Source organism: Miscanthus floridulus, chromosome 16 (assembly GCF_019320115.1).
Source record: "Miscanthus floridulus cultivar M001 chromosome 16, ASM1932011v1, whole genome shotgun sequence".
NCBI lineage: Eukaryota > Viridiplantae > Streptophyta > Magnoliopsida > Poales > Poaceae > Miscanthus > Miscanthus floridulus.
Window position 1 is genome coordinate 94893793 of NC_089595.1, and position 72089 is coordinate 94965881.

Below are 72089 nucleotides of genomic sequence, written 5' to 3' on the forward strand. Positions count from 1 at the left end.
TCTCTACCCGTGCTGATCTGAAGGCTATATCTGCTGGGAGCACTGCCTCAGCGCCATAAACCATAAAGTATGGTGATACGCCGGTATTGCGACTGGGCTGGGTTCTGAGACCCCAGACCACGGTTGGTAACTCTTTGAGCCATCATCTAGGAGCTCTGTCATTCTCTTTGTACATCCTCTTCGTAAGTGCATCCAGGATCATACCATTTGCCCGCTTGACCTATCCATTAGCTCTAGGGTGTGCCACCAAGACGTATTTTACTACTATGCTCCTTTCATTGTAGAAGTCCCAAAAAACGTTCCCGGTGAACTGGATACCTAGATCAGTGATGATGCTGTTGGGTATGCCGAAGCGGTGGATGACCTGGTCGAGGAACGTGATAGCCTTTTCTGAAGATGCCTTGACTAGGGGCATGTACTCTATCCACTTAGAGAATTTGTCGATCAGCACAAAGACGCATGTAAATTTTCTAGGGAACGGTTTGAAAGGCCTGATCATATCTAGTCCCCAGCATGAGAAGGGCCAAGAGGCTGGTATAGTCTGAATCTCGTGTGCTAGTACGCGGATTCTCTTGGTGAAAAACTGACAACCTTCACAATGGCGGACTAGCTTCTCTACATCGGCTACGGCTGATGGCCAATAGAACCCTGCTCAGAAAGACTTACCGACCAGTGTTCTTGAGGCTGCGTGGTTGCCATAGGAGCCAGAGTGGATTTTGTCTAGGAGATGTTCACCATCCTCCTGGATTATACACTTCATCAAGATTTCCTTCTTTGCGTTCTTGTGCCATAATTCGCCATGGACATTTAACAAGTGCTCGATCAAGTTCCGAGGTACATCGGGCATGTCAGCAGGTTTCCATGCGAACACACTCACGTTGCTCCTTAAGAACCTGATGAGCGCGTCTTCATATTTAGGATCTAGGTTGGCCCCGATAAGGGCCATTTTGCTGGGATCACCGTTGACTAGCTGGATCTCTTTATGCTCTTTGGACTTGATGTTCTTGCGTGGGGCCTTGAGCTCTAGGATCTCCAGGTGGTCGGCTGGGGTCTGCTTGGCATCGAGCGTGGTCTCGGCCATGCGAATAGAGTGGTCGTGAGCCTTTGCTATTTTGAAGCTGTCATGCTCGCAGGTGTAAGCTGCGTATACGTTGCCCCTGAGAGTTAGAACCCCCTTCTCAGTAGGCATCTTGAGCACCAAATACCTATAGTGAGGTATGGCCATGAACTTGGTGAGAGCTGGTCGGCCAAGGATAGCTTGGTAGGTGCCTTCGAAGTCGGCGACCACGAAGTTGACGTAGTCGGTGCGGAAGTGGTCTAGGGTACCAAATTGCACAGGTAGCGTGATCTGCCTGAGAGGTGTGGAGCTCTGTCTAGGGAGAACACCCCAGAACTATGCCTCGTATGGCTTGAGATCAGCCTAGGTTATCTTTAGGGCTGGCAAACTATTTTTGAACAGTATATCGATGGAACTACCACCGTCAATCAGCACTCTATCGAACTGAACCTTGATACAAGGATCGAGAACTAGAGGAAAATGCCCTGGCTCAGGTATTGTAGCCCATTGGTCCTTTCTGCTGAAGGAGATCTCGCGGTGAGACCAAGGAGGGAGCCGCAGATCGACGATGAGGTTGTCGGCATTGGCCACGTTCAAGCAAGCACGGGCGAGTAGCTTGCGCTCTCGTTTGGTCTCAATGGACACTCTGCCCCCAATGATGGTGTGGACGCAGTCGGTTGGCTTGATGTACTCGTGACGGGGATCTGCGTCTTCATCATCGTTGTCCTCATTACGCTGCTCCCCTGTGTCGTTAGGCTTGTTGGATTTATCCAGAGCCTGTTGGCACATGTGGATGGATTTGAGAACACAGCAATTCTCCATGGTATGGTTTGACTTGGGATAGAGCTGGCAGGGTCCTTTCAATGCTTTGGCATATTCTTCTTCATAGTTGTGATGTCCGCCACCTTTTTTAATGATGTTGATCTCGCCGTCATCTTCCTGAGCACGCTTGCCCCTGTAATCGTCACGGCGATTACGCCACTGATTACGCTGGTTGTGGTGGTCGCGAAAATCGTTGCGCTGGTTGCGGCGATCAAAATTGTCGTTCCGACCATGGTTGCCGTGGTAGTCATCGCGGTGTGGGGTGGTTGAAGTGTGGAACCCTTGCTGCTTCTTCGATGATTATCTTTTTAGCATCATCGGCGTCCGCATAGTTTTTAGCAGTAGCTAGGAGCGCTGTGACCGATTTAGGTCCTTTGCGAAGGAGCTTGTCCCTTAGGGCATCATGGAAGCGAAGACCAGTGATGAAAGCTTCAATTGCCTCATTGTCGGAGATCGATGGGACCTTGATGCGCATCTCCGAGAAGCATTGATTATCGTCCCGATTGTCGCGGCGGTTGTTGTCCCAATAGTCGCGGCAGTTGTCGTCCCGACCACCATCATGACCACCGTTTTTGCCTTGATGGTTGTCTGGTGGGTCGTTGTTGCGTGAGCCACGTTGGTTGGGTGGCTGTGGGTGACTTGAGTACTGGCGACTACGGCTTGATTCAACTGAGATAGATGGAGCCCGGGCTTGGTTTGCAATCTCTGCGGTCTGGGCTATGGCAGCCGTCAAGTAGGCTTGTACATCATCACGAATTGCTTGGATTTCCGGGGTATTGGGTAGTCGTTGCATTGTCGCCATAGCAATAGCTACATTGGCGCTTAGAGTCCTGAAGACCTGCTTTTCCCCTACCCTATCAAAGGCATTATTGAGATCGCGTGGCTGGAACCTTATGCGTCGTGCCTCCTCTTCTGCCTCGGCTTTGGCTTGTCTACGATTAAACCGGTCAATATTGCATGCTTCGCGTGCTAGCCTTTCTTGTTCTGTTTTGCCAACTACCGGTGGTTCATCATTACTGATGACATTGATCAAGTCTCCTCACCTTGGTGGGAAGGATGGGAATCATGGGAACCCCGGGGAGTGGTCTAGGATATCAAGATCGTATTCAACTTCTTCATTGTCACGATGCTGAAGCTCAGTGTGGATGGAGCCATTAGATGCGATGCTAGACGGGGGGCTTGAGCCACCCTCTTGAACTATGTGGACCGACCCTTCTTGATACTCCTCAATCCGAACCATGTTGACAAAGTTGCATGGCTTTGGTCGAGGTTGATGTATAGAACATAGATCCAAGCAGCGTTGTATATTGTACACATAGTTGGAAGCAGTGTTTCATAGGTCGTAGGGCTAAGCCTGGTAATTCTCCATCAAGGCTTCACACTCGGAGAGCCGAAGACCCATTGCGGGGGCTGGTCGGCGACGAATGGAGCGCCCTTCAGGAGTAGATCTACCTCCCTTTGTAGTGAGGAAGCGAACGATGAGTTGTCGGCATGGCTAAAGATGATGCTGGTGTGGCCAGAGCCAGATCCAACGTGGTCAGAGCCGTAGCTGATGCTGGTGAAGCAGTGATCGATGCAGATTGGATCTGCGCCTCCTCCGTGGTCATCGCGATGAAGTTATCGGAGCCAGTGGTCCAGGTGATCTGGCCGATGGTGAATGAGAGGCCGTTTGGCATAGCCATGGAACCGGGGATGATGACCATCTTGTTCGTCTAGGGAGCAGTACGCACACCCCCTACCTGGCGTGCCACTGTTGACGAAATATGGTCGGCAGTCTACCTAGGGGTATGCCAATGGTAGTAGATTATCGGCAGATAGGTGCGCAAGCTATGAACGAGATGGTGACGCAAGACAGACACGAGGTTTTATCCAGGTTCGACCGCCGTGAGGGCGTAATACCTACGTCCTGCGTCTGATTGTATTGCTGTATGTAAATGAGATCCCTTTTGAGAGGGGTCCCCTACCCGCCTTACATAGTCTGGGGGGCAGGGTTACAGATCTGGAAACTAATCCTAACCAGTTACAATTGCCATAGGTGGCCGGATAAGGATTCCTATTCTAACCGACCAGGATCTTGCTTGGTCTCCAAGTCTGCCTTGATTCTTTGTGTGGGACTCCGAGCAAATCGGCTGAGTCACGCGTTGTCTTCTAGTGGGCCGGACCCCCTGGTCTAGGCCGGCCCAAACCTAGCCGTAAGGGTATAGGGGTTAATACCCCCACACAGAGATACCCGATTTTAGAAGAGTACCATAGTAGCTAAAGCTTATGATCCATACTCAGTCGATGACAACTATGAAGATGAAGAAGAAGAGGTTGCTGTGGCTGAATGGAATTGGGGCAAGAAGACAGTAATGGTGCCAAATCCTTGGGGAAGAGGAGTCGAGGAGAGCTATGACTTCGATGTCACCAAATCAGATAACCTCTTCGATTTGTTGGTAGAGAAAGGGCTGATCAAGTTGCCCGATGGTCATGTCATGTTGCCCCTAGATCAGTTGAAGAATAAGAAGTTCTACAAGTTCCATAATGCTACTTCTCATTCCACTGATGAATGCAGAATATTCAGGCAGCATATACAGAGAGCTATTCAGCAAGGAAGGCTCAAATTTGATACACCTTAGAAAATGAAAGTCGATGATGATCCTTTCCTAGGAGATCAAAACATGGTTGATGCTACGCTATTTAAAGGAAAAACTAAGGTCCTAACATCAACCAAATCAAAAAAAGCTAGAATAGTCGATCCTAAGATGCAAATATCGGCTAACAAGTATAGAGAGATTAGAAAACGTCGTGCCGAGCAGAAGAGCTAATATGAGCAGGGGAGGACGTCAGAAGCAGAGACGACAAAGCCGCGGGTCACATCTCGGATTCTGTTGAATAAATGGCAGCGGCAGAAGGAAAAGGATTATCAGCGTTGGTTAAAAGATCAAGCATACCAGCATCAATTGAAGCAAGAGAGGTATGAAAGGGAACAAGCCGAATTACATTGGAAGTGTCCTTTCTTCAGACATTGCTAGAATGAAGGTTTGAAGTTGCCTACTAGACATGACTATCCAGAATGCAGCAATCAATATTGGGAGTATAGGCAGTCTCAAACTAACCGCCAGTCTATCCATGCTCAAGATGCATATCATCATAATAACATGGATCGGCGCTTAAAAAATAAAAGTGTTCATGATCGGCTTGGAAAAGAGTCATTGATCAGGATTGGGCTGATCATGAAAAGGAAGACACCAAAAGAAGATATGTGCGGCAGGAAGGCCAGTGGTGCCCAGGAGGTTTAACAAGAAGCTAGAAGAGAAGGGTGCAACGCCTAAGGAATAAAGAGATGGAACAGGCTCAGGCATCCGGTAAGACTCAAGTGTGGCGTACCAAGCAAACAGCTGATAGAAAGCAACCATCGACTAATATCAAAATGGCTTTTCTATTGCCATTAGAATTTAGAGCTCTGGCAGATTAAGAAGTTTATTCGAATTTCGATGAATCAGAGTATGAGGAGATGGTTGCCAAGTTGACGGTTGTACAGCAAGCAATATTTGACAAACCAGTCAAACATCGACACTTAAAGGCATTGTATATGAAAGGTCTGGTCGATGGGAAGCCGATGAACAAGATGTTGGTGGACGGAGGTGCTTCTGTCAATCTTATGCCTTACACTACTTTTCATAAACTTGGCAAAGGACTAAAAGATCTAAAGGAGACTGACATGATGCTTAAGGATTTTGGAGGTAATACGTCTAAGACTTGGGGGACAATGAACGTCGAACTAACAATTGAAAGCAAGACTCTGCTCACTACATTTTTTGTCATCGATGGGAAAGGGCCATACAGTTTGCTCCTCAGTCATGATTGGATTCATGCGAATTGCTGCATACCATCAACCACCCATCAGTGTTTGATTCAATGGCATGGAGATGACGTCGAATTGGTTCGCGCTGATGAGTCCGTAAGCATCACAACAGTTGATCTAGTCTTTTGGGAACTAGGAGACTTTGAATGTTTTTCTAGCAAGTCATGGGAAGGAAGGCTTCATTAAGATCAGCAATGAAAGCCAACAGCCGATGCAAGCGATCGTCCCTAAGAGTTTATTTTAGTAAAAAAGTCACGTCATCACGTCGGCCATTGGATTAAAGGGAAAATAAGCGTTGAGTTTTGGAGGTGAACTTAGGCTGACGTATATGAATGCTGAATCAGAGTATAAGCGTGATTTAGAGTTAATGGATTTCTTAAAGAAGTTCTGTTTCGCTTAATAGGACGCTTGACCTAAGTTAATTAATCATTTGACCTTTGATATGAAAGGTTCTACGAAGGTGTTATCCCAACATTTAATCAACACTTGATAGCCGATTCGTTCTCGGCTCTAATAGCCAGTACCAGGAGGGTATCGCCTCTAGTTCAAAAAATGAAAATCTTCAAAAACAATAAAAGCCGATACGATATGTATCGCCTATAGAGCAAAAACAAAAGATAAAAACAGTAGGGCATTGCACTGAGGCGCATTCATGAAAGAGAAGTCTTTGTTCATTGGTTCCCCTAAGTACAATCTAGTCAAAGACTTTGTTCACCACATCCTAAGCGGATGTGATGTCCACGATGGCCTCCGCCGCTGTGGTAAAATCTTCTATCAAATCTTCATGTCCCTCAGGGACATCGCCAATCGGGAAGCCAATCTCCATGGCGTGGAGATCATGCCCGGTTTAGACCTGTGCTGCAGTTAGCGCCACCGATGCGCCGTGACGAACACCGTAGAGAGCAATCTCCTGGACGCGGGCCAGGATGTCTTGGAGACAAGCGTCAATGAGGGAACCCCTCGCATTGACGGCATCCGCGGCCGCGTTTGCCACCAATTGGAGAGATTCCAGTTGCGTCGTTTGAGCTGGCGATTGCAGAAGAATATCAAGACAAGGGCAATGGAAACTAGAATGGAAACGTTCATGGAGCTCAACTTACCTGCTACCATAGCGTCAGACTCAGCCAGCCGTGCTCGAACGGTGCTAGCCTCCTCCTCAGCCGCATTAAGGGCCGCTTGGAGGACTCCTAGATGAATCTCTAGTTGGCCATTGTTTTGAATCGCCTCGGAATAACGGTCCTCAGCCGCCCTCCATTCTTGGAAGAAACATCGGGCATCATCACCGTCATATGAGTTGGAAGAACCCGACAATGAAGCCAGCGTGGAAGATGCAGCATCAGTGGGTTTGTTAGTCCTAGGGAAAAGATGAAGGCTGTCATTCACAATGAACCTATAGGCGAGTCAGAATAGATCATCATCATGAACAGAGGTTGCCGATCTCACCTCATGCATCGGAGACGCTGGTTCGTCGGCATGTCTTCTGCCAGGATCTCCTTTGCTGCACGCTTATCTCGATTACCTTCACCAACCATAAGAAATGATTGGATCTACGGAAGAGAGGAAGGGAACCGCTGCAGGGTTTTGGCAGGTGGAAAAGAGCGAAGGAACAATTGCGGATAGAGATGTGTTTGAAGCTGAAGCCCTCGGCTGGTATTTGAAGACATAAAACGAAGAGGCGGATGCCTCGGGGCACGCAAAAGGCAACCATAATTAATAGAAGGTGAAACGCCACTTTACCAATGTCAAAGAGAATATGGCGCCAAATGACTAAGGATGGAAGATCGAAAGGCTCCCTTAATAAAGGTTATGTCTTCGGACGTAGATAGAATCAAAGCCAAGAGTCTAGGATCGGCTATTTTTAAAATCGGCCCTTCAGCCAGAACAAAGGACCTGATCTTCAAATGAAGAAGGGAGATGAGACTTTCGAGAAGGCTGGGAATAAATTACCCTTGATGACCAAGAGCAAAAGGGCGGATAGAGTCGCCTTATAAACCCGTGTATAGCCATAATACAGTCCCTCCTTGGGAAGTTCAAACCAGATCGAGGTACGTTATGCCGAAGTCTGCAAGGATTTTGTGATGAATAGCTTGGAAGATTTGTGTTGCCTTCGGCTGTGCGATCTTGAAAGCATTGAAGCCCATAAACTGAAGATTGCAATGTTATAATTAAAAGGGCAAGAATGAACGATTCTCTGAGAGAGATTTGGTTTGAAAAGTAAAATTGCCGATCAGGTCGAAGGATAGTAAATCTTGCAAAGAGTAGTCAACTAATTGGGAGGGACTCTATCGGATCAAGCGTTGTGCACTGGGTAATATCTATATTTTGGAGACACTAAAAGGAGAAGAAGGATTCGGTAGAGCAATCGAATAGGGAATATTTGAAGGAATATTACACTAATGTTTGGATTAATGCTTGACAACCAATTTGCTCGTTTGATAGCTCCAATAGCCGATATCATAAGGACATCGCTTCTGGTGCAAAAATAAACCCAGGAGGGTAAAAGCTGGTACAATGTGTATCGCCCGCAAAAGCAAAGCAAACATAGACAGAGTGATGCATATAGTATGAAATATGAAACAAAAGGAAAATCACTCAAGACAGAGCTGTTTACTGATTTCACCTATTACAAAGTATAGGACGGAAAACACTTTGGCTGTTATGTCATCGGCCTAGGAGAAAAGGCTATAGGGTTAGCAGCACAGAAGAAATCCTTAATCAGGCGTTCGTAATCCCCAAGGTGCGCCGCTACTGGAAGACCATGGGGGAGAAATTGAAGTTCATGGCCAGAATGAGCTTGTAAGGAATCTAGTGCCATGGTAGCACCATGACGAGCGCCATGCAAAGCGACCTCCCTAACACGATTCGGGATATCTTGCAGGCGAACCAACGGGATGGCAAGTTTGGCGTTGATGAATCTCGCCACATGCTCTATGGCTGATCAAAGGTTCTCCAGTTGGGCAGACAAATCTAAGAAGATTCAAAGGGAAGGTGATCAGAATCTTGAGAATGAAAATGAAAAAGGATCAAAGGTCATGACAGATGTCTCACCCACGGTTTTTGCCTCGGCCTTAGCCAACCTATCCTCCACTGAATTGGCCTCGGGAGGTGATCGACATCGAACCATGGCCAGAGCTAATTCCACAAGGGAGAGACATTCAGCGAGACTCTGGCCATGCCGATCAATGGAGGCAAGCAGATCATCGTTGTCAATCCGCCTCCTTTGATAACAAGGGAGCTGGCGACAAGCTATTAAAGAGGAAAATCCTAAAGGCCGAACAGAGTCGGTCTTATTCCCCAAAGTGGTGGGGGCACCATGAGTTGCACCCCCCTGCCGATGAAGGCGCTGACGCGATGATCCAGGTCCGTTGAAGGCCTCCTCGGCGAACTTCTTGCCATTCTCCATGATCTCAAGCCTACAAAGAAGCAGGAACTATACTAAGGACGTGGAAGGTTTGAGGTGAAGCGAGTTATTTTTCGATCCCCCACTGTGGCCTATATATATAGCCTAGGAAGGTAGAGAGATAGATCTCACCAGCAGTGTGAAATTGAAATTAGATATGGAAAAGGATCGACGTTTCGAGAATTTAGGGAACTGATAACGAAGAGATAACAAATTCAGACTTATTGCTCTCCCAAATTACAGAATGCCATGGGATAGATGAAGAGATTTACATTGACCAGCAATCAACCCATCCAGGCCTCTTTGGATTGAAGGGAGTTCGAATCCCCACCGGGCAAAAAAGTCATCATAAACCAAGTCACATCGGCCTATTAATAAAATTGCGACAGGGAAGGAAAAGGCCGCTTGTCTAACAAATGCCCAGCTAATTTCTTGGAGCCGCTGGAAAGAAGCTTGTGGCTTTCTCGGCGGGCATTTGATTAAGCAAACAAGGGGAAAGTGTCCACGCATTTTAGCCTTTGCAAACACTAGAACAGCTCTGTGAGTATGGAAAGAAGACCCAGGTGATATCACAAGGATTCTTCTAACTGCAGTAGCTGATTCTCTTGCTCGACAAGGTGCTAAGATGGGAGACACAATCGCACTATACACAAGAATTCTTCTAGCCGATCGAGATCTTCATAGCAGAAGGATAGACCATGGAGGTTCCAACAGAGTCGAGAACACTCAAGGGAGCAGATGGAAAAAAACATGGCTGAATTGTTGAGCTGCTCTCGCCAGGGTTAGATAGGCATTTTATAGCCGGCCCAGGAAGATGAATCCAAGTGCCCGTGAAGCAGTGACGCTTTTGTAAAAAGTTTTGAGGCATAGGATCATGAGTGGGCGCAAGCGGTGACAAACAGTGGACCCCGAATCAAGGTTCTCTACCCGTGACTGTGGACCAATCAGGGATACAGACATGATAATTTTGGAATAAAATTACTTTTATCCCAAAATTGGGGGGCATGTGTTTACACCAAAATTTGGAAGAAGAGTCGTAGGGACTTGAAAGCTCCCAAGATCATGTCACCAGGGAATCAATTATGTGCAGATCGGGACCAGCTGATTTAGATGCAGAAATTGGAATCGGCTTTCCACAGATAGCGCCGGTGAATCATAACAAAGGCTACGTTCGGCGCCAGAACGAAACAAGCCGGACTCTATAAAAAGGGAAAGATTAGAGTCCAAGTTATCTTAAATTAGGAATGTTTTCTCTAGGGTCAAAAATTGTAATAAGTCATGCTTAGATAGGAGTCATGCACAGGACCCGGGTATAAATACCAAACCCCGGCCATTGTAAAAAGGACAATCAATCAATCCAATACACAAGTTATTTACTTTTTTGGATCCAGCCATCCTTAGGAGTAGGAGTAGAGTAGATCTCAGCGAGTTCTTCAGCAAGTATGGCTACATCGATCTGGTCGACCTCCACTACTTGCTGTAAGTACCATCATGGCTTATACCTCTGTTCGTACGGCTGCATCGATCCGGTCGACCTCCACTGCGACTCTGGTATAAGTTAGTTATCGATTCTTGCCTAGTTCAAGTATGGCTTGCATCGATCCGATCGACCCCCACTACATAAACTAGATCAAGGTCAAGTTATCGGCTCTACCTTAGGATGACAGTCTTTGTTAGATTCATTAAGTTACCGATATTGCTTATTGCTTTCATTATTTATCTAATTACAGCAATATCATTCTGCCCGATTGGGATTGGTCTAGATTGGCCTTATATCTTATTTAGCCCATCGTTTGCTAACCTCAAATTGATCTAATCTACACCTTAAACAATGAGTTATGTTTTATCGGTTGTTTTATGTCAATCCTAATCGTGCATAGTGTGCGGTTAAGGTTTGTTGCGTCTTGAGTAGATTTATTGGCTAGCGAGAACCGTTCCATGGCCCGTTATCACAGCCTGTGTGATTCTACCTCACACCCCATTGTTAGCACCGTGGAGTGGAGACCGTTATCTGGTAGATCTATTCTTGATAAGGCATGACTTTAACTGTGCGCTATGCCTGAATCGGCTGTTTTAGCAGATATCGAGCGCCTTCACGAACAAGTTCGCATCACGAGACCATTGAAGTAAAGATAGGTTGAAAGATATGTTAGCCCCATGATCTTATTATTGTATTATGGCCTGCATGATTCTGCCTCATGCCCCACTGATATTAGTAATGAGTAAGGGTCATCGAATCTATTGTTATTTCTACGGCCTGCATGATTCTGTCTCATGCCCCACTGGTCATAGTAATAGATGAGATCTAACATGTTCATTAGATTTATCTTTATTAAACGGTTAAGTGATGTCGAATTGTTTCTTTATATAAAAAGGGGTTCGGTTACTTATAATCATTGGCTCAGCACAAACTGATCATTGTTGACATCTTATTGCCATTGATTAATATCTGTTCGATCAATGATATTTGCCCTGAATGATAACCGATTCTTCTTATACAACCCAATGAGCTTTAATCGATTTATTCTCATGAATATACTAGAATCGACTATTTAGTCGATCTCCTTTCATATCGGCTCTCATAGCCGCACATTTGGGACTGTCTGGCAACACCGGCAAGTTCTGCCCTTAATTACTGATGAACTTTCTCTCCTTGTCAATTACAAGGTCAAATTAACTGGCACGTCTCAGGAGGAGTGCGCAGGATTGACCACCCTTGCGCTGAAGCTAGGCGGATCTGCTCCATCGAGTGGACCCTTCTGGCTTGTTGCGTGTGTCCTCGGCACGGGACGAAAATTCTATGTCGACAGGCCACTGCCCCCATCCATCAGTACCTTGGTGAGGCGCTTCGTACTGACGATCGGGTCAACCATGAGTGGATATCTCTCCATTTGTGGGATGCTCTCCGGGTGGTCGGTCCGGTCGAAGGTTATGGAGAACTCTAACCACCGGAGGAAGGTGGGTGTGGGCAGTTCGGTCGTATAGACCTCACGGCGTGCGACCTTCTGGCAGTGCTTGGAGTCATAGGCCACTGATCCTCCTAAGATCATGAGGCAGCCATCCGGTGTTGGAAAGCCACCATCCTTCTCCTCAGTGTCGTCTATGGTAGGGTCAGAGTCCTTCCCGTGCTCCCCTTTGTTGGAGCCTCCAGACAAGAACCGCTTCACGAGGCCACAGTCCTTGTATAGGTGCTTGACAAGGTAGGCATGGTTCGAGCATGGGCCCTCGAGTGGTTTTTCGAAGTGGTTTAGAGTGCCCTCCGTGGGCTTTTGACCACCCCTACAGTCAGTGGCGGCCACGAGCGAGCCCTCGTGCCATTGCTTTTTCTTCTTCTTGGCGGAACGATTAGAGGCACCTTCGCCAGCGTCCTCGTCCCGCCTTGCCTTGCCCTTGAGGTGGTCGAAGATCGCTCCGACCGCTTCTTCGCCCGAGTCATGGCTGGTGGTGATGTCGAGGAGTTCCTTCATGGTTCATGGGCCCTTGCGTCCAAGCTTATGAACCAGGAACTTGTAGGTGGTTCCGGACAGGAAAGCTCCTATAACATCAGCGTCGGTGATGTTAGGGAGCTCGTTGCATTGCTGGGAGAAGCGCTGGATGTACCCACGGAGGGTATCTTTGGCCTTCTATCAGCAATTCTTGAGGTCCCATGGGTTCCCAAGGCACTTGTATGTGCACTGGAAGTTCCCCACAAAGATCTCCTTCAGGTCCGTCCAACTCTAGATTCTGCTGGACGGCTGGTGTTCCAACCATGTTCGTGCCTAATCGGCCAAGAACAATGGAAGGTTGCGGATAATGAAATCATCATTATCCGCACCACTGGCTTGGCAGGCAAGCTGATAATCCTCGAGCCATAGTCTGAGGTTTGTTTCCCCAGAGTACTTTGGGATGTTGGTTGGTGGTCGGTACCTTGGTGGGAAGGCAGCATTGAGGATGTGTCGATCGAAGGCCTAAGGCCTTGGTAGGCCAGGGCTCAGGCTTCGGTCCTCACCGCTATCATAGTGTTTGCCATGGCGAGGGTGATAGCCACAGCTAGCTCCCTCTCTCAGATCATCATGGGTATGCCTATGAGCGTCGAGGGTGTCGCGCGCGTCACGGTTGCGGCTAAGACGCTAATGCACCGGGACTATGGTGCGCTGCCCACCGCCTTGTGGAGCCTAGTGGATCGACGCATCCCTATCGAGATGCTCTGAGACTGTGCGCTGGCTGGCGTCGAGCTCGCATCACCAAGACAACGAGCTCTCGGCCTGCTGCGCCGTTGCATGCTCAAGCAGCGTGCGAATCTCACGGTGGGCCTGATGATCCTTGGGCGTCGTAGCCTTTGGAAGGCCATGGAGCAAGGCTATCATGGCGGTGATGTTCTGGCTCGCCCGGATGAAATGAGGGAGGGTTTCATCATCCACGATGATCCTCCGATTCACGTCGCTGGCCATGGACGTGCGCGCCCACAGTCTCCGCGACGCTCGATCTCCTAATCGAGCTCCGTGCATTCCTGCTCGAGCTGGAGTCACACTTCCTTGATCTCTCGGTGTTGGGCTTTTAGCTGCTCCACCCGCATGCGAGGTGGGGCCGCTATCTCCCCCTGGGCCTCATCATTGAGGTCATTTGTTGGGGTAGCCTCCTCCTCATGGATGCTCTCGACGTGTCCCTTAAGGGTACCTATCATGAAGCATTCACGAGAGGAGTGATGACTCCCCCTATTATAGTCAGAGCAGAGGGCGACTCTAGCTCCTCTGTGAGGAGGTCATGGAAAGATTCCGCAATGTGCTCGATCACCCCTATGAATCCATCGTTCATGGGAGGTGGAATCATGCGTTGCGCCACAAGGTGTCTAACGGTCTCCATAGCATTGCGGAGAATGAATGGGAGCACTGTCGGGGTGCTCTAGATGAGGTGTTCTAGAGAGAGGGGTTCCCCTCTGGTGAGCCATGCCATGTCATTAGCGTAAGAGAAGGTGAGGTGGCACAGGTCCTCTCCGGATGGCTGGGGTCCTAGGGAGACACCGAGCTAGTGCTCAAAACTCTCATAGTCGAGGAGCTGGTTGTTTTCGAGGGTGTAGGCCCCTAGTGCATGCAGCTGTAGCCAACTCACCTCATCGACAGTGTTCAGGCCGATGGAGGGGAGAGGTTGGATGGCGGCGTGAGCCAATGCCAACTCTCCTCCCACCGTGATTATAAAGTCCAGGTCCCCGAAGCACACGTGTGCGCTCAGGGACCCTAGCTGATGCCGTGACTAGCCATCCATGGCCTGATGTTAATGTTAGGATGTGCAAAGCCTCCTACCTGGCGCACCAACTGTCAATGTTTTGAGTAAACACCAACGAGTAAATTTGTGTTATTGCGCGTCTAGCCCAGATGGTATGCTAAAAAGACACAAGGTTTATATTGGTTCGGGCAGAATGTCCCAACGTCTAGTTCATGGTTGCTGCTCATGTTATTAGCACTGAAAAGTTCATAGTAGGGGTTATAAACGGGCGAGAGAGGGACGGGTCCCAAGTCTCTGATGGAAAGCTCGAATGGGTGCTGAGAGCTTGGTTGCTACTCAGCTATGTGTGATGTGATGCGTGATGTCTTGAATTGATCCCCTTAGTGGGGTTCCCTGCCTTCCCTTTTATAGGCCAAGGCAGAGTAGGGATTACAGATGGGAGAAAAGAGGAAAACTAGAGGCAAAGAAAATCCTTCAACGACGTCGGGTCTTCCTTTTCTTCTATGCGGACCCCACTGACATGGCAGGCGAGGACAGGGATAGCTCCATGCTAGGCGCATGTTTGCTGACCCTGATAGGGCTATGCTAGGCATCTATCCGCTGATGATGCCATGTCCTAGCATTGTCAGCGAGTTGTCACATCCCATCCCACCCCGACGGGCGGCGCGGTGGACCAAGGTGCTGATCCATGGCCATACAGGGAGCAGACGACGTAGTGGCCGCATGTCCATTACTGTAGATGATGCGAGTTCCCTCCTAGACTATAGTGGTTGTCGTGAGCTTCCATCAAGATCCATGCCCGAGGGCAAATGCCGGCGCTCACAACACTATAAGGCAAATGCCGGCGCCTACAACACTATTTTGGGCTCTGACATGCCTGGAAGATCACAAAGTGCCCTTCTTGTCATATCCTCATAGTACTTTCCTATAGGCATGTAGGGTACGGTCTTCGATATTGTGGTTGACTTGAATGCCCTACCTTATCTGTGCACGTCGTTATGTAGGAGTCACGCGTAGACACCGGGCGAGGCAGAGCCAGCACCCAGATGTCGGGCGAGGCGGAGCTGGCCCTCAGATGTTGGGTGAGGCGGAGCCAGCCCCTAGACATTAGGTGAGGTGGAGCTGGCCCCTAGACGTCGAGCGAGATGGAACCGGCCCTCGAATGACAGGTGAGGCAGAGCCGGCCCTCAGACGTCGGGCAAGGCGGAGCCGACCCTCGGACATCAGGTGAGGTGGAGCCAGCCCTTGGACATCGAGTGAGCCAGAGCCAGCCCTCGGATGTTGGGCGAGGCGAAGCTAGCCCTCAGACATCGAGTGAGGCAGAGCCAGTCCTTGGACATTGGGCGAGGCGGAGCTAGCCCTCGGGAGTCAGCCTAAGGCGGAGTCAGCCCTCGGGGGTTGAACGAGACAGGGCCCATGGACGCAACGCCCATCGAGGTAGAGCCAACCCTCGAGGGTCAGACAAGGCAGGGCCCATGGTCTCGTTGGCCGGACGAGAAGTGACCCGGCAAGTGGTGTAGTCATGCTCTTGATCGCGCGGATGAATTAATGTTGATGGTCATTAGCTCCTCCTCTTCTGGTACCCTAATATTGGTCCCCGACACCAGCCCTTGCAAAGCCTCCATGCGAGCCCTCCATGCTCGTCGATTCTTTTCCAAAGGATGGAAAGAACCTCATGGGGGTACGAGCAATGGGATATTCATAGATCTGGCAAAGGTACCACAAGGCTTTGTGGGCCACAACCTGGTAGGTGTCGACGAAGTGAAACCCGGTTGCGGTCACATTCTAGGCTTCAGTGATGCTGGAGAACTCCTCACTCTTTCCAATATAGATGGTAACTTCACACCGCTTAGTGCCATACTTTTCATACTCACGGCCCTCATACTCGGGATGATCTTTGACTCTGAGTTTTTGTAGGGTGGCATACAGGATTTTGGGAAAATCCTCAATGTTCAGGCAGTAACTGCTAATCTAGGCTCCTGCCATCCCTGGTGGTGGTTGCAAAGGAGGATTGAGCGAAAAGCTAGCTCAAAAGGAAACGCTAGGCGAGCTAGAGTGCAGCGGGTGGTGGTACCAATGGCTAGGCCAGGCTCTGCTTATAATGGCAGAGCGGCCAGTGGTCCTGGCGCAGTCCACCCATGGTTCCTTCACGGGATCACTACGAATGAATCGACCAAATTTTTCATGCCTTCGAGGTGAGCGATGTCTGAGGCCATTAATGACTAGTACGACTACAGGGCAAGGGTCTGACAAGAGCGCAGAAAAGAGTACAAAGAGATGTGGGTCATGGCAGACATGAACCACAAGCGAACACGAAGCACAAAGCCACAGTACAGCAGTAACTTCTGACACAGGAACGAGTTAGGCGTGCACCATACGACTCGCGTGACATCTACGAAGGGCGCATCTACCAGCAATACGATCACGACGACTTAAAATAGTACCAGCACAACCGACTTAAAGATTGTATACTACGCGAGAGTCAGTCCACCAGAGAAAACCTAGTTAAACCTATTCTGAATTCTTAACTATAGTAATAGGGCTATTTATATACTTCGTAGTTAAATGCCCTAACTTTTTGTAAAAATAGGTTGTTAAATTTTGGTTTAGAAAAGGGTTTCGAAACTTTATTTCCTCATTTATGCTCTGATATCACCTGTGGTAGAACCACCTAATCTAATGCCTCTCAGGAGTACTTGTCTTCCATTAGACACTAAGTACTCAAAGGAGGACACTAAATTACACAGTTCTATCGAGTACACCCCAAGGGAGAACCTGAAAATCCACATTTTTCCACCAGGATCACAAATAAGAGAATAAAGCTTACAACATTCTTAAGTCATTTCTTGCATCACTTTCCATGTAACATCAGAGTATAATATTTATTGTTTATAACAGCGGAAAATAACCATGTTATCAGAGTTTCAGCGGAGATAAAATCATTTAATGACAAGTTAAACCTTAACATGATGATCCGTGTCCATCATAACAGGTTATAAGTTTTTCCATTGAAAAACATTTTGGGTGGAAGTTTCAAATAAACTCTATGTCCACAAGGTTAAGGAAATCCTTGCTGAGCCCACCAGGAGGTTTCCACACGCAAGTGTCAGTTCCACATGTTCCTATCACCTGCAATAGGGTAGAACAAACCCCTGAGTACTCAATTGTACTCCGTAAGACTTACCCGTCAGGCAGGAAAGAAAAGACTCCAAGGATATGCAAGGCTATCTAGCTTGTGGGTTATTGCATCTGTAGGAAGCATTACTAAGCGTGCGCCCTTATATTCAATTTCATTAGCAGTCATCATTAGTTCGTTAACTACCATTCTATGTAAGCACATGTGCTACTTTCAAGCAGGTGGTAAGCAATCAGAACCATTTTTCCATCTTTCATATTCTAGTTCTTACTACGGTGCTAGATTGCAGACAAGTTCATACCGGATAACCCGGCGATTCAGGGAATCAATGTGCCCAGCTAGGTACCTCAAAACACATGCCCCGCTTGTACCCTAGGCACAAGCAGGACCAACCCACCACTCTCCTATCAAGGGGTCCAGGTCCCCATCAAAACTTAGACTCCAAGCCCCCACACCTATGTCCCAGACTCAGTGTGGTGCTTAGACCTCCACCATCCTCGCCTCCAATTAGTCGGTCTAGAAAGAGCCGGAACCCATGACAAGAGAGCAACGAGCCTTCCTTGCTCCCATAAACAAGTATGTGCTTAGGATAATAAGTTTGTGACCTGCCTAGAACCCAATGCAACAGCCGGTCCTTAACCAACACGAGTGGAACAAGGGCAATCTGAGCCTCGCTCGAATGCCAAACCAAGTCCAGATCCAAAGTACCATTCCATTCGATCTCCAATTATCATTCATATATATTCCATGTGATAGCAATATAATAACAACAATAATATCTTTCCTATCTCTCGCGAGTGACAGGCAATCACTCGACTTCTACCAAAGTCCTATAGCATAACAATCTACACGATCCTGTCATACTAATAAGACTCATAGGATAAGGATATATATATGCAAGTGGGTTTCGTTCAACTCCTTAAACTTAATGCACAAGCATAAAATAAAGTGCAGAATAATAGGGGTTGTGCATTGTGGCTTGCCTGGGTAAGGTATAACAAAAAGTTGGATTTTCATCATGGTGGCACGATCAGCAAGTCACCATCTGCTTCTGCTTCTCTAGACGACTCCGCGATCCACCGTTGCTCCTATCATGGTATTCGTAGATACAACGCAAGAACGTAAATAACCAATCGGTAATTGTAGTGCCTATAGTATGATCTCGCCTCTCCAACTAACGAGCTAGCTCCTAACGACTAACGCACTTCTACGTATCCAGGGGGACAAGTGAGGCTTCGTTTCTGGAAAATTGTTCTCGCTCAGCAAACCCCCAATTATTTTTATATTTGATTGATTAAATATATTTTCATACTAAGGCTCATTTAGTTACCTTAACAAATTAATTCCTATGGAGCTACAGAATTTATAGTGAGCACATAATAATGCTAGGAACCTACTATAAAAATTTCAAGAGCCAATGCTATTACCAATTCATCATAATAATTCCTACAAGTTTATGTTTTAACAATATTAAGCATCTCGAATTAATTAGATTACTCTTGAAAATTCTATGAAACTATGTGAATAAAATACACTAGAAGATAGATCATGATTTTAGGAACCTAACAAAATAAGTTTCACAATTTTTAGATTCCTGCAAGGTTTTATTTTGAATTTACAAGTTTGCCTCTAGCAATTAAATCAGAAAATGCTTTGGAAAAGAAGAAGGGCCGACAGCCACCTATTCGGCCCAATAGCCCAGCGTGAACTCAGCGCGCGCGCAGCGACTGACCCAACAACGGCCCAGACGGGGGAGCCCGCGCGCGCGACAGTTTTGTAGAAATGGACACGCACTACTATATAATTGTGTTACACTGCTAGGCACTATTCCTAGAGACTCAGCTTTTGCAGGGGTCTTTAGAACATCCTATCTTTGCAATGGAGTAGCCCTTGACGTGCCTACGCGCGACAAGGCGGTTACGGCCGGCATGGCCCGGTCACGCCGGCCCTCTAGGGCTCGCGCAAACCCACCCAGGGGGTCAATCACGCTCCCAGACAAAAACGGTTGCGCTGGGCGGCAGTTGGAAACCCGAAGGAACACTGCAGTCAGCCGACCATGGTGGCGGTTGAAACAGTACGGTGCACGGCGGTGGCGGGGCTACTTCGACGAGCAAGAGCGATGACGAAGACACCCGGAAGAGGTGAGAGCAACAGTAGATTACCCTGAGCCGGTCCACAGTGATGGTGGGAGCAGGGGCAGCCCGAGCAGGTCCGGCCACGTGCATGCGGTGGAGATGGCACGGCTCCGCGGCGGCGTGGACGCATCAGCTCCCCCCCCTGCGGCGGATCCCTCGACTGCCCAAGGGCGAGCACCGACACAAGGAAGTCAGGGCGAGCTCGTGGGCACAATCAAATGAACTGCTACCGCTTTGCCCCTACCTTTCTTCCCCGCTTCTGGTCACAGCGGCGACATGGCCGCAGCGAGCCGAACTCCAAATTGACGCGAGGGAGGGCATCTGAGGGGACTTGCATGGTCGGAACCGCTAATTCCTTACGAGGCCTTGCTACAAGGACGCCGAATTGAGCCGAGGTGCCACGGCCACGCGTTAATACTATGGACATTGGCACGGTGGCCCGCGACCGGACAGAGCCATTAAGGCATGCCCACGCACGGCCATGCGCACGCAGCGGCGCGGCGTCACGATGCGGCAGACGCCCGTGATATCCATGTTCTTGGCTAGGTAGGTGGTTCAAGCGGTCAGACGGGCGCGACGTCGCTCCGGCGATTGTGCGACAACGTTACGGACCACCGTTGCACTCGCGACGGCCACACCGCAACAACCCATCAGCGCAGCGTCTCGCGGAGGCGACCTAGGCCACCCCTAGCCCGACAGGCGGTCGTTAGCCCCCAAGGCTAACCACGGCACGACCCCAGCCAGGAACGGCCGGTCATGGCAGCGTGCACGTGGTGTCCGCGCCTACGGAGCCAACGGCCGAATGGTGATGAGCACGCATTTTAAAGCGACGCAAAAATTGCTAACGATCACGATTGAGGTTCAACTAATTCCACGACTCTAAAGTTGATCTTATCAGCTATCTAACGGAGCAATCCGCACAATAAAAGGGCCACCCGAGAGGAAGATACATGCGTGCCAGGATGAGTTCGTCCTCGAAGTTCCGGTCCGCGACAGAGCGTTGACACAGAGCTCGCAGCGCGTTCTAATGAACTTAGGCAAATTTTTTCAAGATCCACGTGACACTCAACACGACTATAACCTACATCATTCTCGAGTGCTCACCTTGGGGCAACCAATAGTGCTCCAACATATAAAAATTGCTTAATTATTTTTGTTGGAATTTAAATGTCGAAATGGCATTGTCGATTATCGTTAGACTTAGAAAGGACGAGAGTCCCGCTTGAACTAAACAACCATTAACACTTATGATTGAATTTTTAAAAGGTCGGAATTTCGTCAATTTCAACTAGACAACATGTCATGACCTAGTCCATACTTCGTACTAACTCGTAGGATTAAAATATTAAAGCACTATTTAAGTATGTTTCACTATATAATTTATCAAAGATAGCACTTTAAACTTAAATCGTTTGTTTGCCGACTTAACCGCGAAGAGTGGATTTAATTTCAATTTAATTTTCGAGCTTCGAAAAAATACTAGCTGACATTATTATTCTCCAAGATTTAAAATTGCATGTCCAGCTACGTAACTCGTCCTCAAATCTTTATTTCCACACTATACTCCAGTTATAATTGGGTCGTTGTTCATAGAAATTGTTTTTATGCCAACAATTAACACAACTCATTCTATTCTTTTTGTTAGGAGTTTTCATCACCACCTCTTTACGCTAAGTAAACGAATTCACTATATTATTAGATCTATCTCTCATGCCATAATCTCGGTGCTTAGCAATCCCGTAACACCTTACAACCAATCAGCTTTGCATGACATGATCCAACGGCTATTATCGATTACGGTCTTCACACAGCATGAAGCACATCAACATGGTGGAACAAGAACTAACGAAGGTAGTCCCTCAACTGCACCCGCGGCACCGTCGGCGGCGGGCGCCGTGCCGCGTCAGGCTGCTGCGTCCTCCTCCGGCACTCCCACGCGCTCCTCAGCCATCGGAACACCGGCCTCAACGCCTCGAGCCACCGGGCCACCACCTCGTGGAGCCGCCAGAACCTCCCGCCCCCGTCGCGCCGCGCCGCCTCTCCCTGCAGGTCGGGTGCCCCACGAGGCGGCGGTGGCGGCGCGCGCGCATCACCACCACCAGCTGGTGGGCGCTGCTGGTGCTCCGCCGAGAGCCGGACGGGGCTGGGCTCGGAGTAGCTCCGGCGCAGGACGATGGCCCGGTTGAGCTGCGCCTCGAACGCCAGCCGCTCGTACTCGTCGAGCAGCGTGCTGTGCCGCCCACCGCACCCGGCGCTCACGTCGAGGCTGAACCGCGACATGACGTCCTCGGCGATGGCCGCGCCGCCTGGTGATTTCCCCTCGTCCGTGTCCATGGCAATATGCGGCAGCGGGCAGCGGCTCCACTGCAGTACTGCACTGATGCTAATGCCCCGGTCGTCGACGTGCGTGCGTGGTATTTAGACATGCTTGCAGTGTCCAGTGTGGTCCTGCGATCCAGCGAGGCGGCTATACGCCATTTCTTCGGCACGAAAGTTTGTGCGAGCTTGACGTGGGAAGGACGGCAGGGATCAGTGCACTGACGAGCCAACTTTTTGTAGGATTATCGACTAATTAAACATGCATGGCTGATGGCTCTAAACCTCTAATCCATCTTGCAGCCATGTACAACTGTCCATGAATCTGTACGCAAGGAATAAAACACCATAGCATATTAGCATAGCACCTTACCTTAAGGCTACACCATAACAGAATTATACGAGATTCCATCTCTGCCACTCTTATTCATTCCACATGCCCCAGAAGAGAAAAATCCATGTGCTTTTGCAAAGCATAATGTAAAGCTACATACTGCGACAGCAAGCAATCTGATCCCCTGTGAGTCCCGTTTTCGTTCCTGAAATAGCACTGCTTGCTACTACTATAATAATTCTATTTACCATCTCCACTTTGTTCTGTAGATTCATGTGGATGGATAAGCCCTTTCTTCTAAGTTTTTTTTTTTGATCATGCCCTTTCTTCTAAGGCCCCGTTCAGTTCCACCCAAAAACCAAAAATTTTTGCGCAGTATCCGTCACATCGAATCTTGCGGTATATGCATGGAGTACTAAATATAGACGAAAAAAAAACTAATTACACAGTTCACCGAGAAATCGCGAGACGAAACTTTTGAACCTAATTAGTTCATAATTAGACACTAATTGCCAAATAACAACGAAAGTGCTACAATAGCCAAAACCAAAAAATTTTGGATCTAAACGCGCCCTAAGTTGATCGTATAGCAACATCGCTGCAGTTACATTCCCGACTTCTCTTAACACGTCAGCGTCCAGCGATCCAGGCAGCTAGCACGATGAAATTTCAACGAAGTTTGGTCCAGTGCCCGGACAAGTGTGTGTTGTGTGCGTGTGCGTCTCGAACAAAATTTTCACCGAAACGGAGACCAAACCGCAACGGTCCACGGACGGCACAAGTCTGACCGCGACGAACAGCACTTGCGCGTAGCGAAGCCGAAGCCGAAGCCGGCAGCCGCGAAGGCCTCCTCCAAATCTTCCTCTTGTCCTCTTCACGCACCCGAAATCCTCCTCGCCTGCAGCTGCATCGATCGGACCAATAGAACCCCACGAAATCTCGATTCTCGAACCGCGAGGCTGCAGAAAACGCGTTGATCATTCAGAATCCTCCTAGCCCCCCACCCTCCAGATCCCGACCAGGCGGCGCGCCCCGACGCCCTCGTCGGGGATCCCGGATCTGTCGTCGAGGGGGAGCCGCCGGGGCGCCACGGCCGATGCGATCAGCACCCCTGCCGCGCTGCCAGAATCGACGACGAATCGGCTGACGCGGTAACTAGCCTCCCGCCGCCGGGCTCCCAGCCGATGGGCGCCTGCGGACTCACCGCGGTCGTCGTGCTGCTACTGCTCGCCTCGGCGCTACACCCTGCCCCTGCTTCTGCTTCAGGTAGAAGAAGCCTTCGGGAAGGCGAGAACCCCAACTCCGGCGAGGTGAGAACCCTATCATCTATGCTAAGTTAGCATTTTAGATTAGCGTTCTCGTGATTCGTGAATGGATTGAAGGGAATTTGGGTTCAGAAGGTTGTTTGGATCTCTACAGGACGCTCCTGCACCAACCGTTTCTGGGCAGTCTTCAGCTGCGGGGCAGCAGGGTGAGAGCAAGCAGCATCAGAAACCACTGGCATCATTGCCATCACCACCGAAGGATACCAAGGAAGGGGGTAAGGCACATGGATCTGCATCACCACTGCCACCGCCGCCCACGCAGGAGAATAATTTGCAGAAGGCGGGCAGTCCTCCCCCAGGAGTTCCAGGACCGAATGGCGGGACAGGCCAGGAGGACACAGGAAGTCAGGGGAGGAGGGAGGAGACTGATAAACTGAAGGAGGCGATGGAGAAGTGTGCGCACAAGTGTTCCTCTGGAAAGGAATTTTCTGCTTGCCTTCAGGTTTCTGATGATGGTAATGCCTTGATTTCTATTGGAAATTCAGCAGTATAATTTATTAAGTATCACTTTCTGGATGTCCCCGTGCTATCCGATTGCTGTATCAGGGATGTTGAGTCAGAATTAGGAGTGTTGTATTGAATTTGTAGCTCATAAAGGTTCATGTGTATCTGCCTTTTAGCTTTGGTTAGTTTGTTGCACGGGTAAAACCGTAAAAGCAATGTGATTCATTTAATGCGTTTTGTTCAGAATAAACTGCATTTATAGTACTAGTGTTCAATCAAGTTGTCTAGTTGATCCTAAGCATAGTCACCATGGGACTGACTAGGTGACTAGTCACGATTAGTTGTCCAAGGTCGGTCCTAGTCGTCCTATATATATCAAGACTAACGTACCAAACATAGACTAATATGATATGTGTCCTAGAGTACAAATCAAGCATGAAGATAACTTTAGGGTGGTGGCTGCATGTAGGGTTGCAAATTGGGCTGAAAAACATGAGCCCAAGTGGCCCAAGCCATCCTAGATGCAGCCCATGTCCTAAGCTGCCGAGCAATTCCATTTTTTTTCTGGTCGTCTACCCCCTAGCCGTCCAACTACTCGGACAACCACAAAACTAATCACCCTAATCGAGTCATAGCCCCTAGTCGAGTCCAGGATTCCGACTAGGACGACTAATCGTGATTAATCAGGCGACTTGATAACATTGGTAGTGTTTCCTATTTGCATATATAATTCGGTGAGTACATTTACCTTGTGATTCTAGTCAGATGTAATTGTATTAATCTATGGTGGGAAGTGCCTCACGATATCTTTGTAGCTAAATTAATCAAGCTATCTAAAATCAAGAAAACAGTAAGAGGTCATAAGATAATTTACGTGCCTGGATATCCTTAAATTTAAGTTGTAGAAATTTCAAAGATTTTCCAACGTTAACATAATATGTGAACCAACTATTAATTAAGGGCCCGTTTGAATTCAATGAGAGATGAGAATCCGGATAAAAATAATCACAGCAGTTTTGAGATTCTAAGAATCTTTGAGTTAAAATCTCTTTAAAATCCAGACCGTTTGGATGAGATATTGAGATTCTGGGATTATTTTTTATCTGGATTCCCAGAATCCCATGGGATTAAAACGGGGTCTAAGCTCGGAAGTATATTTCTCAAGTTTCAGTGTTTCACACCATACAATGGTTTGCCATCTAAGTGCATCACTGCATCGTCCTAAATCATTTTTTGTCATATATTAGTCTTTCTTTCCTCATAAAACCAGGAAAGAGGTCCTATTGTGGGCGACAATAAAAATGTATGGTACAATGACGCCAGGGATGTGCCTGTTTTAGTTATTATGTCATCATGAACATATGAAACGGTGGTAAATGGTTATTGGTTAAGTTCAATTTTACTGTATAGATCTGGCAGTTTTTCTTCCCTAAAACCGATAACTCTAAACGTTTTAACAGATACTGAAAGAAAATATTGGTACATAAGCTGAGGTTGTTTCGGGAATGATAAAGCCGTTATTTAATGCAAACTGTATTTTTTGTTTCTCTGGCCTTGAGATATATGAATAGACATGGAAATCATAGTAATGCATAACATATGTATGGGCTACACTGTCATGAATATAAAATGGGCCTTTTATTTATTCTTGCAGCTTCAGGTGGGTCATATATTATTGTCCAGAATAAAGGCCAGCATGATATTGACGTTAATGTCAAAGAACCATCATCAAATATAAAAAATGATAAGAAGCCTCTACATCTTATCAAGGGTGCCTTTGGACAGGTATGTAATGTACTCTGTTACAACATTTGCATATTAGGTTTTCTTGAATAGTATGCATATTTAAGTCGAATAGATGTTGAGATTTACTCGAGTAACTGATCAGCCAAATTAAGTTTGGGTCATATATGGTGAGGTAGTGTTTCAAAATTGGCTTTACTTTAGAGCGTAAGATTTTCATGGTTCCCCATTCTCACCTCATGTGTTCATTCGGGGCCTGTAGTAGTAGGGTATGTACTTTTGAGTTGTTAGACTGGGTAGATTGCCTGTACATTCCGTTTGAGATTGAGAAGCTACATGTGACCTTTGAGACTAACCAGAATACTAGGCCTTTGAGCATACAAGCTGAGTCTTTGTTCCTTACATATTTGATGCAATTGAACTGCATTTGTTTCTCATATTTTTAAGAGGATTAAATGCGTGCTTGTCTAAATATAGTATTTCCTCCGTTCCAAATTATAGTTTGCTTTAGCTTTGTCCAATGTTAAACTTCTCTGACTGTGACCAAATTTTTGGAAAAATATATTAACATCTGCAAGCTGAAATAAATGCACTATCAAGACATGGAGAATTTAATGAAACTATTTTGATGTCATAGATATTGGTGTATTTTTCTATAAACTTGGTCAAAGTTAGGGAAGTTTGACTTAGGATAAAGCTAAAGTGAACTACTCCATAATTTAGGACGGAGGGAGTAATTACTATTCCAAGGTTTTTGTTTGAAATTTTATTATATGCATTATCATTTTGATTTTCTTGTCCGCTAATTTTTTTGGTCCAATTTATATTACCAGATGAACATAGCATATACCAGTTCAGATGTTGGGAATATTACATTAAGTGATGGAAAGGAGGACTGCATCATACATGTTGGGCAATCGGTTTATGATTTGCAGCAACAGTTGCAGCAGCTTGCAGCCTATGCAATGCGTTTGAATCCAATTTATGGAGCCTCTTTTTTTGTTTTCACTATTGTTTTGGTTGGCGTTGTATGCGCCTGCTGTAAGTTTGCAAAGAGAAGAGGCAATGTTGGAGTCCCATACCAACAGCTTGAGATGGGAGGTCAAGCACCGAACTCTTCAGGGGTGGACAACACCGCAAGCACCACAGATGGCTGGGAAGACGGCTGGGATGATGACTGGGATGATGAAGAAGCACCAGCAGGACCTGCAGATAAGAAACCTACAAGCAGTGTCTCAGCAAATGGCCTTTCGTTGAGATCACAGGCACAGACGAATAGCAAAGATGGTTGGGATGTGGATTGGGATGACTAAGCTCCTACAGAACTTTGAATGTAGCTGTCAAATGAGGGAGAAGATACTTCCATCTGCCTGACTTGCAGGAAAGAGTCAATGAAAGACAACTACAGCTCGAACTGATGGAACTCATGCTTGATAAAGTGACCCTTATCCGGGAAGAGGTGAAGGATTGCCTCACTTCATACGGTTTGTACTTCACTTTTTTTTTTTCTCTGAGCTGATACACGATATGTTAGCAGTACGGATTTTAGTTCTTTTTGGGTTGTAATGCTACAGAAGAATTTGTTAGTATATAACCAAAACACACATTTTTATTCTTTCGTGGAGGTAACTATTCTTTTTTGCACAGATTCCTGAGTTCCATATCATTATTTATATCATTCATGCTGCACGCTTGGGCTGGTTGGAAGCAGATCTTGCTGAGCTGCCATATCAGACGCAACCCATAATTTGCTTCACACATGTTTGCTTCAGCTTGTGTCTGAATTGTAGTAGTGCACATTCTGCCGTCACTTTAGAGCTGTGCAAGAACAGGGCCTAGTGGGTGGCCTTTGGACCTTACTACAGTTCCATTGGTGGCCACCTCATCACATGCATTCCTTTTCGCTTTTTCTGTTTGTTCGTTTACCTTTTGCATTATGCCTCCTCTTGCATTTCGCTTCTTCCGGTTCATGTTATGGCCCTGTTCGCTTCTCTTATAATTTGTCTTTTTTAGCTTGTTTTTTCAGCCGGAACAGTATTTTTCTCTTCTAATAAATCAGTCGGAACAATATTTCTGTTTGTTTTTTCAGCGAAGCGAACGGTCCATAGGAAACATCGTGGATAAGGTATTTGCAAGAGACATGGTTTGCTGGGTGCCTTTTCTCAATTACATTAAATTTGTTTTTGTGTAGACATCTTTGTAGCAATGATTCGGATCAGTCGCTCTACATTTGTGCTGCTGTTGTCTATGACCATTGACCATACCATCCAACACAACTCATGTGTATTGTACTTGAGCCACTACCAACTATTATGTTCTTGCGAGTTATCCCAAGCATGCTTGCTTCATATCGAAATCGAAATCCAGAGTGTCTGACTGCGCCAATGATTGATACAATCATGCTATGGCCTAGCTCAGGGGCTGGCGGCTGGTGGCCTTGCTTCAGATTTGGGTGCGCAACAGTTCATGTGTTACTTTGCGGTTAGGGTCTTGTTTAGATTGCAAATTTTTGCAATCTGGACACTGTAGCACGTTTCGTTTGTATTTGACAAACTTTGTCCGATTATGGACTAACTAGGCTTAAAAGATTCGTCTCGTGATTTACAACCAAACTGTGTAATTAGTTATTTTTTTTACCTACATTTAATGCTCCATACATGTGTCCAAAAATTGATGTGATAGAGAGAGAGTGAAAAAACTTAGAATTTTGAGGCAATCTAAGGCCCCGTTTAGTTCCAACCCAAAAACAAAAAATTTTCAAGATTCCCCGTCACATCGAATCTTGCGGCACATGCATGGAGTACTAAATGTAGACGAAAAAAAAAACTAACTACACAGTTGGCCAAGAAATCGTGAGACGAATCTTTTAAGCCTAAATAGTCCATAATTGGATAATTTTTGTCAAATACAAACGAAAGTGCTACAGTGGCCAAAAGCCAAAAATTTTCGGAACTAAACGCGCCCTAAACAGGGCCTAGTTTTTTGTGGGACAAGCATAAAGTTGCTATACTGAGGCTTCTGGTATGATGTTCTTCCTGGCTGCTTCTATTTGACCACTTCACTGCTGGCTAAAGTTGCAGTTGATCTGCTAAAGTAACATCATTTTGCCTTGGATTCCTTTGTAAGTTGCTACTGTACATACTCTCTTGGGCAGCTACCTTTTGATATATCATATATCTGTACTCCTTGGCTACCTACCACAAATCTTTGCCTGATTGATCTGTAAAAGATCGACATGCAAGAGCACAATGCCTTGAGCACTGGTAAGAATCCTAATAAATTTTGGTGCATTGTACTTCATTTCTGGACAAAATATATATGCCGACCAAAGAAAATTACTAGGCGTGAGTAATCGCCTATGTAATGTTTGCTAGGGGGAAGACCGTGTTGTACATCTATTTGTCCCTCCTAGCGCGCCGGGGGCAAGGCGCGAAGATGTAACAAACAAGTTTTATCGACCTTGATACAAAAATGTGCAAAACTTTTACGTATTCAAGAAAAGAAAAAGAGAATTACGAGGGCTCGAATGGAGACCAGATCAGATGACAACTTTTGCAGAGGGAGGGACCAACTGGAACTGCAGTGTTGGGACACAGTAGGTTTGCTGTCAATGAAACCCCGGTGTCCGGGTGGCAGGCCGAGGAGGCGAGGACATCACCGAGCTGGCATGCATGGGGACGGCTCAGGGAATTTGCTCCTTTTTCTTTTCCTGCCCCACCAACCATCTCTCCAGCCTTTCTCGCTTCTCGCAGGGGTTAAGCCATTACTGTTTGCTTGGCTGCGGTGTTGTCAGTGCTGCGGCATGAAACGAGTGAGTGGGCAAAAAAAACAAAACAAAGAATCTGATGCATTTCTTTGTTCGTGTTTTACTACTTACCGCCCCCTGTTCGTGTGAAATACTCGAACAGTACTTTTAAACGAATGAACAGTATTTTTTCTCCCACAATAAATTAATATAAATATCAGCATAAGCTAAATTTCAACGAAAAGTGTCGCAAATCGAATTGCTTCGTACAGACCTCCTTCCTTTCGAACTTTTGATGCACTGATAGGATCGTCCTTTGGAATCTCCAGCTCATTTCATCCGGCCCCTTTGAGCTTTGAATTTTGAAAGCTGTACCCGTACGGCTCAACGACTGTGCTACTGTGTGTACTGTGTGCTCCTTGCCGTGCCTTGTCCAAATAGTGCTAGCAAGTTGTTGGGAGTAGCGTACAAGCCCGAAGGACGCACACGATCAGCTGCTGCAATTTGTAATGCCACGCAAGGACAATCTTGGCTGCCGAGGCCTCTTTGAAAATCCAATAATTTCACATCACTAAACAGTCCGATTCTCTCATGATTCCCACGTTCGAAACCGGTCCTAACAAGTGGGTGGTTGATTATGTTTAGCGAGGCTATAAGTTGAAGTCTCGACTTCGACGAGTTTCCAACTCTCTTGTTCATGTATCAATGAATTTCCAATTCTTTCTCTTTAGATCACGAATTTCCAACTACTTGACCAAACAAAAGGGCGAGATCGATGTACTGAGAAAAAGAAATTAGTCAATATAATGAATTTTAAGACTTGAAAAAGGTCAGAAACAAACATGACATACGGTTTCTTAGTAGATTGACTTCTGTCACACACTAGACAATTCGATTTTAAAATTATTTATAGATGACCAGATGGCCAGATTTAGGTGGCTAGTCCAAGACCCTAGCTTTTGGCCCGAACGAGCCGCACTGTTCGCTGATTTATTATGAAAAAAAAAACATTATTCTTCGTTAAAACAGTACTGTACTCATAAGAACAGGGTCACTGCCCGCTCGGAGTCATGTCGGCGTGGCCCCGGCCCTAGCCATTGAGCACAACGATGACGCTGGTGCGGCCTAGCCACCACGCACATGGTACAACAGTGACGTTGGGTAGGCCCTGATCAACCTATAGGCCATGTTCGCCGCCCAGATCAACATATAGGCACCGATTGCTTGAGCTTATTTTCTAGTTATAGAATAATATTTTTTTCTTATAATATTTCAGTATAAGCATTAGCATAAGCTAAATTTCAGCATCGACGAATAGGGTGATAAGCTAGGAGAGCATCAAATTAAATGGTTTTCTACTACCCTCGCTAAACTAACAAACCGGTACCAAGAATCATATATGTTATGGTCCATTTTGGTATGATTTTTGTTACGGCTTCTCCACTAGCTTAATCGATCATGTACACAAGACAATGACTTCTAAAGCAAAAACCAAGCCAAAATCAGAAAAGCCAAGCCATTTTTGCGTAGAAGGAAAAGCCACTGAAATATGGCTTTCTTTCTCTTCATCGTATTTAAAGAAGTCCAATGCCCTAGCAAAGAGAATATATATATATATATATTATTACCGGCAGTCCCGCACCGCACGAACTCAATCAATTAACAATGGTACCATGATCTCACCCTCCACATCGTCTTCCTCTGTTGTCACGGCATTATGGACCCCCCTGCCTTGTGGTCACGTTAGTCTTGGTTGTAGATAGTATGTCAGTAGAAAAAAAAAGATTTTTAAATGCTCAAATCTTCTGTATATTAAAAAAAGAATGATATATCTATGCTTGCTTAAAATGTGAAATCACGAGTATACTACTAGCATCACATGAACTCAATTAATTAAGGGGGTGTTTGGTTCCTTAGTCCAGATTTTAGTCCCTGTTCCATCGAATGTTTGATACATACATAGAGTATTAAATATAGATTAAAAAAATAATTAATTACACAGATTGCGACTAATTTGCGAGACGAATTTTTAAGCCTATTTAGTCCATGATTTGATAATATTGTGCTACAGTAAATATGTACTAATGATGGCTTAATTAGGCTTAATAGATTCATTTCGTAAATTAGTCTACTCCTGTGTAATTAGTTTTTTAATTAGCTCATATTTAGTCCTCCTAATTAGCATCCGAATGTTCGATGTGACACGAACTAAACTTTAGTCCCTGGAACCAAACACCCTAGCTACCCCCACCATGAGGCCATGATCTCACCCTCGACGACCTCCTCCTCTATCGTCGTGCCAATGTGGATCCCTCCTGCCTTCTCCTAGTCATGTTAGCCTTGGATGTAGTAGATAGTATGTTGCCAGATAAAATTGATTTCTTTTAAATGCTAAAAGCTTCTACATATTCAAAAAAAAAATGATACGGATTGGCGCTAAAGCCCTTCCACCTCTGGCTAGCCCGGCATCCGTGGAATGAAAATTCAGGTGGAGAGGCTTTACTCCCCCGTGTTGACCTAAAAAAAATGATGTATGTATGCCTACTTAAAATACGAAATCTCGAGTATGTTACTACCACCACATGAACTCAACCAATGAACAACCTTGCTGTTGATCTCACCCTCATCGTGGCAATCTGCACGGTGGACCGCCCCCCTTCTACCTTTTCCTAGTCACACTAGCCTTGGTTGTAGATAATATGCCGGTAAACAAAATTGACTTTTAAATACTATGGGTGTGTTTGTTTCACGCCGAACCGCGCCTCGCCTAAGCCACGGATGCGCTAAAATACGGCGAATGAAACGGCCACCGCACCTGCGGCGTGAGTTGGCAATGAAAATGAACTACGCGCGTGTGGCGTGAGTGCAGCGTGCCAAAACCACGGCGGCAACCAAACAGCGATGTGAGACGCCACAGTTTTGGCGTGGCGGTCTGCGGCACGTGTAGACGTTAACTAATCATGTTCTAAAATCCTCTGCATATTAAAAAAATATAATATATCTACGCTAGTTTATAAAATATAAAATCTCGATTTGTCTCACTTATTTCACCTTATCCTCTCCTAGAACACTATTAAATTACCTGAAACCAGTGAGAACCGGCCGATAGACGGTAGCAGTGAGTACTAGCCGAACGGACTGACCGGGCTGGCTGAAAAGCCGGGAAACAAACCAAGGTCATGTTTAGATTGCAAAAAATTGTAACCCGATGAATAGTAGCGTTTTCGTCTTATTTGGTAAATATTGTCCAATTGTGGACCAACTAAGCTCAAAAGATTCATCTCGTGATTTCCAACTAAACTGTGCAATTAGTTATTTTTTTTTACCTACATTTAATGCTCCATGCAAGCAGCTAAAAATTAATGTAATGGAGAGAGTCAAAAAATTTGGAATTTGGAGGTGATCTAAACAAGGCGCAAGGCTGATTTGGAAATGCTAAAATTGTGGACCAACCTCGAGCCAGACGGTAGCCCCACTGCGCAGTGGCCAGCGGAGCATTAATTGCAAGCGGTTTCCCAGTTCCCACTCCCCAGACGAAACCAGTAACCCGGCGGCAAGGACAGCAGTCAGGAAACAACAGTGCATCTGCGCCGCGAGCGAACCGCCGCTCCAGTCCAATCATCAATGAACGAACACTTCCTATGATCTCGTCGCCCACCTCCTCCTCCTCCGCCGCCGCCGCCGCGGCAATGGCGACTCCCTCCCGCCTCCGTCGCCGCCTGCGCCCCCTCCTCCTCCCCGTCCTGGTCCTCCTCGCCGCGTCGGCCCGGGTCGCCGCGGCCGCCACCGTGAGCGACGACGTGCTGGCGCTGGTCGTCCTCAAGTCGGGCCTCTCCGACCCGGCGGGCCGCCTCGCGCCCTGGTCCGAGGACGCCGACCGCGCCTGCGCCTGGCCGGGGGTCTCCTGCGACCCGCGCACGGGCCGCGTCGCCGCGCTCAACCTCCCCGCCGCGTCGCTCGCGGGGCGCCTCCCGCGGTCCGCGCTGCTCCGCCTCGACGCGCTCGTCTCGCTCGCGCTCCCGGGGAACCGCCTCTCCGGCGCGCTCCCCGACGCGCTGCCCCCTCGCCTCCGCGCCCTCGACCTCTCGGGCAACGCGATCTCGGGCGGCATCCCCACCTCGCTCGCGTCCTGCGACTCGCTCGTGTCGCTCAACCTCTCCAGCAACCGGCTCACCGGCCCGGTCCCCGATGGCATCTGGTCGCTGCCGTCGCTCAGGTCGGTGGACCTCTCCGGGAACCTGCTCTCCGGGAGCGTGCCCGGCGGGTTCCCGCGGAGCAGCTCGCTGCGTGTGGTGGACCTGAGCCGCAACCTCCTCGAAGGGGAGATACCGGCGGACGTCGGTGAAGCCGGGCTGCTCAAGTCCCTTGATCTCGGGCACAACTCGTTCACCGGCGGGCTGCCCGAGTCGCTGCGTGGGCTGTCCGGGCTGAGTTTTCTCGGCGTTGGTGGCAATGGCCTATCAGGGGAGCTCCAGGCGTGGATTGGGGAGATGGCGGCGCTGGAGAGACTGGATTTGTCTGGCAACCACTTCGTCGGTACCATCCCGGACGCCATTTCGGGCTGCAAGAACCTGGTCGAGGTCGACCTCAGCCAGAACGCGCTCATTGGGGAGCTCCCATGGTGGGTGTTTGGGCCACCTCTGCAGCGCGTCTCCGTCGCTGGAAATGCACTGTCAGGGTGGGTCAAGGTTCTCGGTGATGCTGCTGCGACCCTGGAGGCACTGGACCTTTCAGCCAATGCTTTCACCGGGGCGATCCCGCCTGAGATTACCACCCTTGCAAGATTGCAGTACCTGAATTTGTCCTCGAATTCCATGTCGGGTCAGCTTCCTGCAAGCATTCGAATGATGCTGGTGCTTGAGGTGTTGGATGTGAGTGCAAACAAGTTTGACGGGGTTGTACCACCGGAGATTGGAGGTGCGGTGGCACTCCGACAGCTGCTAATGGGGAGGAATTCACTTACTGGAGGCATTCCTGACCAGATCGGCACATGCAAATCCCTGATTGCTTTGTAAGTGATCCTTTTTGCTGGCATTACCCAGTTCCTAGTGCATGTGCATGCGTGTTTAGTGGTTGACTAGATGACTACTAGTTTCCATATGTTTTTTTTTCTCGTGTTAGTTTTTGCTAGTTCTCTGCTTCCTAGGTTGGAGGTGTCACTTAGAAAGCGATAGGCATGTCTTATTTGCTGTTTGGAAGCACTAAACTGAAAACGTGGGTGACATCTTTGTCTTGCTGCTTTGCCCTTATCCCACTGTCAGGTTCCATGCTTCTCTTGGATACACTAAAAAACGTGAGTCAAATTCTGCACGAATTTTGTTGCTGATTAAAAAAAATTATTGCAACAAACAAGGCAAAGCGCTTCTGTCGATTACTAGGCACTAATTCAGGTTCTTTGCAGGGATCTATCACACAACAAACTTGCAGGACCAATTCCTATGTCCATGGGTAACCTTACTAGTCTTCAAACAGTTGATCTCTCAGATAACTTGCTGAACGGCACCTTGCCGATGGAGCTCTCTAAACTTGACAGCCTGCGTTTCTTCAATGTCTCTCACAATTCACTGTCTGGGAGCCTCCCCAACAGTCGCTTCTTTGACAGCATCCCTTATTCTTTCATCTCTGACAATGACGGCCTTTGCAGTTCACAGAAGAACAGTTCCTGCAACGGTGTCATGCCAAAGCCAATTGTTTTCAACCCTAACTCCTCATCAGACCCCTGGTCGGATGTTGCCCCAAGTTCCCCAAGGAACCAGCACCAGAAGAAGATGATATTGAGCATCTCCACACTCATCGCCATTGTGGGTGGAGCAGTTATTCTTATCGGTGTGGTCACTATAACAGTGCTCAACTGCCGTGCCCGTGCAACAGTTTCCCGCTCGGCACTTCCTGCTGCATTGTCAGATGATTATCATAGCCAATCAGCTGAATCTCCTGAAAATGAGGCCAAGTCTGGGAAGCTCGTCATGTTTGGCAGAGGCAGCTCGGATTTCAGTGCTGATGGGCATGCATTGCTGAATAAGGATTGCGAACTTGGGCGTGGAGGCTTTGGTACTGTTTACAGGGCAGTGCTCAGAGATGGCCAGCCAGTGGCCATCAAGAAGCTTACAGTTTCAAGTATGGTCAAGTCAGAGGATGACTTCAAGCTGCACGTCAAGCTTCTAGGCAAGGTGCGGCACCATAACATTGTCACGCTCAAAGGCTTCTACTGGACTTCCTCACTGCAGCTCCTTATATATGAATTCATGCCTGCTGGGAGCTTGCATCAGCACCTGCACGAGTGCTCATATGAGAGCTCGCTTTCATGGATGGAGAGGTTTGACATAATCATTGGTGTGGCCCGGGCACTTGCGCACTTGCACCGCTACGGTATAATCCACTACAATCTGAAGTCCAGCAATGTCTTGCTAGACACAAATGGTGAGCCCAGGGTTGGTGACTATGGTCTCGTGAACCTGCTGCCGATGCTGGATCGCTATGTGCTCAGCAGCAAGATCCAGAGCGTACTGGGATACATGGCACCTGAGTTCACTTGCAGAACGGTCAAGGTCACAGAGAAGTGCGACATATACAGCTTTGGAGTGCTGGTCCTTGAGATTTTGACAGGCAGAAGGCCCGTGGAGTACTTGGAAGATGATGTCGTTGTGCTTTCTGATCTGGTCAGAGGTGTGCTTGATGATGACAGGCTGGAGGACTGCATGGATCCACGGCTATCAGGTGAATTCTCGATGGAGGAGGCCACACTGATCATCAAGCTGGGGCTGGTTTGTGCATCTCAGGTGCCTTCTCAACGACCGGACATGGCTGAGGTGGTCAGTATGCTTGAGATGGTGAGGAGTCCTCAGGGTACCCCAGAGGATGATCTGGTTTGAGATCCATCTACTAGAGTTTTTCTCTTTTCTCATTCCTTTTTCATTCGTTTTGGGTAGATACATGTTGGGAAAAGAGGGAAAGTGCGGTCAGAAAGTATGTTTGGATCTGACTAGTGAGTTTAGCTTGGTTGCAGTATTTAGGGATGTAAAGCTGTTGGTTTCTTAAATTATTGGTCGGTCCCTTTGCGCGTAAGAAAGTATGGTACTGGTACATCAGCGCGATTAATCCTGTCATTGGCTAGTTAGGCTAATCCTGGAGCTATGCTATTAAAAAAATCTTCGCTTTCGGAGCCATTTTCTGGTATGATACCTTGTTGAGGCTCAGTACTGTTGCGGCCTGTGCCGACTGCCGAGTACTCGACCGGGTCCAGTTGACTGGCTGGTCAAGACACGTCGGGGACGTTTAACCGAGTTTGGCCCAGCGTGGAGTGCTGCCGTATAGGTTAATGTCGTCAAGGGAGAGGCATCGACGTGAACAGCAAGCAGAGAAGCTATCTGGACCGGCGTTGAGGAAAAGGCTACCGGGAACGTCGAGTGAAGTGAAAATGGGCACTCGGTTGGCCAGCATTCGCATCATCCAAGCGGTAGCTGCGTGGTCATTTTTTGACAGTTGGCCAACTGAGTCTAGGAAGATGCAGTGACTGGGTCATGTTAGTATGTTCTTGTAGGAAATAGGAATACTGGTTTTCTCACCTATTTGTTTGTCTTGTTTTGCATATTATTTTCTGAAAAAACAAGTATTCGTTGAGAAAATACACATATTGGTTGTCTTGTTTTGCATATTTTTCCTCACCACGGTTTAGCCAGTGAGAAAATACACAAGTTTTCAATGTCAGCGGATGCAATGCAAACATGTAGGGGGAATTCCTCGTGTGCCATTAAAAAAGATCGTAATACTCTGTGTGTCCCTAAAAAAGTTAAACGGTCTTCAGCGCCACTACTTCAACTTTTTTGTGCCCTCCATTCCATTGCCGTCAGTTTGGACTCTACCGCCGTCAAACTGTATGTGTGAAAAGTCAAAAATACCCTTAAGTCTAAATATGCCATTAATTTTTTTGAGCATCTTAACGACTACAAATGAAAAACTCAAAACTAGAAAGTTGTAGATCTCGTCGAGATCTATAATTTTTATATAAAAATTATTTTCATTTAATTTCGCAAAAAAAAGATATGATTTTTCTAAGATATATTAATCATATCAAATCATATTTTTTACGGAATTAAATGAAGATAATTTTTATATGAAAATTATAGATCTCGACGAGATCTACAACTTTTTAGTTTTGAGTTTTTTCATTTAAAGTCGTTAAGATGCTCAAAAAAATTAATGACATATTTAAACTTAAGGGTATTTTTGACTTTTCACACCTGCAGTTTGACGGCGTTAGAGCCCAAACTGACGGTAGTGGCATGGATGGCACAAAAAAGTTGGAGCAGTAGCTCTGAAGACCGCTGAACTTTTTCAGAGATACACAGGACATTACGATCTTTTTTAATGGCACACAAGCAATTCCCCCAAACATGTACCGATCCACTAATGTCATCCTGGACCTCTGTAACAGTAGAAGATATGCTGGTTCTGTGGCGTTCTGCTAACTGAAATCAGGGGTTATCCTTATTCCCGGATCTGACAAGATCAAACTTACAAAATGTTTCGTAGAGTCAATCCATCAAGCTTTTCTTACGGCCTAATCGTTTCGCTGATAAGCCAGGCTGAAAAGGTACGAGAGAAAAATAGGTTGAAAAGTTTTTTTTTTTGAAAGGTAAAGCTTTTCGTTCTTGCCTCCCGAAGAACCTAAGCCTTGGCCTGCAGAACTGCAAAGATGTCAATAGACCAAGTGAGCAAGACCTATCGCCTGGGGCGAGGAGCTCGTGGCAGCTCATTAAGGAGACTAATCTCTTTGCTTTTACCATGGTTCTTGAGTTTCATTTTCTTTCTTGTAATCCGTATTTTTAACCTTTTAGATATCTGCAGTACTTGCTTCTATAAAAATGCAAGCACGGCAGTGCTACTACCGTCACTTTCAAAAAAAAAAAGAGAGTACGCCTAGCGTTCGGATGTCCGGACAGACATCGTCTCTAGGCGTGGCTCCGACACCCGTGCCGTTCCTCTATCTGCATCCCCTCACGCCTCGCGTCCCGCCCCCCTAGCACCCGCGCCCCGCATCCGTCGGAGGGACCCGCGGCCCACACAGTGATAGCCACAGGCCGCGCCGTGCAAAACCCCGATCTACTTTTGTAATATCCAGATAAAACATTTGCAACATATGTCTAAAACAGATAAAACATTTAGAACATACAGTTGAAACACCATTGCAACATGCGCAACATCCCGATCTACTTTTAAAACATCTAGATGCAACACTTGCAACATACAAAAAAAGACAGATGAAACACTTGAGACATACGTCTGCAACACTTGCAACATATGTGTACAAAAACCAGATGAAATATTGGAGATAGGCGCTTGCAACATACACGCACAACCATTGCAACATATGCATGTAACACCCTCGTTGTTACATCCTAAATCATTTACTAAAACATGTCATGAGCATCATGTTTATGTGTTAATGCATGTGATAGAATGTGTAGATAAATTTCTTATAACTTAAAATGATCAATAAAAATGTTAAACAAAAGTTGATCCAATAGTTCATGTATAGAGGACCGAGCGTAGCTCAGTTGGCTTGCTCACCAGGTGTGCCAGCGGCCGGGCGTGAGTTCGAACCCTGGGTTCGACACTTGCGTGCCTCACGAGGTTTTTCCCCTTTAATAAATTTGCAGATCCTGTGTATCTGTAGCCTCATGCGTGGATGCGCCACAATGGTCAGGGTGACGTGCCCATCACGTGCGAAGCCAGGATGACTTCGGATATCTCTCAGCCACGTACAGTCTCTTCGTGTAGGTGTAGGTCTAGCGTGCACACTAGGGTGTGTGTGTGTGAGTTTGTGTGCGTGTGTTGGTGTGAGTTGGTGTGTGCGTTTAGATACTACAACTTGTACTCGAAGAGTCGAGGCACAAAAAAATAGTTCATGTATATCAAGTAGGGTTTAAAACTAATTTTTATTGAACAAAAATGCTATAAAACATACATGTGATGCTTAAATAAAGTTTGGAATTTGAACTTTATAGATGACAGTGAAATACTTGCTGTTGAAAAATGATATTACTATCTAATATTTCTACTAGCCTAGAAATTACAAATTGAAATCAAGTTCAGCTCAAAAACTTAGAAAATTTCTAAGTTTGTCAACAGGAAGACATTGCTATGTTTAGCAAATTATTTTGAGAGATTGGGTTAAGGGGTAGTGTTATAGCTCGATTCGATAGTCTCATATGCCATCTTGAGCATGGTGAAGATGGTTTGGCTCCTGGAGCAACCATTTAGTCGTTTTGGGTGCTTTAAAATTCGTGCACATCACGGTTTTGGGCTGGTTGGCTGCATGGGCGCGATCACCATGTTTGGGAGTTCGGAATCGCCACGCTGACTGCTCCACGTGCACGCGCGCTATCGCGCGTGGTCGGCCATGGATGCTCTGGCCTGGCTGTGTGAAGGGGATCGTGACGCCTAAGAGGAGGGGGGTGAATTAGGCAACTTAAAATTCTAACTCTAAACTATGGCCTCTTTTTCTAACCTTAGCAAAACCTATGCAAAAGACAAACTATCTAAATGTGCAACTACGGTTTTGCTAATGTGTTGCTATCTCTACCGTAAAAGGAGTAATGCAATCAATGTAAATACGAAAGTTAAAGAGTAAGGTAGAGATATGCAAACTCCCGTCGACGACTCTAATATTTTTACCGAGGTATCGAGAAGCACGCAAGCTTCTCCCTAGTCCTCGTTGGAGGCCCTCGCAAGGAATCCCTCGCAAGGGCCAAGCTCCCGGTCGGGTAACTCCGTGGATAGCCTCGGGCCTTCCCCACGCGCAAGTGGGTCTCCGACGTGCCTTCCGGCAAGCCTCTCCCGGATGCTCCCTGCCGTCTTCACTGTCAAGCTTCCGGCTAAAACGTCGCGGACCTTGTTCCCTCCGGTACACGGTGGTGGCCACATCACAAACGCGGTTGGTGTGATCTCGCAAGACTACAAGCCCCTCCGATGTACAACAACGGTGCGCGCAAGCACCGAGTGGTAAGAGATATGCAAACCTCACTAAACACTAGGCCTAAACCTAGAGCAAGCGCATAAGCGGTGGTCTAATCAACCTAAGCACTTCGCAAAGCACCTACGCTAATCACCTAATGAATCACTAAGCACTATGCAAGTGGAGATCACTACAATGGTGTATCAACACGATTGGTATGTTTTCTCAGCTTTACCCCAACCAAATGGCCGGTTGGGGGGTCTATTTATAAGCCCCACTGTGAAAGTAGCTGTTGGGGACGAAATCCCGCTTTCTGCTACTGACCGGACGCTGAAGTCGTCCTGACCGGACACGTTCGGTCGTCCTGACCGTTGAAGCCACGAACACTGATCGGACGCTGCTAGCATCCGGTCACTTGCCACCGGACGCTTCCGGTCGTAGTTTCGCCGCTCTAGAACCTCTCTGTACTCGATCGGACGCTGCTTCCCTGTGTCCGGTCGGTTTCGCCGCCAGCATCCGGTCGCTGCAGCTGATGCCAGTTTGCCAAGCCTCATTACCAGAGCGTCCGGTCCAGCATTCGATCGCTTCTGCCAACGTCTGGTCCAGCGTCCGGTCGCCTCTACGAGCTCGTTTCTTCACGATCTTGCGTACGGCTTGGTTCCTATCTTCGTGCTTGGACTTTGCTTGATGTCTTGGGTCTTCTCTTGAGCTTATAAGATCTTGATAACAGTGTTGATCATCGGATCATCACTTCGCCTTCGTCCAAGTCACGTCTTGCCCCCTATTGGACTACAAAACAATCACTTGCATATTCATTAGTCCAATGTGGTTGTGTTGGTCATCAAACACCAAAATCCAAAGTAAATGGGCCTAGGGTCCATTTTCCTTACAATCTCCCCCTTTTTGGTGATTGATGACAACACGACCAAAGCAAGCAAATAATAGGATTTTAAAATTTTAAAAAGAAACGACCTACTTGCTAGGATGCAATGCAAGGGGCAAGATTATATGATGCTAAAGGATACTACTTTGTAAAACTAAATGATACTACATAAAACTTATCTTGCCCTTGCAAATGTCCCCATGTGGCATTATAGATTTAAGCCTTGATTCCTACAAATCCTCCCATTACATAGGCAATCCATAATCCACTTGTCCTCTCTTTCTCGAACCATTACACCTTGTAGACCATTTTTTAATTTGGTCCTACAAATTAATGCTTGCCTTTGGTCCTCTAAATTCTCCCCCTTTGGAATCAAACACCGAAAAGGAAGACATTAGTAGCACAAGGGAGGGTCAAACTTTGTGATCCTTTGTGTGTAGAGTGGAATAGGTCACAAAATTTGACTCTCACATTATATAGATTAAGCTCCCCCTAAATATATGCATACATATGATAGAAATCAAAGTATATGCATAATTAGCAAGTTATTGCTCAAGGGAATTTAATCTATATAATACATGGAGAAAGCATATAAATATCAAAATGAAATCAACATGATGATATTGGTTTAGAAATACCACATGTGGAAACCAACTTTATTTCTACCACTTGCAATAGGTGGTGGATATTTGAAGTATGATGCTTAGCTCTAGGGACTCCATTTTCCTTGCAATGAGACAACTACACACATGATAAGCTTAAAAAGGTGTTAGTCTCAAAGCATCCAACTTGTAGAGTAACCTCCCCCTAAATTTGTGCACACAAGTGTAGAATACTTGTAGTCATGCACATTGATTTTAGGATCAAAATACCACTTGAAAGATGACATCTCATCAATGTGAGAATCATTTTCGAAGATGATATTCGGGAGAAATTATCTACAATTTGGACTTTGGCACATATTAGATGAACAATTATAAGACAAGTTATGTGCCGTGCTCCTAAACAATTTTAAACCATGTAGGATTGCTCCAAGGAATAAGAATGAAACTAAGCAAGCCTACCATATGAAATACCTAGTGTATGCATGACAAAATATATAAGAATGCAAATGCAAACCTAGGCATGAAGAGTAACTAGATGCTAAAAGATACCAATTGTAGGAAAAATCAAATCTAATACCAATTGAAATAATTTGAATCTAGTTACCTATCATGGGAAGGGGAATTTGGGTCCATAGTATTCACTAACCCACTTAGCAATGTCTTTGTCCATCATGATGTACCCCATAAAATGTACCCATACTTTGCCAAGTCTCCAAATTCCCCGATGTCCAATGGACTACTCACTTCCCTTTCGGGATCCAAACCTTCTTGGTGCTCTTCATGTTGGTAATGATTTCCTTTGGCACCCAAAAGCGTTTGACCCCATTATTAGCTTGCTTGTTCACCTTGATGGCCACCACCTTGTCATTTTTCTTCTTCTTCAAAAGATTAGGTGTGGAGGCCTTCTTGTCCACCTTGTTGGTGTAGGAGTTGGAGAGCTTGCTTGTTTGCTTCTTCTCTTTCTTCTTTGCTTCTCCTCCATTCTTCACCTTGCACTCATAGGATTTATGACCTTCCTTGTGGCACACGTAACAAATCACGGTTTGTCCTTCATCAAGCTTCTTCACTCCCTTGATAGTGTTATCTTGATGAAGTTGGGTTTGCTTCGCCTTGCCTTTCACTTGAGTCAAGTCCTTGGTGAGGTGAGCTACTTCTTGCTTGAGTTGCTCATTCTCCTTTGCAACCTCTTGTGTGCATGTATCTACAACAACTTTCTCAACATAAACTTGGTTGCACAAAGGTGAGTCTAAACATAGATCATTACAAGAAGTAGAGGCATCCTTTTTAGACATGTTAAAGATAGAACTTTTCTTTTTAGATGCCTTGGTGGAGATTGTACTAACGGCTTCAAGATTGGTAACTTTATTAGTTAGCTCATCACAATGTTTGCACATAGTTTTCATTTTTCCAAGCAAACTTTTATAAGCATCTTGTGAGCTAGCTAATTTTTCTTTTAATTTTTCATTTTTCTTTACAAGTTGCTCATCATTTATTGTGCATTCATTTGTTGGTGCACTAGCCTTAAGTTGCTCAATTTTAGTAGATAGTTCAACATTGAGATTAGCAAAGTTCTCATATTGTTCAAGCAAAGTTTTGTATGCTTCTTGTGAACTATCTAGCTTTTCTTTTAAATTTTTAGCTTCTTTTGTTGACTAGTTCAAACTTTAGCATATTTAAGATTTTGTTGCACAATTTCATCATAAGAAAGCATATCATCATCACTATCACTCTCACTAGAGGATGAGCTTTCATTACCTCATGCCATAAGGCACACATGAGAAGAGCTTGATGATGAGTGCTTGCGGCCTCGCCTCTTGTGATGGTGTTCTTCTTCACTTGAAGAATCATCCTATGATCTTATTGAGGTGAGGGCTTGGTTCTTGCATGCCTTCTTCTTTGTCTTGGGTGTGGGCTTGTTTGGACAAACTTCCACAAAGTGCCCCAACTCGCCGCATCCATAGCATCCTCTCTTTCTTTGCTCATTTCTTTGATTTGTGAAAATGAGATCTTGAATTTGGATGGGCACACCCTTGACATTGAGCCTTTGGATCATCTTCTCCACCTTGTTGATTAATTTGATTGATTCTTCATCAAGGTCAGAGGTGGAGGAGGAAGATTGATCATCATCACTTGAATCTTCATCATCATCATCATCGTCCTCTTCTTCTTCTTCATCTTCACTTGAGGAGCTTGAGCTTGAGCTTGTCTCAACTTGCTTCCCCTTCATCTTCTTTTTCTCGCTACATGCGAGAGCTTTGCCTTTGCTTGATGAAGAAGCTTCTTCTTGACCCATCTTACATGACATTTCAAATGCCAATAACTATACCCGGGGTCATGGTGCTCAAGTCCTCCATATTGTGAAGGATGGTGATGATGCTTGCATATTTCTTTTGTGGTAGCACGGAGATGATCTTCCTCACGATGTCCGCATCATCTAGCTTTATTAATCCTATTGAATGGAGCTCATTGATAATTAGATTCAAACGAGAATACATATCATGAACAAGCTCATCATCATTCATTGTAAATGAATCATAATTTTATTTAGCTAGATAATGTTTTTGCTCATGGACATTACTTGTGCTATCATGGAGCTCTTGGAGTTTTAACCAAATTTCATGTGCCGTATTTAAAGTGAATACTTGGTTAAGCACATCCATGCTAAATGATTCAAACAAGTAATTCTTAGCTCTAGCATTGAAATGCATTTCTTTTTCATCACTCTTTGTGGGTTTTTTCAGGATTCTTAATGGGTTTCATCCCATCACGAGTGACTCTCCAAACTCCCAAATCAACCGCCTCAAGGTGGCAAGCCATTCTAGCCTTATAGTAAGGGAAGTTAGTGCCATCAAAGTGTGGAGGCCTAGAGGTATCCATCCCAACAACTCTAAATAGCGTCGGCTCAACGGCGGTTAAGCCAAAGGTCCAAAATGAGCCAACCGGCTCTAATACCAATTGAAGGGGATCATGACGCCTAAGAGGGGGGGGGGTGAATTAGGCAACTTAAAATTCTAACTCTAAACTATGGCCTCTTTTTCTAACCTTAGCAAAAACCTATGCAAAAGACAAACTATCTAAATATGTAACTACGGTTTTGCTAATGTGTTGCTATCTCTACCGCAAAAGGAGTAATGCAATCAATGTAAATGCGAAAGTTAAAGAGTAAGGTAGAGATATGCAAACTCCCATCGACGACTCTGGTATTTTTACCGAGGTATCGAGAAGCACGTAAGCTTCCCCCTAGTCCTCGTTGGAGGCCCTCGCAAGGAATCCCTCGCAAGGGCCAAGCTCCCGGTCGGGTAACTCTGTGGATAGCCTTGGGCCTTCCCCACGCGCAAGTGGGTCTCCGACATGCCTTCCGGTAAGCCTCTCCCGGATGCTCCCCGCCATCTTCACTATCAAGCTTCCGACCGAAACGCCACGGGCCTTGTTCTCTCCGGTACACGGTGGCGGACACACCACAAACGCGGTTGGTGTGATCTCGCAAGACTACAAGCCCCTCCGATGTACAACAACAGTGCGCGCAAGCACCGAGTGGTAAGAGGTATGCAAACCTTACTAAACACTAGGCCTAAACCTAGAGCAAGCGCATAAGCAGTGGTCTAATCAACCTAAGCACTTCACAAAGCACCTACGCTAATCACCTAATGAATCACTAAGCACTATGCAAGTGGAGATCACTACAATGGTGTATCAACATGCTTGGTATGTTTCCTCAGCTCTACCCCAACCAAATAGCCGGTTGGGGGGTCTATTTATAAGCCCCACTGTGAAAGTAGCCGTTGGGGATGAAATCCCGCTTTCTGCTACTGACCAGACGCTGAAGTCGTTCTGACCGGACGTGTCCGGTCGTCCCGACCGTTGAAGCTGTGAACATTGATCGGACGCTGCCAGCGTCCGGTCACTTGCCACCGGACATGTTCGGTCATAGTTTTGCTGCTCTGGAACCTCTCTGTACTCGATTGGATGCTGCTTCCCTACGTCCAATCGGTTTCGCCGCCAGCGTCTGGTCGCTGCAGCTGATGCCAGTTTGCCGAGCCTCATTACCGGAGCGTCCGGTCCAGCGTTCGGTTGCTTCTGCCAACGTCCGATCCAGCGTCCGGTCGCATCTACGAGCTCGTTTCTTCGTGATCTTGCGTACGGCTTGGTTCCTATCTTCATGCTTGGACTTTGCTTGATGTCTTGGGTCTTCTCTTGAGCTTCTAAGATCTTGATAATAGTGTTGATCATTGAATCATCACTTTGCCTTTGTCCAAGTCACGTCTTACCCCCTATTGGACTACCAAACAATCACTTGCAAATTCATTAGTCCAATGTGGTTGTGTTGGTCATCAAACACCAAAATCCAAAGTAAATGGACCTAGGGTCCATTTTCCTTACACTGTGGCCTGACCACCGCCAGTTCTAGGTGCATGGAGCCGCCGCCGCTGCTTACGTAGCCAGGCGGTGCTGCCGCCAGCCCAACCGCGCTGCCGCACTACCGCCCTACGCCGCACCATAGCCATTGCCGGTATCGTCGCCTCGCCATCATGTCCATGCCTCCCTCTACATCTTTGTGCCGCTGCCAGCCCAGTGCGATGCCGCCTCTACTGTGCGCACGTGGTCAGGCTCGCCGTTGCCTTGTCATTTAAGACAGTATGGCCACGTGGGCCATGCCGGTCGGGGATGCGTGTGCTTATCCATAGCTTCTGCACGCGTGCCTCCATGATCACATCGACCGCGTCCTGCCAAGGCATGGATGAGCCGAGGCCACTTGCCGCGCCCTGTCTCTCTCTCTTTCTCTCTTCTCCCTCTACTGCCACATCGAGCTGCGCCATCAATTGGCCACCAAGTGATCACCTCCATTCAATTTAGCGCATCCACGCCTTCACCATCAGGTGCTCGCACTGGCTGACCCCACCCAGCCATGAAGAAGGCACGTCCAAGCTCCAATTTTGGAGTTTCCCCACCGCGGTGCCGATAAGGCCGTGTCCAGCCATGGATGTGGGTAGCCCTCCTACCGACCATCCCAAGCCAATTCGCCTACACCAATAGCTTCACCTCATCTCCCTCTCCACCTTGCGCACACCAGCTGAACTGTTACCGCCTTCCCATCGTCGCTGACGCGACCGTGCCACCACGGTGCGGCACCGCACGGCTCGACCGCATGTGGCCAGCCCTCTTCCCTCATCCACCTCCCCAACTGTCACCTTGGCCTAGTCTAGGGTAGCCTCCTAATGCTCACGTGCTAACCAATTAGGCCTGTAGTTACCCAGCTCACCAGAACAGTGGTGCTGCCGTTGCGGATGGCCGCGCGCTGCTGCAGCCTTCCCCAACCAATCATGTCACCCCACACCGCCGCTTAGCGTAGCCGCTCGGGTCAGAGATGGTGATCGACCCGTTAGGTGGGCCTGCTCAGGTCCCAGGTGTCCACCGTAGGCGCTCGGTGCAACCGCTCGCCGCGCCACCGTGCGCTAGGTCGCCGAGGGTGTGCGTGGGGAAATTCTTAGAAAACCAAGGGGTTATGTGAAAAGGTTTGAGAGAGGGGAAAATAGTGTTAGTACTTAGTTGTCATTTGGGAGAAGTTCGAGGTTTTTTTTGCAAAATCGCCAGCGCGCGAGATTCCCCAGCTACGGGCCATCTCGCGCTGCAGGCCGACCTCGTGTGGGCCGTACCGTGGGCCACCGTGCGCTCGCATGCGCTGCATCGCGTGGGCCGCGCGTGTGGGCCATGCGGGAGAATTTATTTTTCTTTTTCATAAGGAATTAGAAATAGTTTTCTAATTTAATTTTTGAGCTGATCTTTGTAAATCATATAAAATCATGTAGGTGTCCAAAAATTGTGAAACAAATTTTGCTAGGTTCCTAAAATTGTGCTCTATCTATTAGTGTATTTAGTTCATATATGTACATGTTGATACTAGGAGCTATTAAATCATTTGAGAGTGCTCAATATTATTAGGTTAAATATTGTAGGAATTTTTGTGGTAAATTGGTGATAGCTTTAGTCCTAAAATTTTTATGGTAGCTTTATTGTATTATTATGTGCTCACTTTAATTTTTGTAGCCTTAGAATAGATTAAGCATTAGGGTAGTTAAATGCTCTTTGTTTCAATATACATTAAATCATTAGTAGAAATAAAGATATATCCTTAATTTGTAAAGCTATGTGTTTGTTAGTTGAATCCAACACCTTGCTTGATGAAAATGATAGTTAGCTTAGTATCTTAGTCATTAGAGCTAGCTTAGTAGCTTAGTATGCGTATTCTTAGTTTAGGAGTTGCTGTTGCTTAAATGCTAAGTGTTGCATCATCATCGCATGCATATAGAGAACGAGTTGGTGGAGATCGTTGCCACCGGTGATCATGAGTTCGAGGAGTATGAGGAGAAGATTCTCATGCAGGAGAAGGTCCTAGAGCGCCATCGACTGACTCAGCTAACACCGCGCCTGCCCAAGGCAAGCCTCGGTGCATAACCCCTTATTTTTGGATAATCACTGTTTATATATGTTATGTGCATTTACGTTACATGAATTTTATGGAAACCACAAGCATAGATATACCTGTCCTAAGAGTCTTACTAGTGCGGGTTTGAGTAGCTGCTATGCTTAGGTTTCAGTAGCATGAGTAACATGTCGTTACTCATAATAGGTGATTATTATAATTACTCTCAAAATAAAATGATGAAAGAAAAAATGGAGACAGGGCAGGGATATGGTATGGGTATTGGTGGGTGTAATAGGTTGTGTCCCATGGCCAATGGGGCTTAGCTTGGTTACACTTTCTTCCTTATCCATGTCGATTAAGGACCATCCGTTGCTATGGATGGTAGTCAGGTCACGGACTTATTATCCTGAGCACATACTTGCTTATGGGAGTGGGAAGGCTTGTAGAGCTCTTGTCGGTGCGAAAAGTGACCAACACGTAAATATTTGTAGTTTTGCCATATATTGTGATCGGATGTGGCCTAGCACTCAATGACACAGGGTTTGTACTGGTTCACGCAACATGCCCTACATCCAGTTTGAGTTAGTCAGTGACTTTATTCCTGAGCCCAGGTGCTCGAAGTTTGCTGTGGGGTTACAAACTAGAGGGAGTAAGATTGGGGGTATAAGAGGTTCGGTCGGACTCTGGACCGAAGGGCCAAGAGTGACGGGAGCTCCAATGTGCGCTAAGTGTTCAAACATATGCTCTATCTGGCTTTAGAGTTCTAGAACCAAGCTGAGAGAATTGGAATCAATCGTTTGAAATCCTTTAGGAGAGAGCGCATCCCCTTTTATAGGCAAAGGGGATGGCCTTACAAGAGAGAGAGAGAGAGAGTGAGAGTGAGCGTGTGTGTCCTAGTCTTGTTGCCCACGCCGTTGGATACAAGATGGTTTGTTGGCGTCTATAATACTATTGACGCCCTGATGCATGTGGTTGGTTCCATCGTGTTCTTCTGGTATGGCAAATGTCGGCGCCTACCATACTGTAGGACAAATGTCGGTGCCCACAACACTATTCATGTCCTGACATGTCTGGAAGGTTGCAAAGTACCCCTCTGACATGGCCTGACAATACTGTCCTATAGGTGTGCAGGGTACGATCCTTGATATTGCGGTTGACTTATGTGCGTTACCTTATCTGCTCCACCTGATTTCTCAGGTCCTCACTGAGCAGACATCCCCATTCGGTCGTTCCCAGTCGGCTTCGACCACGCTGGTTGGAGAAGAGCCACAGGTAGAGGTTTGGTGTGCTCCCTATCGGAGACGTGGGTCTGAGTTGGAAAGCGAGCATTGTCCTCTCCTTGGCTAGGCCTTCTGGTCGGAGAGAGTGGGTCGGAGTCAGAAGCGAGCATTGTCCTCTCCTTAGCTAGGCCTTCTGGTCAGAGGGGCAGGTCGGAGTCAGAAGCAAGCGTCGTTCCTCCTTGGCCAGGCCTTCCGGTCGAAGGCTGGGTCGCCCTTCCAGCCTGTTGTTAGGTATTTGGGTTGGCCCAAGAGTTGCGCATCATTCGCAACATCGTCTGCTGAGCCGAGCTTTTGCTGGGAAGTAGGTCCATTAGGGACCCTAGGTCTATGAACCCGATAGGAGCCCCTGAGGCCCCGGGCAATTCGGGTAGAATCGTCTAGGTGATTTTTCATTTTGACAGCGGTTGAATTTTTTGATAGCGGGTGCGCATGAGCGCACCCACGGGTGGAGCCCCTAAGCCTCCAGGCAATTCGGGTAGAATCATCTAGGGTTTTTTTTTTCATTTTGCCAGTGGGTGTAGCCCTCGAGCCCCCGAGCAATTCGGGTAGAATTGTCTGGGGGGTTTTCATTTTGCCAATAGGGGAATTTTTCATTTTGACAGTGGGTGCGCGCGAGCGCACTCGCGGGTGTAGCCCCTGAGCCCCTGGGTGACTCAGTAGAATCGTCTGAGGGGTTTTTGTTTTGATAGCAGGGGAATTTTTCGTTTTGACAGTGGGTGCGCGTGAGTGCACCCGCGGGTGTAGCCCCTGAGCCCCTCAGTGACTGGTGAGTTGGTTGGAGGCTGAGTATCTTGGTACTCTTTCCTAGGGCCACAGACTGTCATTCGGGGTGTTCTCCCGTGTTTGTCCCACCTGCGACCTGCGTGGTCGATTGATTTCCTGAGTCAATGTCGGGCGACCTGAGCCCCTGAGCCCCATTGGGCTTGGTAGGGGTGGGTCTTGTTCCGTGCTTTACCCCGTCCGTGGTTTCTACAACTGGAGGGGCTGAGCTAACGTCGCTTGCCTCGATGGCTCGAGTGACGCGCTCGGTGAGCTCTCTAACGGGCAAGTTCGAGCAAAATCCGGGTTCATCATTTGTGATGGGGTCGGCATAGCCCTCATGTGGCATTCCACTACTCCTTAACCTACCTCCTAGTAGATGCTGGGGTCATTTCGGAGACCGATTCAGGTGGCCCGCTGGCGTCCCCTCGATGGGGATTCTGTGGGCATGGCTCGAGGCTAGGATCGAACGAGAAGGTTGAGATAACCATGTGTGCTTCTGAGCATAGTAGGCGAGGGTCACTAGGGCTCATATATCTTTTCTCCCCTAGCTCTGTTTGACATGAGGTGGCCTTGAGCCCTTCGTGGGCCGGCCTTCGAACCTCGATCAGTCGTTGCTCATGTTGAATGAGGCAACTACCGCTTTGTGATGCAACACGAAGCATTGTGATGCATTAGCTGCATATGCGATGCTTTGGGTGTATGGGATGCATGAATGATTGTATGAATGTGTGAATGCATGTATGAGAGTGGATGAATGAATGATCATGCATCAGAAAAATGAAGCAAGAGGGTTTGGTGAAGTTACCTTGATGACTCGAGTGACGGGTTTGAGGAGTTTTTACTAGATATGTCTGAAAGGGATCCATGTTCATCATTCATGACGGAGATGGCATGGCCCACATGGGGTGTCCCACTATTCCTTACCTGTCTCTCGGCAGTCGCCTAAATCGTTCGATCGACTCAGGAAGCCCGTTGGTCTCTCCCCGATAGAGATCCCATTGTTGGACCCTTCCAAGTCCGGCTTGGGAAGGCAGAGGGCCATCTACGTGTGGTTGTGCCTTGTTTCCTATGCTCGGCGTGTGGTAGTGGTGGGCCATGTCCAGGCCATGTCCCATCTAACCAGGCACCATTTCATCGGGCAGGGCCCATCCCATTAGTCAGGACGCGTCCCACTGCATCCCATCCGCATTGAATGGGGGAAGGGAGTGGGTTTTTTGCACCAACCCTTCATCTTTCTCAAACTACCATGTCTCCTCCTTGAATGGGGGAAGGGAGAGGGTTTTTCACCCCAATCCTTCACCTTTCTCCAACTATTGCATCTCCTCTAAAATAGGGGAAGGGAGAGGGGTTTTGTCCCAATCCTTCGCCTATTCTCCAACTGCTCCTCCTCCTCCTCCTTCTTCCTTTTTGCCAAGCACGTTGTGTCGCGGTGATTACTAAGTGAGAGAGGGTAAAGTGAGGGAGAGGAAAACTCATAGATCCATTCATGAGTGTGAAGCGCGATGTTGAGCTGGAGGCCATCCAATGTGGACGAGGCGGTGCTGACCGCCTTCACCGAGAAGGGGCTGCTCCCATCGAAGGAGGTGGCGCACTGGAGGGCTCCTACACCGAGGGAAGCCATTCCATGACCTTGGGTCGACGAGGTCGTATCCTTCCTTGCCTTCCATGAGCGTGGGCTAGGATACCCCACGCACTAATTCCTGCACGGGCTCCTCAATGAGTGGGGCCTGGAGCTACAACATCTCAATCTGACTGGGGTGCTACACGTTGCTGGCTTTGTCATCGTCTACGAGGCCTTCCTCGGGATGGAGCTGCATGTAGACCTCTTTCGGTGGATCTTCACCGAACGAGCTTTATCAGAGGGGAAGCCGCCCAGGACCGCGTCGATGGGGGGTTTCACCCTTTAGAAGAAGTCAAGGCCATCGGGCTCCTACCTCGCATACTCCCCCTGCGACTCCAATCGGGGGTGGCATGGGGAGTGATTCTATATCCGAAACCCGGTGGAGGCGCCATTCCTGTTGTTCACCGGAAGGAGGCTGGAGAGGTAGGAGAGTTGGTCGTGGGGGCCCTCCAGTTGGTAAAACAAACTAGAGGTCATCAAGGTGGAGCTCTAGAAGCTGATGCAGCACGGCCCTGATGGGCTGAGGGAGTCCACACCTTCTTTTGCCATCGGGTCGCTCCGCTGGCAGAGAGGAGCCGGCTGATGTTGATGTACTCTAGCCTGATGGATCTTGACCGCGCATCGCCAAAGGAGTTGGCACAGGACGAGGTCTGGAGCCAGCTTGATCGAGTGCTGCAACTGAAGGCCCGAGAGACACTCAAAGGAGTGCCTGGACCTCTCCACGTCGGAAAGCTATCCAACCTAGTATGCTCCCCTCCCCCTTTTCCATGACCTTTTTTTCTCTTGCTTTCCTTTGTTCTAACTTCGAGTCATCCATTTCATAAGGACTTGCCGGCTACAAATCCTGGCCACATCTTTCGAGGGGGCTAGAGGGCATGGCTCAGCAAGCTGCCCTAAAGGAGGCGGTGGACGCCTAGAAGAAGAAGAGAGCTAAGAAGGCTCGGAGGAGGCATAAGAAGGAGAAGGAGATCGCCCGGTGTGTGCGGGCCAAGGAAAATAGGAGTGATGTGGAAGCAGAGCTCGAGTCAGAGGAGCCCATAGAGATGGGCAACGATGCGAGCTCCTCCAAGAATGAAGGAGGCCAGGAGGTCGTCATGACCTCGATGGAGCGTTCGAGCCTGTGGCCACTTTTGTTCATGGTGGGCGGGACACGGAGAGACACGGTGATGTTCCCATGTTAAGGAAGCGCACCGTGAGCTCGGATGCCACCACCGAGCGAGGGGCGAAGCAGACATGGTTGCCATGGCCTTTGGAGGCATCGCCCTCCCTTGCTCCAAACATGGTGGGGGTAAGCTGGTAGGTTGGAGGAGCAGGCTTGCACCCCCGCATCTTTGGGGCCAGCACCGGCGCATGATCGACAATGGCGGGATGCCCCGCCAGCTTCTCCGGTGGGCCATCACAAGCCGGCGGTCGTGGTGGCTCGTGAGCCAATTAGGAACCGGACAGGTCGACTCCCCCCTCAGTCAATGTGAGGGGGCACGGGTTGCGACCCATGAGCGGTCCTCGTTCGGTGGGCCCGTTGCCAGCGGGTCGGGGTTTTAGGGCCTTGCCCCTTGCTCTAGGTATGTACCCAGGTATCTTTTGATCTCATAGTTTGAGTTTTTTAGTGCGACTGACCTATACTCTTTTTGACAGTGGCCAGATACTGATGGGACTGAGCATCGCCCCACCTCCCATGCAGGACGAGTGGAGGCCCAGCCTACAGCAGGTCACGATGAGCCATGGGGAAAGCAGGCTGGCGGCGGTGCGACCTTCCCCTCTAGGGGTTGAGCCCTCTCGACCGGTCACGGGCTCAGCAGCAGCGGTGGTGATGGCGACAATCCCGGTGGCAACAACGGAGGCTAGGTCAGAGGTGACTTTCATGATCCCTCCCGCACTAGCTACAGTGGAAGAGAGGAGGGAGACCGAGCTCCCTGCCTCGCCCGGCGGAGGGACTCACGGCTCGCCCTCCTGGTCGAAGCTAGAGGTGTCAGGGGGTGACATGGCCAGGCCGGAGGCAGAACTTCCATCGACGGGCCGTGGGGTCGAGGCAATGGAGATCCCCTCCCCTAGTGAGGTAGGTGCTAGGGTGGAGCCACCGGTGATCCCATCGTCGTAGGAGCTAGCGGTGGTCCGGTCGTCTGCTGGGCCTTCCAGCGGGTTGGGGGTGAGCCAAGACCTGGTGTGGCCCTGCCTTGGCGACCCGAGGAAGGTTCAGTTCATCCTTCGGGATGAGTAGGAGGTGCAGCTCTAGGACATACTTGGGGGGAGAGGACTCGCGATGGAGTCCGATCTCGCCCAAACCAATGCGAGGCTCAAGGAGGCCTTGGAGCGAGTCAAGTTCGTCCATCAGGCGGTTACGGTCAACCTGCCCTGCATCACAGAGGTAAGTTTTCTGTGTTTTTAGCATTTGTCCTCTACTCCTTGGTCTCTCACTGGTTGTTTCAGCATGTTTGCTTCTTGCTTTGTAGGGTTTAGAGGAGATGTCGAGCCACAAGTCCTGTTTCCTTTGGGAGGAGCATGCTCGGATGGAGCAAGAGGCTACGATGTCACGGCAGGTCGACAAGCCAGCTAGAGTCCATCCACCACGAGTTCCAAGACCGGGCGATTGAGGCGATGGGAGCGCAGGTAGCAAAATTGCTTGCGGTGGAACGAGCGACTACCGCCGAGTGGGCACTTGACACGGTGAAGGTCCTATTGGCGGAGACTGAGGCAGCAAAGGTCTAGTTGGCAGAGACTAAGGCAGCACTCTAGGAGTCCCTAGAGGCTCTGGAGTCAGACCGGAAGGCCCGATTGGAGGTCGACCAAGAAGTGCTCGTGCTCCATGGCCAGGTGCTTGGGATGAAGGAGTTGAACGCTCGGTTGCGTGAGAAGGTGAATCGGTAGGAGGAAGGACTCTCCATCCTCAAGAACACCCACCTTGGTATGTACCCCTTCCGCTTTTGGTTGATGCCTTAGTTTTTCCCATCCCTTGCTTCTGAGCTTGTCGTCCTTCTTCAGAATTGGGTGGCAGGGTTGGATCGCTGGAGCGAGAGCTGGAGACAACCAAGGTGGCGACTGGTCAGAGTGCAGAGGCACTGGCCAAGTCCCTTGAAGAGTGACATGCTCTCAAGGGGGAGCTCGACTAGATCCACAATGTTGCCTAGGTCATCGTCTCGGAGGTGTTTGGGTCGGCGCCGAGCACCAGCCCGCCCGCCATCCACCTGGCAGAGGTCCCAAACGAGATTTGGGCGCTCATCTCCGATGGGATGTTCTACAGGACATCGGGGGTGCTGACTTCGGTGGTGACGCACCACCCAATCCTGTACTTCACTGCCATCTATAGTGGGTACGCCGATAGCTAGGGTGCGGATGCCATCCATGCGCTCGGGGAGAGCTTGTTGCCATGCGCACAGATGGTGGCCGAGCAAGTCTCTGTGCAGTGGGTGATGGATGCTCGCCGCACGAGCGTGGCCGAAGGCGTGTGTCAAGAAGATGTCCCCTAGCCTATGGATGGAGTGGAGGTTGGGTTGGAAGCGAACATCGTCCCACCTCCGACTGAGCCGAACATCGTCCTGTCAGAGACCGAGTAGTTTTTATCCTCGTCGACCGAGCCGGCAGCCGATGCTGCGGGGCGGCCATAATAGAATGTAAAGTAAAAACAATAAATATGTGTAAGGGATAAGTTCATGGGGGAGCCCCCCTATGTAAACATTTTTGTGTATTCATGAATACATCAATTTTGTTTTGTGATGGAATTACTTCATAAGGGGAAGCTTGTCCCATCCGTTCCTTATTTTTACCCTAGCATAACTTTGTTTTTTATTCTTTCTTTTTTGCACCTACCCGTTTGAACCATAGGCTACAACCTTAAGAACCTGGGCATGGCCCACAAGGCTTAGCTACTCATAACTATAGGTCGTGTCGGGGTGTGATTGGTCAGAATGTTTAAAGCATAAGTTACATATGGTAATTAAAGGAACGGACTACCCTTTCATTTGGGTGAAAAGTATTTACTTATAAGATAGTAAAAAAGAGAGGTGGTATCGCACCCTCATGGAGCCCTTGAGTGACTCGTGCCGAAAGTGTTTGGGCTAGGGTGCTTGTAGGAGCAAAAGTTGAAATGAAAGAAAGTAGTAAGACCTAATTTTTAGGGGAAGAAATGACGTAGCTGTTTGATGTTCTAAGTGTTGGTGAGAACATTGCCGTTGTTGTCCTTCAGTCGGTAGGTGCCTGGTCGGATTACTTTGGTCACTATATAGGGTCCTTCCCATGGTGGAGAGAGTTTGTGTTTCTCCTTGGTTGATTGGGTCCTTCAGAGCATGAGGTCTCCGACCTCAAGGATCCTCCCTCTGATTTTCCTTTCATGGTACCTACGAAGAGTTTGCTGGTAGCGAGCAGAGTAGATGACGGTCGTCTTGCAGGCCTCCTTGAGCAGGTTGACTATGTCTTGCTGAGCCTCCGTGGCTCGGTCGCGATCAAAAGCCTTCACTCTTGGGGCATCGTGGTCGACGTTAGAGGGCAACACCGCTTTAGCTCCATAGGCCAGGAAGAAGGGTGTGAACCCTGTGGATTAGTTTAGGGTTGTTCTTAGGCTCTAAAGGATCACTGGAACATCCACAACCCATCGCCTAATGTACTTATTGAGTCGGTCGAAGATCCATGGCTTGAGTCCTTGGAGGACCATGCCATTGGCTCGTTCGACCTGACCATTGGTGCACGGATGTCCGACCGAGGCCCAGTCGATCCTGATGCTATATCCATCACAAAAGTCTAGGAACTTTTTATCGGTGAAGTTAGTTCCATGGTCAGTGATGATATAGTTAGGAACACCGAACCGGTAGATGATGTCAAGGAAGAACTTGACCGCCTCTTCCGAATGAATGTTGGTTTGCCTCTATCCACTTGTTGAATTTGTCGACCGCTATGAGTAGGTGAGTGAAGCCTCCCGGGCCCTTTTTGAGGGGTCCTACCATGTTGAGGCCCTAGACCATGAATGGCTAGGTGATGGGGATGGTTTAGAGCTCCTATGCCTGCAAATGAGTTTGCTGAGCATAGAACTGGCATCCCTCGCACCTACGGACGACCTCCTCTGCATCTCATAGTACGGTGGGCTAGTAAAAACCTTAGCGAAAGGCTTTTCTGACCAGCGATCTCGGGGCCACATGATGTCCACAGATTCTGGCATGGACCTCAAGGAGGAGTTGTTTCCCTTGGTTGGTAGGGATGCACTTCATGAGTATACCTGACGGACTTCATTTGTAAAGTTCGTTACTAAGTGTGATGAACATCTTGGTGCGTCGAGTGATCTATCGCACTTTAGTCCTTTTGGGTGGGAGAACCTCCTTGAGGAGGTAGGCGAGTAGCGGTGCTCACTAGTCGGTTTGATCGAGTGCCACCACGGCGACGTCGGTGGGCGACGTCATCATGGAGGCACCGGGGTCGAAGCTCCCAAGCGCCAGGTTGGCATCGAGGTGTGTCTGGATTGGACTTTACAGGATGTGGGTGGATGGCTCATGAAGGTCATTGATGAAGACCCCATCCAGAGATGAAACCCGCCTGGCGGCCAATTTTGTGAGGAAATTGATGTAGCTCGATCCCCTGGAATTTGTCCTCGAGCTTGCGCACCTCCTGGCAGTATGCTGCCATGAGGGGTTTTTTACAAGAGGACTCCTTCCTTACTTGTTCGACGACCAACTCTTAGTCACCGTGGACGTATAGCCATGTAGCGCCGAGCTCGATGGCGATGCATAGTCCATTGATGAGGGCCTCGTATTCCATGGCATTGTTTGAGGCCGAATAGTGGAGGCAGATCGCATAGCGGAGCCTGCTCCCATTTGGGGAGATCAGAACCACTCCAGTCCCTGAGCCGAGCGCCATTACAGACCCATCAAAGTATATCATCTAGTATTCATGGGTGACGTCTGGGGCCAGGAGCTGGACCTCCGTCCATTCAGCGACAAAGTCCGTGAGAGCCTAAGACTTAATTGTGGTACAGGGGATATACCTAATGTTGTGGCCCATTAGCTCGAGTGCCCACTTGGAGATTTGTCCCACGGCGTTGCGGTTGCGAATGATGTCTCCCAGCGGGTATGAAGTGATGACCAAGACTTCGTTGTTGTTGAAGTAGTGTAGGAGCTTCCGGATCGCCATCAGCATGACGTATAGAAGTTTTTGCACCTAGGGGTACCGAACCTTGGCGTCGGTGAGTACCGCCCCGATGAAGTATATGGGTCACTAGACCTTTAGGTGGTGTCCTGGCTCCTCCCTTTTGATGATTAGGGCAGAGCTCACCACGTGGTTGCTTGCCACGACATAGAGGAGGAGGGGTTCTCCCCGTTCGGGAGCAACGAGGATTGGGGCCAATGTTAGTGATGCTTTAAGGCTCTCCAAAGCCTGCTGTGCTTCCTCAGTCCAGACAAACACATCCGTCTTTTTGAGAAGCTTGTAGAGAGGCATCCCTCGCTCACCTAGCTAGGAGATGAATTGGCTCAGGATGGCCAAATAGTCGGTGAGCCTTTGTACACCCTTGATGTTGTGTATAGGGCCCATGTTGGAGATGGCCATGATTTTTTCGGGGTTGGCCTCGATGCCGTGTTCAAACATGATGTATCCAAGCAGCTTCCCCTTCGAAACCCCGAAAACATATTTTTTTTGGATTCAATTTGATGTTGAACCTTCAGAGGTTCATGAATGTCATGACCAATTTTGCGATCAGGTCACAAGCTTGAGCCGTTTTAACCACTATGTCATCAACATAGATGACTATTGTTGGTTTTGGCCGCTCAACTTGGTCAGGCTGATTGAGCGAGTCAATTTGATCAGCGAAGCATTGCTGCAAGCACCGTTGATAGGTGGCGCCAGTGTTCTTTAGACCAAAAGGCATGGTTACATAACAGTATGAACCATATGGAGTGATGAACAAAGTCATGAGTTGGTCGGACTCTTTCATCATGATCTGGTGATAGCCTGAGTAGGCATCTAGAAAGGAGAGGATTTCGCACCCTGAGGTAGAGTCGACTATCTGGTCTATGCATGGCAAAGGAAAATGGTCCTTTGGGTAGGCCTTGTTGAGGCCAGTATAATCAACACACATTCTCCATTTCTCGGTCTTCTTTTTAACTAGAACAGGATTGGCAAGCCAGTCGGAGTGGTATACCTCCTTGATAAACTAGGCCGCCAACTATCGGTGTGAAAAATGACCAACACATAAAATATTTATAGTTTTGCCGTACGTTGTGATCAGATGTGGCCTAGCACTCAATGACATAGGATTTATACTGGTTCACACAACGTGCCCTATGTCTAGTTTGAGTCAGTCGGTGACTTTATTAATAAGCCTAGGTGCTCGAAGTTTGTTGTGGGGTTACAAATGAGAGGGAGTAAGATGGGGGTATCAGAGGTCCGATCGAACTCTAGACTGAAGGGCCAAGAGTGATGGGAGCTCTAACATGCGCTAAGTGTTCGAGTGTATGCTCTGTCTGGCTTTAGAGTTCTAGAGCCAAGCAGAGAGAATTGGAATCAATCGTCTGAAATCCTTTAGGAGAGAGCGCATCCCCTTTTATAGGCGAAGGGGATGGCCTTACAAGAGAGAGAGAGAGAGAGTGAGAGTGAGAGTGAGAGTGTGTGTCCTAGTCTTGTTTCCCACGCCATCGGGTACAAAATGGTTTGTCGGCACCTATAATACTGTTGACGCCTTGATGCATGTGGTTGGTTCAATCGTGTTCTTCTGATATGGCAAATGTCGGCGCCTACCATATTGTAGGACAAATGTCGGCGCCCACAACACTATTCGTGTCCTGACATGTCTGGAAGGTTGCAAAGTACCCCTCTAACATGGCCTAACAATACTGTCCTGCAGGTGTGCAGGGTATGGTCCTCGGTATTGCGGTTGACTTATGTGCCTTAACTTATCTGCTCTGCCTGATTTCTTGGGTCCTCACCGAGCGGGTGTCCCTGTTTGGTCATTCCCAGTCGGCTCTGACCGCGATGGTTGGAGAAGAGCCATAGGTAGAGGTTTGGTGTGCTCTCGGTCAAAGATGCGGGTCAGAGTCGGAAAGCATGCGTCATCCTCTCCTTGGCTAGGCCTTCCAGTCGGAGAGAGCGGGCCAGAGTCGGAAGCGAGCGTCGTCCTCTCCTTGGCTAGGCCTTCTGGTTGGAGAGGCAGGTCAGTGTCAGAAGTGAGCGTCATTCCTCCTTGGTCAGGCCTTCTAGTCAGAGACTAGATCACCCTTCCAGCCTATCGTTAAGTATTTGGGCCGGCCCAGGAGTTGCGCGTCGTTCGCAACATCGTCTGCTCGACCAAGCTTTTGCTGGGAAGCAGGTCCATTAGGGACCCCGGGTCTATGAACCCGAGAGCTCTTGTCATGGGTTCTGGCTCTTTTTGGACCAACTGATTGGAGGTGGGGAAAGGTGGAGGTCTAAGCACCATACTGATACCGGGTCTCAAGTGTCGGGGCTTGGAGTCTAAGTTTGGACGGGGACCTGGACCCCGTGATAGGAGTGGAATGGGTTAGTCTTGTTTATGCCTAGGGTACAAATAGGGTGTGTGTTTTGGGGTACCCAGTTGGGATACATTGGTTCGCTAATCGCCGTTTCCATGAGACGGTATGACTTGGCTATGGTCTAGCACCGTAGTAAGAACTGAAAGATGAAAGATAGTGAAATGGTTCTGATTGCTCAACCCTTGCTTGAAAGTAGAATAGGTGCTTACCTAGAATGGTTAGCTAATGAAGTAATCATGACTGCTAATAAAAGAGGACTGCAAGGATGAACTATTAGTAATGCTTTTCGCATACAAAAGAAAATAACAAACTCATATTGCCTAGCATACTCCTTGAGAGTCGGGAAATTATTCCCACTAGTTGGGTAAGTCTTGCAAGTACATTGTGTACTCAGGGTTTATTTTACCCCTATTGTAGGTGTAGCTTGAGGAGTAGCTCTTGTGTGGAGGATTCTTCTGGTGGGCATAGATGGATCCTTGCATCATTTTCGCTAGATGTTTATTTTCAATCCGCTGTTTAATTATCGCACTCTCAACTCTGGTATTGTAATAAATGATTTTTGAGAACTCTGGTTGTATAAAATGGACTAAGTCTTGTAAACTCGTACTCATTATGGGATTCTAGATGTCAAACATAGATTGTTTTGAGTTCTCCCTTGGGGTGTGCTCGACGGAACTGTCCGATGTAGCTCACTTTCGAGGTGCTTAGTGTCTAGTGGAAGACGAGCACCTCCGGAAGCATGTTATTTCGGGCGGTTCTGCCATAGGTGGTATTAGAGCCAAATAATGAGTCTACGAGTTTAAAAACTCTTTTCAGAATCTAAAATTTGACCAACAAAAGCTTTGCGAAAAGTAGGATGCGATAAATCACGTAAATAAGTATAAACCCTAGTAATATGGTCTATCTAGGATAGTGGCACTGGTTTTATCTAATCAATCTTCTGTAGGTACACTAACTTACACTGCATAAGAATCATTAGCTTACGGAAAGTGAGAGTATGATGTGCCAAAAATTTTATACGAATGTCGCTATATTCTGGCTTGAGCGAACGAATAGGTCGATCCATGCATCATGAAAAGAGAATCTTGCTTAAACTAAATTCCCCCACATGCATAATTTTGGGTAGTAAATTGATAGGATATTAAATAAAGAGAAATGCTTTAACTCTTAAGGAAAAGTTCTCGCTAGTGTTTACACCAAAATTTGGAGAGAAGAATGCAGGAATTCGAAGGCTTCCAAAATTGTGCCCATCAAGGAATCGATTGCATGAGGATTGATATCAGCTGATTTAGATACGACTCTGGAATTGGATCTCTTTGGGTGACGTCAGCAGATAGCGATGATGAGCTATGGTTGACACCAAGAAATTGCATATTGGACTCTACAAAAAGGGAAAGATTAGGGTCCAAGTTATCTTAGATTTGGGATGTTTTCGTCTATGCCAAAGTTTGTAACAAGTCGTGCTCGAGTAGGATTCGTGTTTAGGCTCTGGGTATAAATATCAGACCCCGGCTATTGTAAAAAACACACAATCAATCAAATACAAGCTACTTACTTTTTTCGGCTCCAGCCACCCCTTAGGAGTAGGAGTAGAGTAGATCTCGGCGAGTTCTTCAGCAAGTACGGCTACATTTATCTGATCAACCTCCACTGCTTGTCTGTAAGTACCATCATGGCTTATACCTCTATTCATACAGCTGCATCGATCTGGTCAACTTCCACTGTGACTCTGGTATAAGCTAGTTATCGACTCTTGTCTAGTTCAAGTATGGCTGCATCGATCCGGTCGACCTCCACTGCTTGAACTAGATCAAGGTCAAGTTATCGGCTCTATCTAAGGGTGGCGTTGAAAGGTCCTAATGGCTAGAATGGGGTGAATAGCCTATTAAAAAATTCTACAACAACACTTAACAAACCGATTACACAATTATGAGGCGAAGCAAGTGTTGCGCTAGCCTACTAAAAAGCAAGCCACCTACCACAATTCTAGTTTCTATAGTTACTTTCCACACAATGGCTATGTCACTACACTAAGTTAGTGTGCTCTCAAAGACTAACTAAAGAGTCACACTAACCAAACTAACAAGCTCTCACAACTAGCTACACTAAAGATCTTGATAACTAGTTTACGGTAATATAAAGAGAGTGAGCAAGATGATTATACCGCCGAGTCGAGGAGTGAACCAATCAATCACAAGAATGAATACCAATGAAGACCAATCACTTCGGAATCAAATGATGACACAATGATTTTTTACCGAGGTTCACTTGCTTGCCGGCAAGCTAGTCCTCGTTGTGGAGATTCACTCACTTGAAGGTTCATGCGCTAATTGGCATCACACGCCAAAACCCTCAATAGTGTGCCACACAACCAACACAAGATGAGGATCACACAAGCCATGAGCAATTCACTAGAGTACCTTTTGGCTCTCCACCGAGGAAAGGTCAGGAACCCCTCACAATCACCACGATCGGAGCCGAAGACAATCACCACCCTCCGCTCGACGATCCTCGCTGCTCCAAGCCATCTAGGTGGTGCAACCACTAAGAGTAACAAGCGAATCCTGCAGCGAAACACGAATACCAAGTGCCTCTATATGCAAACACTCAAGCAATGCACTTGGATTCTCTCCCAATCTCACAAAGATGATGAATCAGTGATGGAGATGAGTGGGAGGGCTTTGGCTAAGCTCACAAGGTTGCTATGTGAATGCAAATGGCCAAGAGAGTGAGCTTGAGCAGGCCTTGGGGCTTAAATAGAAGCCCCCATGAAATAGAGTCGTTGTACCCCTTCACTAGGCACAACACGGGGTGACTGGACGCTCCGGTCATATCGACCAGACGCAGGACCCCAGCGTCTGGTCGTGCGATGCATGCCATGTGTCCCCTCTCTACAAATACTGAGCGCTCGATCCCAATGGTCAAGTGATGACCGGACGCACTACTGTGAAGTGACCGAACGCTGGACCTCAGTGTCTGGTCATTTCCAGTAAGCATCCAGAAACAATTTTTCACGACCGGACGCGTTCGGTCATGCTTGATCGGACACACCCAGCGTCCGGTCACACGGCGACTCCCCTGTGCACTGCCACGTCAGCAAGACCAAACACACCCTGTCAGCGTCCGGTCACTAAGTGACCTAGGGTCTGGTCAGAGACTGATGCTGCGTGCCCTCTGCTGCCACTGACCAGATGCGCTGGTCCAACCGAGACCAGCATCCGGTCACTTATAGTGACCTCCCTCTTTTCTGTCTAGGGTGCTGGTGGCACCGTCAGACACTCCGCTAGTGAAATTTCTAACCCTTGCTCAAATGTGCCAACCACCAAGTGTATCACCTTGTGCACATGTGTTAGCATATTTTCACAAACATTTTCAAGGGTGTTAGCACTCCACTAGATCCTAAATGCATAAGCAATGAGTTAGAGCATCTAGTGGCACTTTGATAACCGCATTTCGATACTAGTTTCACCCCTCTTAATAGTATGGCTATCGATCCTAAATGTGATCACACTCACTAAGTGTCTCGATCACCAAAACAAAATGGCTCCTACCATTTATACCTTTGCCTTGAGCCTTTTGTTTTTCTCTTTCTTCTTTTCAAGTCCAAGCGCTTGATCATCACCATGGCATCACCATCATCATGTCATGGTCTTCATTTGCTTCATCACTTGGAATGTGCTACCTATCTCATTATCACTTGATAAACTAGGTTAGCACTTAGGGTTTCATCAATTCATCAAAACCAAACTAGAGCTTTGAGGCGTTCCTTCGAATAGATTCATTAAGTTATCGATATTGCTTATTGCTTCCATTGTTTATTTAATTACAACAATATCACTTTGCCCGATTGGGATTTCTCTAGATCGGCCTTATATCCTTTTTAACCCATCGTTTGTTAATCTAAACCGATCTATTATGCACTTTAAACGATGAGTTATGTTTTATTGGCTGTTTTTATATCAATCTTGATCGTACATGGCGTGCGGTTAAGGCATGTCTGATCTTGAGTAGATCTATTGGCTAGCAAAAACCATTCCATGGCCCGTTATCATGGCCTGTGTGATTCTACCTCACACCCCACTATTAGCACCGTGCAGTGGGGATCGTTATTTAGTAGATCTGTTCCTGAGAGGGCATGACCTTAACTGTGCGCTATGCCTGAATCGGCTGTTTTAGCCGATATCGAGCGCTTTCATGAACAGTTCACATCATGAGATCATTGAAGTAGGGATAGGTTGAAAGATGTGTTAGCCCCATGATCTTATTATTGTATTATGGCCTGTATGATTCTGCCTCATGCCCCACTAATATTAGTAATAAGTTAGAGTCATCGAGTCTATTGTTGTTTCTATGGCCTACATGATTCTGCCTCTTGCCCCACTGGTCATAGCGATGGATGAGATCTAATATATTCATTAGATTTATCTTTATTAAATGGTTGAATGATGATGAACTATTTCTTTTACATAAAGAGAGGTTCGGTTACTCGCAGTCATTGGCTTAGCATGAACTAATTATTGTTGACATCTTATTGCCATTGACCAATATTTGTCTAAATAATGATATTCATCATAAATAATAACTGATTCTTCTTACACAACCCCATGAGCTTTAACTGATTTATTCTTATGAATATGCTGGAATCGACTATTTAGTTGATCTCCATTCATATCGACTCTCAGAGACGCACATTCAGGACTGTCTGGCAACACTGGCACGCCCTAAATTACTGATAAACTTTCTCTCCTTGTCAATTACAAGGTCAAATTGACTAGTACATCTTGGGAGGAGTTCACAGGATCGACCACCCCTATGCTGAAGCTAGGTGGATCTCTAGCTCCATTGAGCGGACCCATCTGGCTTGCTCGTGTGCTCTCGACACAGGACAAAATTCTGGGTCGACACACATTCCTAGCATGCCTAGTGGGACTCAAACCCACAATCCTTTGATGGCGGTTCACAACAACAATGACATCCTTATGGTATATTATGAAGATCTACCTGATGGAGATAAAGGTGTCATTAGCAAAGCTATAGAAGAATTTGAAAACAAGTGTTTGTTGTTCTACACCAAAACACGTGACAACACAATTGTTTAGAAATATCCACTACCAAGAGTTCTATTACACGAACAGACAGATATAGTTGAGGCTGAAGATAGACGTTTCTTTACGGAAGTTGTAGACAAATATGTTCGTGATGCCATATCAAGCCATAATGAAGCTTTCATGGACACATTCCACAACGCCATGAAAGAGGTGATTCATGGGTTTCCAGTTGGTCAAGGTGGGTCGGTTTATTATAACATTCTAGATCCGTTGACCCAAGGGACTAATCAAGTTGGTACCAGCCATCAAGAAGCAGCACCAGCTGGTAAAAATGATGTTCAGACAGTTCAGGGTTCATCTGAACAAGCTTAAGGAACTACTACAAATTAGATACAGTATACTCCTGGACCGCCAGTATAGCATGTGCAATAGCCGGTAGGGCAAGGTCAGAACTAGGTGATCAATTTTGGCACATCAGGTCACATACCGTCATCAGCTCAAAAAATAGCACCATCAATCCAATGGATCCGTAGAGATATAGATCCTCATGTCTATAATCAGAGACTTCAAGCAGCAAGCCAGCAAAGGACCCAGTAGATAGAGATTCCACAAGGATATCACTATGGCACAGATTATAACACCATTCACATGATTTCAAATCTAGGGTATCAAGGCACATGGGATTTCAATCCACAGATGGGTCAGCAGGTGTAGGGAAATCCAAATTCACATGCTGACGAGTTGTTGCTAAAGGTGACCAAGATGATGAAGAATCAGTTCGATCTGAAGCCAAAAGGGCTAACCTTTTCGTACAAACGCCCATATCCAGAATGGTATGATTTGGTCACTCTTCCTGCAAATTACAGGCTTCCAGAGTTTGCCAAGTTGACTGGCCAAGACAGTACAAGCACGATAGAACATGTCAGTTGGTATCTTACGCAATTGGGCGGGGCATCAGTTGAGGATGCCCATCGAGTTTGTTTCTTCTCCTTGTCCCTGTTAGGGCCAGCCTTCACTTGGTTTTCATCATTGCCAGTCAATTCCATTACCAACTAGGCTGACCTCGAGAAGAAATTTCATACATATTTTTATATTGGGACTGGAGAAAAGAAGATTACCGATCTAACAACTATAAGGCAGAAGACTAATGAATTGGGCACTGAGTTTCTTTAGAGGTTCCGAGAGACTAGAAATTTATGCTTCTCATTAAACTTGGCTGATGATCAACTAGCTGCTTTAGCCATTCAAGGAATGCTGCCAATGTGGAAAGAGAAATTGCTAGGACAAGAATTTGATAACTTGGGTCAATTGGCTCAACGAGTGGCTGTGCTCAATAGCCAATTCTAGAGCATGCACAGGGACACTCGATTCCAGAAAAGTACCACAGTGACCGAAGCTTATAATCCATACTCAGTCGATAATGGCTATGAAGATGAAGAAGAAGAGGTTGCTGTGGCTGAATAGAATTGGGGCAAAAAGACATTAATGGTGCCAAATCCTTGGGGAAGAGGAGTCGAGGAGAGCTATGACTTTGATGTCACAAAATCAGACAAGCTCTTCGATTTCTTGCTTGAGAAGGGACACATCAAGTTGCCCGATAATCATGTTATGTTGCCCCCTGATCAGTTGAATAATAAAAAGTTCTGCAAGTTCCATAACGCTACTTCTCATTCCACAAATGAATGCAGATTTTTCGGCAGCGTATACAGAGGGCTATTCAGCAAGGAAGCCTTAAATTTGATATGCCTCGGAAAATGAAAGTTGATGATAATCCTTTCCTAGGAGATCAAAACATGGTTGATGCTAAGCTGCTCAAAGGAAAGACTAAGGCCCTAACATTGACCAAATCAAGAGAAGCTGGAACAGTCGATCCCAAGATGCAAATATCGGCTAATGAGTATAGAGAGATTAGAAGACATCACGCTAAGCAAAAGAGCCAATATGAGAAGGGGAAACGTCAAAAGATGGGGCGACAAAGCCACGAGTTACATCTCAGATCCTGTTGAATAAGTGGCAGCGGCAGAAGGAAAAGGATTATCAGCTTGGTTAAAAAATCAAGAATACCAGCGTCAACTGGAAAAAGAAAGGTACGAAAGGAAACAAACCGAATCACATTGGAATTATCCTTTCTTCAGACATTGCTGGAATGAAGGTTTGGAGTTGCCTACCAGACATGACTGTACAGAATGCAGCAATTAATATTAGGAGTTTAGGCAATCTCAAACCAACCACCGGTCTATCCATGCTCAAGATGTATATCATCATAATAACATGGATCGACGCTTAAAAAATGGAAGCATACATAATCGGCTGGGAAAAAGAATTGTTGACCAGGACTAGGCTGATTATGAAGAAGAAGGCAATGCGAGAAAATATGTTTGGCAGGAAGACCAATGGTGTTCAGGAGGTTTGATAAGAAGCCAGAAGAGAAGGATGCAACGCTTAAGGAATAAAGAGTTGGAACAAGCTCAGGCATCCAGTAAACCTCAAGTATGGCGTACTAAGCAAACAGCCGATAGAAAGCAACCATCGGCTAATATCCAAATGGCTTTTCTGTTGCCATCAGAATTCAGAGCTCCGATAGATCAAGAAGTTTATTTGGATTTCGATGAATCAGAGTATGAGGAGATAGTTGCCAAGTTGATGGTTGTACAACAAGCAATATTTGATAAGCCAGTCAAGCATCGACACTTAAAAGCTTTATATATGAAAGGTTTTATTGATGGGAAGCCGATGAACAAGATGTTTATGGACGGAGGTGCTTCCGTCAATCTCATGCCTTACACCACTTTTCATAAACTTGGCAAGGGACCAGGAGATCTAGTTGAGACTGACATGATGCTTAAGGACTTTGGAGGTAATGCATCTAAGACCCAGGGGGCAATAAACATCGAGCTGACAATCAAGAGTAAGACTCTGCTCACCACATTCTTTGTCATTGATGGAAAAGGGTCGTATAGCCTGCTCCTTGGTTGTGATTGGATTCACATGAACTGTTGTGTACCATCGACCATGCATCAGTGTTTGATTCAATGGCATGGGGATGATGTCGAACTAGTTCGCGCTGATGAGTCTATGAGCATCGCAACAGCCGATCCAGTCTTCTGGGAACTAGGAGACTTCAAATGCTTTTCTGGCAAGTTATAGGAAGGAGGCTTCATCAAGATCAACAATGAAAGCCAATAGCCGATGCAAACGATTAGCTCTAAGAGTTTGTTTTAGTGAATAGTCACGACTTCATGTCGGCCATTGGAATAAAGAAAAATAAGCATTAGTTCTGAGTATGGGTTTAGGCCAATGTATGAATGCTAAATGGAATCCTAAGTGCAGATAAGAATTGATGGATTTCTTAAACAAAGTTTTGTTGCACTTAATGAGATGCTTGCTCTGGATCGATCGATCGTTTAACCTTTGGTATGAAAAGTTCTATAGTAAAAAATATTTAAAGGGATGTTATCCTAACATTTAAACAACACTTGATAGCCGATTTGTTTAATCATCGGCTCTAATAGCCGGTACTAGAAAGGTATCACCTCTAGTTCAAAAAATGAAAATCTTCAAGAACATAAAAGCTGATACGATACGTATCGCCTCCAGAGCAAGAATAAAACAAGAACATTCATGACATATACAGGGGCATTGCACTAAGACACATTCATAGAGGAGCAAAAGATTTGATTCATTTGTTCACCCTAAGTACAATCTAATCGAAGACCTTGTTGACCACATCCTAAGCGAATTTGATGTCCACGATGGCCTCTGCCGCTATGATGAATTCTTCCATTAGGTCCTCATGTTCCTCAGGGCTGTCACCCCTTGGGAAACCGGTCTCCATGGCATGGAGCTCATACCCAATCTGGACTTACGCCACAGTTAACGCCACTGACGCACCATGATGAACGCCATGGAGGGTGATCTCCTAAATACAAGTCAGGATGTCTTGGAGACAAGCGTTGAGGAGGGAACCCCAAGCATTGATGGCATTCACAGCCATGTTCGTCGCTAGTTGGAGAGACTCCAGCTGCACCGTTAGCGCTGGCAATCACAGGAACAGAGAAATTATCAAGATAAAGGCAGTGGAAATTAGAATGGAAGCATTCATGGAACTCATCTTACCTGCCACTGTGGCATCAGATTCAGCCAGCCACGCTCGAACGATGCTGGCCTCCTCCTCGGCTGCATGAAGGGCAGCCTAAGAGACCCTAAGGCAGGTCACGAGTTGGCCATTCTCCCAAGTCGCCTTGGCATAACGATTCTGAGCCATCCTCCACTCATGAAGGAAACGTCGGGCGTCATCGCCATTATAGGAGTCAGAAGAATCAAACAACGATGTCGGCATAGAAGATGCAGAGTTAGAGGGCTCACCGGCCCTGGGGGGAGGACAAAGACTGTTATTCACAACAAACCTATGGGTGAGTTAGAATAGTTCATCATCACAAACATGAAATGTCAATCTCACCTCATATGTCGGAGACGCTGGTTCATCGGCATGTTCTCCTCCGGAATCTCCTCCGTCGTGCGCTTGCCTCGGTTGTCCTCGCCGGCCATGAAGAATGATTGGATCGATGAAAGGGAGAAAGAAAACCGCTATAGGGTTTTGGCAGGCGGAGAAAAGCAAAGGAATAGCAATGGTTGCAAGTGCAGATGTGTTCGAGGCTAGAGCACTCGGCCAATATTTGAAGCCACGGAGCAAAGAGGCGGATGCCTCGGGATGCACAAAAGGCAACCGCAATTAATGGAAGGCGAAGCACCACTTCGCCAATGCTAAAGAGAATGCGGATAGGTAATTAAGGATAGAAAATCAAGGGGTTCGCTTAATGAAGGTCGTGTTTTTAGACTTAATTGGATTCAGATTAGAAGTCTGGGATCGACTATTTCAAATCAGCTTTTTAGCCAAAACAAGACATACAATTAGGCGATGGAGAGTATAATCGATTCTACACAAGGCACGTGTTAGCATACAGATTACAAGGCTAGAACATCCTGGATTGCATTCAATACTTCTAGCCGAATAGCATCAGCTTCTACAATCTGTTGCTTATCTTCTTCGGCTAATCCTGGAATGTCTCCAAGGCCGCTGCGGATGACCCTACCTTCTCTAACTTTGGCAGCAGTTCTTGCTTCTTCTGTTTGATGGCATCAGGTATTTAGGCCAGGGTGGACTTGCGATGGTGAATGGTAGCCTTCATGTTTTCCAGCTCCCTCTCGAGTTCTGCACGCTTGATTTCTAGTCGAGATAGTTCTAGATCAGTCCTGAGAGAGGAATTCTTCAGATCATCAATCAACTGTGTCAGTTCTTTAGCCTCTTGCTTGTTGAAGTTCCTCTTGGCTAGTAAAGTTTCACGATCAGACATATTTCTCTGAGCCTTTTCCACCTTTAGGGCCTGAACTTCAAAGATAGACAAAGATGATAAGATTCTAAAGAGAGATGGGGATGGATTGCTCTTGATGGCCAAGAGGACTCTCTGCATTGAATCAGTGTCTTGGATCAAATCAGCTATATTCTTCTCAAGCATTGGCAATACATCTCTTAGCCGGTTTCTGGTCTCTTCTGACAAAGCTTCCTCAAAAGAGGTGGCTGACGAACTAACTTCATCTTCATCTAAATATTCTCTGAGATTAAAGGAATAGCTCAGAGCTGGGAGATTGAGTGCCTATGTATAAGGAAATCTCAATTAGGAGGTTTGAGTCAGTTCATAACAAAATGAAAGGTTAAGAAGATACCACACCTTCTCAGAAGTTTCTATCTGAAGAGGAGAAATAGCTGATGATGCACCGGTGACATCTGGTTGAATCGGATCTAGACCCTCAATATTGACATCTACAAACATCGGAAGATTTTTAGTTCATGTTTGTTGCATAAAGACAAATTTAGTAAATAACTTCCTTACCATCTGTTGTTTGTCGAATCGGGGATCAACAGTTTGAGTGTGATGGCAACAATACCACCTTCAATACCGGTAGGATCGATAAGTGGACTGTCAGGCTCCCGGTCTTGCATAGGTGTTTCTTTAGGAAGTATCTGGAACATTAAGAAGTCAGATGAAGGGTAAAGGACTAAATAAATCAAGAAGTTAAAGAAAAATACCCCAACAAGCATTAAGGATAAAACTCACATTTTCTGATGTTGTGGAAGTGTCGGTTATGTCAACCAAAATCAGCTCCTTTCGTGGATCAGCTGATGGGGGTTCAGTTGATGTTGAGTCAAACGCCTAGATAGCAGTTCTGCATCCAAAGCAGGTTGGGACATAATGCTTGATAACTGTGAAGGAACGAAATCAGCAATGGAATATCATTTTGAGAAGGAGATAAATTGTTTACCTAAGCAGCTGATGGTCTCGTTCTGTGGAGTCTCTTTCTAGTAGTAGTTTTCTAGGTTGTCCCTTGAGCTAGCTTGCGCTTTAAAGATTGAAATATCATGATAGTGGAGGCAGCATGAGTTTTCATCAACCTCTTCAGTGAAGGTGTAGCCAATCCCATTCTTGAAACTGGACACAGTGGTTAGTAATCTATAGGATGCCCCTTATCCAAGCTTGGGGGA

At 47.1% G+C, this 72089-nt stretch overlaps 2 protein-coding genes across 2 annotated transcripts; both read left to right on the top strand.

Moving 5' to 3' along the window:
* Nucleotides 1–23036: 23036 nt before the first annotated feature.
* Nucleotides 23037–27406, top strand: LOC136512092 (uncharacterized). The gene is made up of 4 exons (XM_066506089.1): nt 23037–23559; nt 23669–24029; nt 25673–25803; nt 26595–27406. Exons 1-4 carry the CDS (start codon nt 23434–23436, stop codon nt 27072–27074), a joined length of 1098 nt encoding a protein of 365 aa, XP_066362186.1. The 5' UTR covers nt 23037–23433; the 3' UTR covers nt 27075–27406.
* Nucleotides 27407–33060: 5654 nt separating this feature from the next.
* Nucleotides 33061–37031, top strand: LOC136512641 (probable LRR receptor-like serine/threonine-protein kinase IRK). Its single transcript, XM_066506601.1, has 2 exons — nt 33061–34517; nt 34908–37031. Exons 1-2 carry the CDS (start codon nt 33148–33150, stop codon nt 36376–36378), a joined length of 2841 nt encoding a protein of 946 aa, XP_066362698.1. The 5' UTR covers nt 33061–33147; the 3' UTR covers nt 36379–37031.
* The last annotated feature ends 35058 nt before the right edge of the window (nt 37032–72089 follow it).

Bases quoted from the DNA above. Each gene is read 5' to 3' on its own strand.
- LOC136512092 (XM_066506089.1), top strand. From the start codon at position 23,434: ATGGGCGCCTGCGGACTCACCGCGGTCGTCGTGCTGCTACTGCTCGCC. The intron at 23,560-23,668 runs GTGAGAACCCTA...GGATCTCTACAG, and splicing joins AGAACCCCAACTCCGGCGAG to GACGCTCCTGCACCAACCGT. The intron at 24,030-25,672 runs GTAATGCCTTGA...TTATTCTTGCAG, and splicing joins CCTTCAGGTTTCTGATGATG to CTTCAGGTGGGTCATATATT.
- LOC136512641 (XM_066506601.1), top strand. From the start codon at position 33,148: ATGATCTCGTCGCCCACCTCCTCCTCCTCCGCCGCCGCCGCCGCGGCA. The intron at 34,518-34,907 runs GTAAGTGATCCT...GGTTCTTTGCAG, and splicing joins TGCAAATCCCTGATTGCTTT to GGATCTATCACACAACAAAC.